The 72,089-nt window shown below is 37.0% G+C and overlaps 2 protein-coding genes and 1 pseudogene across 3 annotated transcripts; all 3 read left to right on the forward strand.

The window, feature by feature from the left end:
- Positions 1 to 5,613: 5,613 nt before the first annotated feature.
- LOC128226641 (protein SDA1 homolog) lies at positions 5,614 to 16,342 on the forward strand. The gene is made up of 7 exons (XM_052936602.1): positions 5,614 to 5,719; positions 6,135 to 6,210; positions 6,566 to 6,705; positions 7,292 to 7,494; positions 9,252 to 9,336; positions 9,931 to 10,089; positions 12,990 to 16,342. The coding sequence occupies exons 1-7, from the start codon at positions 5,648 to 5,650 to the stop codon at positions 12,993 to 12,995; spliced, it is 741 nt and encodes a 246-aa protein (XP_052792562.1). The 5' UTR covers positions 5,614 to 5,647; the 3' UTR covers positions 12,996 to 16,342.
- Positions 16,343 to 21,049: 4,707 nt separating this feature from the next.
- On the forward strand, positions 21,050 to 32,218 carry LOC128226640 (protein SDA1 homolog; annotated as a pseudogene).
- A 7,081-nt stretch (positions 32,219 to 39,299) lies between these two features.
- On the forward strand, positions 39,300 to 71,645 carry LOC128228837 (uncharacterized). 2 transcript variants are annotated; one of them, XM_052940346.1, is made up of 17 exons: positions 39,300 to 39,538; positions 46,503 to 47,585; positions 48,139 to 48,209; positions 49,788 to 49,923; positions 50,790 to 50,864; positions 58,706 to 58,794; positions 60,138 to 60,211; positions 60,781 to 60,869; positions 62,622 to 62,773; positions 63,007 to 63,084; positions 63,998 to 64,058; positions 64,545 to 64,665; positions 64,936 to 65,033; positions 65,399 to 65,737; positions 67,664 to 67,795; positions 69,176 to 69,262; positions 70,956 to 71,645. In XM_052940346.1, exons 2-17 carry the CDS (start codon positions 46,551 to 46,553, stop codon positions 71,205 to 71,207), a joined length of 2,889 nt encoding a protein of 962 aa, XP_052796306.1. In that variant the 5' UTR covers positions 39,300 to 39,538; positions 46,503 to 46,550; the 3' UTR covers positions 71,208 to 71,645. The 2 variants fall into 2 exon arrangements, with proteins under 2 accessions (XP_052796306.1, XP_052796307.1); XM_052940347.1 differs by lacking the exon at positions 65,399 to 65,737.
- Positions 71,646 to 72,089: the final 444 nt, after the last annotated feature.

The following is a 72,089-nucleotide window of genomic DNA, read 5'->3' on the forward strand; positions in this document are numbered from 1 at the left end:
GAAACACTATAAAATTACCGCATGATGTATACTAATTGAAATTGGGCTGGCTGGTCTGTCATCATTCTCCCCGCCTGTTCAAACAATCAAGTTAAATTAAGAAATTGGATAATAAATATATGAACAGTAAGTACCACAAAATACAACCATTAGAGCCCTTATATACAATATGTCAGTCGTTTTAACGAGATACAAAAAATAAGATGTACCGGTATGTTAACTCAGTCTATGCGACCATAAATATAAACATGGTTCTCATTAAAATATGGTTGATCCACCTCAAATAGTAAAATAACAGGCTAGCTACTACTTATTCTTATTATGCCCCCCTTCGAAGAAGAGGGGTATATTGCTTTGCACATGTCGGTCGGTATGTCGGCCGGTCCGTCAGTAGACCAAAGCTTGTCCGACTGATAACTCAGCAATTCCTGGACGTATGGTCATCAAACTTGACATGAAAGTTGGGCCTTACCAGTCAATGACCCCTATTGATTTAAGGGCTCATCGGGTCAAAGGTCAAGGTCACAGTGACCTTTAATGGTAAAATAATTTTAAGGCTTGTCTGAGTGATAACTCAACAATGCCTAGACCTATGGTCATCAAACTTGATATGGAAGTTGGGCCTGACCAGTAGATGACCCCTATTGTTTTGGGGGATCATCGGGTCAAAGATCAAGTTCACAGTGACCTTAAATGGTAAAAGGTTGTCTGAGTGATAACTTGACAATGCCTGCACCCATAGTCCTCATAATTGACTTGGAAGTTGGGCCTGACCAGTAGATGACCCCTTTTGTTTTGGGGGTTTACTGGGCCAAAGGTCAAGGTCACAGTGAACTTAAATGGTAAAAAGGTTGTCCAAGTAATAACTCGACAATGCCTGCACCCATGGCCCTCAAACTTGACTTAGAGGTTGGGCCTGACCAGTAGATGCTCCTATTGTTTTTGGGGGTCATCGGGCCAAAGGTCAAGGTCACAGTGACCTTGAATGGTAAAAGGTTGTCTGTGTGATAACTCGACAATGCCTGCACCCACGGTCCTCAAACTTGATTTTGAGGTTGGGCCTGACCAGCAGATGACCCCTATTGTTTTTGGGGGTCATCAGGCCAAAGGTCAATGCCACAGTGACATTGAATGGTTAAAGATTGTCCAAGTGATAACTTGACAATGCCTGCACCCATGGCCCTCAAACTTGACTTGGAGGTTGGGCCTGACCAGTAGATGACCCCTATTGTTTTGGGGGGTCATCGGGCCAAAGGTCAAGGTCGCAGTGACCTTGAATGGTAAAAGGTTGTGCGAGTGATAACTCGACAATGCCTGCACCCATGGCCCTCAAACGTGGAGATTGGGCCTGACCAGTAGATGGCCCCTTTTGATTTTAGGGGTCATTGGGCCAAAGGTCAAGGTCACAGTGACTTTGAATGGTAAAAGGTCTGTGTGATTACTCAAAAATGCCTGCACCCATGGCCCTCAAACTTGACTTGGAGGTTGGGCCTGACCAGAAGATGACCCCTATTGATTTTAGGGGTCAAAGGTCAAGGTCACAGTGATCTTGAAAGCAAACTCGACAATTCCTGGACCTATGGTCATAAAACATGACATGAAGGTTGGGTCTGGCCAGTAGATGACCCCTCTTGACATTGGGGTTATCCGGCCAAGGTCAAGGTCACAGTAATCTTTAACGCAAATAAGTTAACAAATCTTCTCCCAGTGATATCTCAACAATGACTGAACCTATGATCATCAAGCTTTGCATGGAAGTTTGGCCTGATCATGAAAAGACCCGTATTGATTTTAGGAGTCTTTGGGTCAAAGGTCAAGTTCACAGTGACTTTGAATGCGAAAATGTTTCGAGTGATAACTCGACAATGCCTGCACCCATGACCCTCAAACCTGACTTGGAGTTGTGTCTGACCTGTAGATGACCCCTTATGATTTTAGGGGTCAAAGGTCAAGGTCACATTGACCTTGAATGAAAAAAGCTTGTCTGTGTGATAACTTGTCAATGCCTGCACCCATCGCCCTCATTGACATTTAGATTTTTGGTGACCAGCTGATGACTCCTATGGATTTTGAGGTCATAGAGTCAAAGGTCATGGTCATAACACACTCTATCCTCACACTTTGAATGGTCATAATCTTAAAACTGCCTCAACGGCATCCAATGTCAGTGACAAATCAGCTGTCATTTCAGTCCATGCATATTTCATTCAACTGTCCATATAATCCTGACAACATGGCGCTCAGGGTGGGGGGCATAATGTTTGACAAACATCTCTTGTTTTATATTCATTTATTTTCTCTAATTCAAACCAGCCCTTTTGCCATTTCACTTGTCCATTTTAGCAGGCAATGTTTCAATGCAAGCTAGTATGAGGAAGGTAATAAGTTTTTTGGTGAAGCCATGAAGTGTACATTCAGCATGTGAGAGTCAAGTGATGAGTAATTCAAAGATGCACTCTTATTCCCCAATAAGCAGTATCACAATTGATACAATTGTTTTAATTTACCTGAAAACACAATTGATACAATTGTTTTAATTTACGTGAAAAGAATGAATATTAAAATATTGAAAACAATGGTTCGTATGAAGAATACCGTGTTTAATTTGAAAATCAGTACATGTTCAAGTGCAGACCTGTCATAAGTTTTACCGATAAAACAAAGGGTAGCCGTGTCAGTTTATTGCAATAATGGAGACTAATTATTTATTAGAGAAAGCGATTATGTTCATATCTCCTTAATTGGCCCACAGACATTAAATGCAAAATGCCATTCAGGTGGTGGGGGATAAAAGTGTTTTTAATCTTTAACATGTTTCATGTTTCTTTAATAGTTTGATAACATGGCGTCATGTTTGACCAGGGTATATCAATTTATATCACCCCTGCTTATTTCCATCACTTCTTTAAACCTATGTTTACCCTCATTCAAATATTGATAAACAATATGTATTCACACTTGAGCCTATTCAGCTAAGTCTTTGATGTATTGCATCTTAATTCATCTATATTTCAGTTGTTCCTGTTCAGTTTTTACCCATACATACAGAGAGTCCTTCAGCCCCACCAGAGAGGTATTAGAATTGTCTCAGTTTGAAGTTATCAGTGATAAGGGAATGTCATGCAAAGTAGTTTTGTCAGTCTTTAATAAAACAAACTAAAACAGTTTTCTAAGAAATATTTTGTGTGTAAGTATGCAGTACCATGTCATTTTAGTACCGTCATAATGTCTCATGTTTTTCTCTCATTTAGAGGTGACACGATTGCTGTTATTTGGTGCCCAGGCCAGCCACGACCTTGTAACCCCAGAGGTGAGCAACACTTGTATCGCTGTATTATTCAGAAATATATTTATAAACTGCGCATGTAAATAATATCCAGCAATTGAATAGTGTGTCTAAAATTGTGACATTTGAGTAGAAAGAATACCAAGTGATTACTATCGGTATTTTTCAAAGGCTAAGTCATGTAAAGTATAACAAATATTAGTAATTGTATTTGATTTTTTTTATACTTGAATGACATTGTACATGCGTTAGTCTTTTAAAGCTAAGTTGCAATACCACTATAAGATGCAGTGATTCATCTTTGAGAATGTTTCTCAAATAGGAAACAGTTCTAATCATCGATATAAGAGGCAAGGAAAGAGCACCACAGCATGGAACAAAACTATGGGCCATTGGCAAAAGAATATGTGATATTATGTAGCATCAATCAGTGACAATATGAAGCATCAATCACTGGCATTATATAGCATCAATCACTGACATTATATAGCATCAATCACTGACATTATATAGCATCAACCACTTACAATATGTAGCATTAATCACTGACATTATATAGCATCAACCACTTACAATATGTAGCATCAATTACTGACATTATGAAGCATCAATCAAAGACATTATATAGCATCAATCAGTGACATTATATAGCATCAACCACTGACATTATAAAGCATCAATCACTGACATTATATAGCATCAATCACTGACATTATGAAGCATCAATCACTGACATTAAATAGCATCAATCACTGACATTATATAGCATCAATCACTGACATTAAATAGCATCAATCACTGACATTATATAGCATCAGTATCTGACATTATATAGCATCAACCACTGACATTATATAGCATCAACCATTGACATTATATAGCATCAATCACTGACATTATATAGCATCAGTCACTGACATTATATAGCATCAATCACTGACATTATATAGCATCAATCACTGACATTATATAGCATCAACCACTGACATTATATAGCATCAATCACTGACATTATATAGCATCAGTCACTGACATTATATAGCATCAATCACTGACATTATATAGCATCAATCACAGACATTATATAGTTATGAACTATCACATCATGAATATTTCATTAATCATTCATGTACAAGATGCTTTTTTATATTGCAGATGATTGAACCAATGTTTAAAACAATAGCCAACAACTTCATAACAGATAGGAATTCTGGTGAAGTAATGGCTGTAGGGTAAGTTCCTAGTTTCAGGGATAAAACTCTATCATTGTTGTGCTGACAAGCTCTTAATAGGAATCAGTAGCATTGAAGTTCAGTGTTTACTAGTTAATCTTTTAATTACAGTGTGATGGCACGATTTGTTTGTAAGAAAATTAATATCCATTTTCTTACTATGGAATTTGTCTATCAGCCTTCAGGACAAATAACGAAACCAACTTTAAGCATTTAGCATTTATTTTTCCCTTGTGAATATTCAATACACACTTTATTCAGAGTAAACACATGTAGCAGAAAAAACATTTTTAGAGTGTTGTATTTGTGTAACAATTAAATTTTAGCACTTTGCTTTTCAAACTTTCTCGAGTTTCAAACATGATGTCCAACCATTCTTGCACTGTGTATGGAAAGTCTCAGATGGCACTTTTAAAGTTAATTACAACAATGCAAACCCACTTTCTCCTTGTTTGTCATGTTATAGGTTAAATGCTGTGAAGGAAATCTGCTGCCGTTGTCCACTGGCCATACCAGAGGATTTACTGCAGGACTTTGCCGAGTACAAAATTCACAGAGATAAATGTATGATAAGACTCGAATTTCATTTCTTTTTCTGTGAAAGCCTAATTAAGAAAAGAGTTTTCCTAGTGTGTGATTACTATCATGGTGTATTAATAACTTCATTCAATTACATTTTGTTTTGTCATTTACAACTTATAAACAGTAAGTTTAGGCTAGTCCATTACCCCACGGGCTGTATAATTATCCTTAGACATGCCTCATTCATTCCATTCAGTCTATTGGTCAATAATATTTACTGTGCAATCAAAACTCTCAGATTCTAATTGTAAAACGAAGATAAATCTTAAGTGAGTATTGAATATAGCCCCTGGTGAACGCACTCTTAAAGTTGACTGTCCCTTATAAGAAGTTTATTTCCAATTTTGAAACAAGAGAAGAACAAAAAATGGGAACATTACCCTATAGAATTTCTCTACTTGCCCTCCTGTGGTGAGTTGTTTGTTTAAAAGGTTAAGCCTTAAGAAATTTATGCAGGCCTAGCTCAAAGTATTCCAGTGCATGTAACATGATAAAACAGAACAGTTCCATTCACAAATTAAATGTACATCCACCATTTTCAGCTGTAATGATGGCGTCCAGGTCCCTTATCCAGCTGTACAGGAAAGTAAACCCGGAACTCCTGGGGAAGAAAGATAAGGTGAGAAAAACTACAACAGGGTTTAATTAGTCATTTCTCTTTCCCATTTCAGAATGATTTATAAGAGAGATTCTTAGAAGAAATTCTAGTTTGTTTGTGAATAAACTTAGCAAAACATACTTGTCAGTCAGTTTACCAACCACAGTTGCAATGCTATTTTGTACCAACGAGATGAGCATTTAAATACAGTACTCTGTTATGCTTCTTCACTAGAATGAAAATGCTCTGTTAAGCTCAAATTGAATTATTAAGTGTAAGCGAAAGTGTATTTAGTGCAATGCTATTTGGCGCCAACGAGATTGGCAATTAGGTAATCTGTTATGCCACTTTGCTAGAATGAAAATGCTCCAATTGACTTTAAGCTTAAGTGTACATTGTGTTAAACTTTCAAGGTAATGGTGTTGTTTTTTTACAGGGAAAGCCAACAGAAGCTTCAAAAGACTTGAAAGTACTTGAGTATGGCGAAAAAGACACCAGGACATATATTCCAGGTAAAAAAATAAAAGATTAAGCACTGATCCACTATACCAGTAAATATGAATTTAATGAGACACTACAATGAACTGAAAAAACAATACAGAACTGAAAAAATATGAAAATATGAAATGTTTTCTCTTCATTTTCCAGAAATCTTTCGCTACCACGTGTTGCATTTCTTCTTATAACTCTTTTATTCAATCTTCGACATGTTTCTTACGAAGTGGCGCTCAGGGGCCATAATGTTTGACAAATATCAATGGCATATTATCTTATTTCGAATATTTGTATTTTATATTTATATTTGTATCAACAAGATAATTTATTATGTATTTTACATGCTCATGGTCCTCTATTGATGGTTAACAGGCACTGAGGCATTGAAGAACACAGAAGACATAGATGAGGAGGAACTAGAGCAGGAGGCCTGGGAGTCGTGTAGTGAGGAAGAGGATAATGATTATGACGGGGAATGGCTAGATGTTCATCACTCGTCTGATGAGGAGGAGGTATGTGGTTATATAGTGGTGTGTAACATGGGATTGAATTGATGGATGTTCACCATTTGTATGATGACGGGGAGGTATGTGGTTATATAGTGGTGTGTACCATGGAAGTGAATTGATAGATGTCCATACTTGTCTGATGAGGGGGAGGTATGTGGTTATATAGTGGCGTGTATCCTGGGAGTGAATTGATAGATGTCCACTACTTGTCTGACGACAGGGAGGTATGTGGTTATATAGTTGTGTGTAACCTGGGAGTGAATTGATAGATGTCCACAATCGTCTGAAGAAGGAGAGGTATGTGGTTGTATTGTTGTGTGTAACCTGGGAGTCATATATTAAAGGGGATATAGACAGTGACTGTGAATTCAATGTTCACCACTTGTCTGACTGGGGGGAATGTGGTTACATAGTAGTGCGTTTCATTGTAGTCAGGTATGAGGATGACTTACTGATGTTAACTGTTAACCACTTATCTAAAGAGGGGAGGTATGTGGTTATATAGTTGGAGTGGTATGCCAAGGTTGAGAAGTCATAATAATAGTCCTAATTATATGAATATTACGAGCATGGTTTACCAATGTTACAGGTAGATGACACGCTGGTACCAGAGACTTCGGAGGTGCAGGAAGCGAAGGCTAAGTCTGTCTCCACGACGCGCGTTCTGTCCCAAGAAGAGTTCCGGCAGCTCCAGCAGCGCCAGGCCGCGCGCGAGACCGAGGGGATGAAGACCAAGACCAAGGGGAAAGGCAAGAAGAGGAAGAGGGAGAAGCAGGAGGAAGAACAGGAAAGGTATAGATGTTCGCTTTTTGAAGTAAAATGATAGAAGTTTCATCACAGCAAAGGTGCCATGAAAGTTCGTACAGATGATTACCTTTAGTTTGCATATGTGTAGCAAGTGTCTTTACCCTGGCAGAAATACCTGTTGAGTAATGACATTTGGTTAACCAAGATGGTATAACAAATGGCACTCTTGTTTGTTTTTAGCTCACTTGAGCAAGAAGTGCTCAAGGTGAGCTATTGTGATCGCCCTGTGTCCATCGTCCGTCGTCCGTCGTCAACAATTTGACTGTTAACACTCTAGAGGTCACAATTTGGGCACAATCTAAATGAAACTTGGTCGGAATGCTACCCTCAATAAAATCTTGGACAAGTTCAATATTAGGACATCTGGGGTAAAAAACTAGGTCACCAGGTCAAATTAAAGGAAAAGCTTGTTAACTTTATAGAGGTCACATTTATGACTGTATCTTCAGGAAACTTAATCAGAATGTTAATATTAATTATCTCTAGGTCAAGTTCGAATCTGGGTCATGTGCCGTCTAAAACTAGGTCACCAGGTCAACTTTAAGGAAAAGCTTGTTAACACTCTAGTGGTCACATTTGTGACTGTATCTTCATGAAAATTGGTCAAAATGTTTACATTATCAAGTTTCAATCTGGGTCATTTGTGGTCAAAAACTAGGTCACCAGGTCAAATCATAGGAAAAGCTTGTTAGCACTCTAGAGGTCACATTTATGACCTTATGTTCATGAAACTTAGTCAGAATGTATATATTGATTAGCTCTAGGCCAAGTACGAATCTTGGTCATGTGCGAACAAAAACTAGGTCACCAGGTCAAATTTAAAGAAAAACTTGTTAGCTATCCAGAGGTCACATTTATAAATGTTTCTTCATGAAAGTTGATCAGAATATTTATATTAATAATCTCTAAGTCAATTTGAAATCTGGTCATGTGTGGTCAAAAACTAGGTCATTAGGTCAAATCATAGGAGAAGCTTGTTAGCACTCTAGAGGTCACATTTATAAATGTATGTTCATGAAACTTAGTCAGAATGTTTATATTGATTAGCTATAAGCCAAGTTCGAATATGGGTCATGTGCAGTCAAAAACTAGGTCACGAGGTCAAATGTAAGGAAAAGCTTGTTAACACTCTAGAGGTCACATTTATAACTGTATCTTCATGAAAGTTGGTCAGATTGTTTATATTAATAATCTCTAAGTTAAGTTTGAATATGGGTCATGTATGGTCAAAAAATAGGTCATTAGGTCAAATCATAGGAACAGCTTGTTAGCACTCTAGAGGTCACATTTATGACTGTATGTTCATGAAACTTGATCAGAATGTTTATATTGATTATACCTAGGCCAAGTTCGAATCTTGGTCATGTGCGGTCAAAAACTAGGTCACCAGGTCAAATAATAGGAAAAGCATGTTAACACTCTAGAGGCCACATTTATGACCATATGTTCATGGAACTTGATCAGAATGTTATTCTTGATGATCTTTAGGTAGTCCTTAATTTGTTTTGTTTTAATTAAGTCCCCTCTCGTTGCAATTTCCATTGCCCTGAAAAACACTTATTCCCTCCCCCTGTCACAATTGCCCTTGCCCTGAAAACACTTATTTCATGCTTGAATTGGATCAGGTGAGCAATACAGGGCCTTCAGGGCTCTTTTGTTTAACTTAAATTTTATCTAACATTTTATTGTCATTAACAAAAATATGTCATCAATGATTAATACAATATTTTGTCGTTTTACAGAGGGGGGTTGCTGAGCCTGTCTATGATTGAGAACGTCCACAAGAAAAGGGCGCACGACAAGGAGTCCAGATTAGCTACTGTCATGGTAAAATGATTTAATGAATGAAACTTGAGTAATGTAGGAAATTAATGTTGGTTGACCAAATAAACTAGCGATTTCAGATTTATTGGGGGTGGGGGTGGGTGGGGGGGGGGGGCAAGATTCTATAAGCTGTCAGTTTGTCACAATCAAGCTAAAACAAAAAGATTACCTAAAAGTAGTCGCATTGAGACAGTATTATAGAATTCAAAAACATGAGATTAATAAAACTGGTAATTAAACTGACAAAATATGAAGAAATTATCAAAAATGGCAAGGTGATCAAGTTAATGAACGCATTTTTTATATTAGCATGTTAACAATATGTATTCACACTCTGTCTAAGGTTCCCTTTGACATTCCAAACTGGTTTAGTCTTGGATGGGGGTTGGGGTAGGTGGTTTGGACAGGTGGGGGATGACAATCTTAGAATGTTTATATCTGGTTTTATGTTAAAATGTATTAGCTACATTTGTATATAACAGTTCTTTATTGTTTAGCAAAATATCAAGGGCGTATTGCATTACTATAGTAATGTCTTCTATTTCAACCATTTTGCACTAAGAACGCAGTGTATAAAACCTATACCATACATTACAGGCGGGGAGAGAGGATAGGCCGAAGAATACCCACGGACATAAGAAGATGAGTGCCCACGCCAGTACCACGAACAAGGACAAGCTACGCGGGAAAGCATACACCATGATCAAACACAAGGTCATGAACAGGAAGAAGAAGAGATCCTTCAGAGACAAACAGGTATTCAACTCAGTTTATATGGATGGATTTAAGCTTGATTATACAGTCAGTTATTATAAGTTACGGGGTTAGTAGGTGACCCGATATAGGTCATACGGGGTAGAGGAAACCATATTCGGTTTAAATGTTGAATTTATTCATTGGAATCAGAAAATAGACGCTATTTTGGTATAATATAAATTTGGTGACCCAATATGGAAAAATTTGGGGTCACCGCGTGACCAGTCCTGGACCAATAGCGTTGCGTCATTCATGTTGGAGGCGTGATAAAAGTTTATATGAATCACGTTGGGGTGTCTATGGTAGAAACGAGTGCTGACTATGGGAGTCCATTGTGTGAGACCAAGAGAATGTGCTCTAAAGGTCATCTATAAAATGTTGAAGTTCTAGCATCTTATCAACAATATCATTCAACAGAGAATCTTAAGATCAAGAATTACAGTTTATATTTAGTGAGTGTCACAATTTAAATTGAAAGTTTTTATTCCAGAAACATATACACTTTGATTAAACTGAGCAATGAAGCTTTAATTTTCGAATTAGATTGTATTACTACACATATGTATTAATTTGAAAAAGGCGATCATACAATACCTACCTTGATAAGATGGACACTATGTGCTTGTGGGCCTTCAAAGGGTTTTTCCTGGCCTCTCGTAGATGGACACTAGTACTGTATTGCTTTCTACGTAGGAAATTGTCTGGAGCATGAATAAAATCAGCCTTTACATTTAGCTGACTTCAGTGAAATACGAGCATGAATAATATCAGCCTTTACATTTAGCTGTCTCCAGTGAAATACAATAGAACTAAGATGAATTAGTATTCATGAAATTTACTTGTTGATAAACATACTCATATAGTCATGAGAAACTTTCGGAGAAAAACATTACAAGCTCAGGTTAATATCTAACCATAATGTCTTTGTTGCAAGTAAGAATAAATACTGTTAATAAGATATGAATAAATAAATACAATGAAGAAGTATCGTTTTCCATTATGTCTCCTCGGTCGTTGTTAAGCTGAGATTTACACTAAAAAGATGTTATGGACACGATGGCCGATTGTTAAGAATTCTGTTGAAATTAACAATCTTGTTGTTAACTTCCAAATTGTTTCTGCTTTGGAAGTTAAATAGAAACATTTACTTTAATTAGCCAAAATACATACTTGAACCTGATTTTGGATCAATGAAAAATGGTTTATTGTGATAATCATACAAATAATACATACTTAATCCAAAAAACTTAAAGAAGTAAACATTAGGCAAAAAAAAGAAAAATCTAAAATAAAGAGCTTAGCTTAATCCTGTTTTAAGGGACTTGAGGAGTATCAAGATATTGGGGGCTTGCAGTTTTCATAGTAATTAAACTTGCCATGTTGAGTCTAAACTATTGACTTGAGACTGTTAGTATATTGTAATAATTAATCACTTATTAGAGTGATGCTTCAGTAGTTTTAAGAAAAAATCAACATCTGGTCAGTCAAAATAAAACTATGAAATTGAATTGCTTGTAACCTTTCCACTTCTCTGGATACATATTTTGTTCATGTCCTTCCATTGATTAGTACAGACTTTTATATGCAACCTTAACATTTAGACATAATGGCCCGATTTCTGTTAAAAGTTAACAACATTGTTAACAGCATTTTTGTTAACTTAAATGTAAACTATATGCTGCTATATTTAAGCAATAGAGGCAAAGCTGAGGGCTATTCCATTTAAACGTATAAACCCAGAGGGAAGCGCATTTGAACTGGACCTACCCCCCTTCGGAAGCAAATAAACCAATTGTTGTTGGTTTTTTTTTATTTTCCCATGGAAAGAATAGCATTGTTGCCATTTATTTTAGTGCGCCTGCTCAGACTGCTAATGTTATGCATATAAACCCATACTCAATCGTATCATTTATAGGTAACACACAACCTACTTTGATGAAGTAGCGATACTCTTTTACTTGCCGAAAGTTGTGCACTGATATATTTGAAGCCACGTGTTCAGTGGACCATTTTATTGATTTACGCACCAGGTGATGTATACATCTATGCTGTAGCGGATACTGATCTTTGATTGGTCAGTCTCTGGCTTTCAACTCCGCCTTCCGTCTAGGTGATTGGTTAATTGTGACAAGCGTAGTCGGTATATCATATTTATGACTATATATATATATATATATATATATATATATATATATATATATATATATATATATATATATATATATATATATATGAGTGATTACCTGAATCATATTTTTCTATGCTCGCCGAATGGGTATAACCCTATGGCGAGGGTAAATAAGCACACACACACACACACACACACACACACACACACACACACACTTTTTACTCCTACTAGATGATGGGTACTTGTGACGGGGGTATTCAGTATTGCATATTTTTTTTACTTTAAATATGACTGATCATTGAATTTAGCCGAATTTAAAAGTTTGCTGAATGGGGAGAAAAGGCGCTTAGTAATTAATTACACAGTGTTCTCAAAAACATACGAGCCCTGCATGCTCAATAGGACATTTGCGGTATTTAATGTAACAATTTTGACAAAATACGTGTGCCTGATTGTAGAACTGTTAATGTCATTTTATAACAGATACAGCAATTTTTACCACATCTGATCCTTTAATAGCGTTTTTACAACAAAAATAAAATGTCTGAAACTTAAACACAAAATATGTGTAAATATATTAAACCGCCCATATTCACTAACATCTGGAGTGGGACTCAGACTAAGAAAAGCAAGTTTTTAAATGTCATACATTATCTGTAATGTAGTTTTTCTTGACAGAAAATATGTTCATAATTGTTAAACTGTCCATATTGCTCTTTGAATAAAGATTGTACAGTACAATGAAAATTAGCAATTTTGAATTTTTCAGATCTGAGAGGTTAGCGATTACAGACCCAGGTTTCAAACAAACTGCATTAAGTTCAAACATGTACCATGAACACAACTTTATTGGGAAATTCCCGTTGATAAACAGATCATCACAATACCAATAAACTTTATGTAATTTGAGTAGCAGACTTGAGATAAAATTTCTTTTAAACATATTGCCTATCCAATCTTCAACACAAGCAGCTCATGAATCAGCAAGGAAGTTAAAGCATTGCAATGATTTAATCTTGGAATACGAAAGTAAACATTTAATGAGTCATTTCATGGCAATGTACATATTAAACATAAGTGTCATAAAACATGATTTTATAAGAACTAATTGTGTAATACTGAATTATGGATAGTGAGAGGGAGAGTGAGAAACTGTTTTCCCTGCGGCTGTCCCGGGTAATGGGGGATATCGGGGTAAACAGATGGGTGATTGCCAGAAGGAGGAGAGCATTTCTGAGGATGGAGACTTTGTACAAAGTAAAAAACTTGTTGGATGATCTAAATACGATTACTTACGTATTTGGCAGCCATAGTGAGGCCACAACAACAATAGGGATGGAATCTGATACTGACAGCTTGCGATATAATAACAATGAACATGTGGCCCTCAACTTCAGTGACTGGCAATATGGAAAGACAAATCTGCTGGTGTTGAAGAATAAGCTCACACCACCTCAACACTGCTACTTACAGAGACTGAGAGGTGACTGTCCACTACCAGCATTACAGGCAGTGGGTCCTGATGATGTGCTAGATGGGGAAGGGAGAATACTAGTGGCTAATACTTGTGTTGAGCTACAGGACTGGGTACAGCGACAAACTGAATCTGGTGATATAATTAGACATGGGCCATCATTATCCTTTGACAAAAAGTTTGACATTGTTAAAGCATACCATTGTAGCAAGCTGCCAGAGGAATGCCGGTTCATGTTCCACAGACCACGCCCTGGACACTGGCCCAGACATGACACACTTACCAGTGCCAGTGAGGTTGGAGTCTTCCTAGTGCCACAGGGCTACACTGAGAGCCCAGCTAAACAATTAATGTGTAGATCTACAGCATTCATGGTCCCTTCAAAGTTGACCAGTTACCCTTATTCAAAATGGCAGTGGAGATTTTCAACTTCATTGATAGAACGAATTCTAATATTTGATTTAAGCCCTGTTCAAGTGAAAATATACACACTCACCAAAATAATTAGAATCTCTTTTCTCAAGCCTGTGTTTGGAGATAGATTTAGCACTTTTCACATAAAAACTGCAATGATGTTTACAATAGAAAACTATCCAGCTGAGATATGGAGGGAAGACAATATTGTGAAATGTGTGTGTCTAGTTTTAAAAACACTTAAAAAATGGGTAAAACAGAAATACTGTCCCCACTTTACAATCTCTGGAGTTAATCTGTTTGTGGGAAAGCTGAACTTTTGGGAGTTTCCTGAACTGTGCAGCATTATTTCAAAGCTCATCAACACAAAACTGCAGTGTTTGTTTAGGATTCGTATGGACAATATTGGTTTGAGATTGCAACAATGCTCAGGTATTGAAAACATACCCAGTCAGAATGTGAGCACAAGAACCCAAACCTGTAGTGTTTTAAAGAAACTACTGTTTGAAGAAGTGACTGAGCGTTCAGTTCATATGGATGGATTGATAACTATTCTTCAAATTGATTCCATCAAACGCCACCTGCTTGTTTTATAGAGTTTTTTAGATTCCCGAAAAGAACTAGAAAAGGAAGTAGCGTCTCTATGGACACCATTTCTGTGCAGCACCTATGCCTCCATGCTGGCTTCAAGGTACATCTCTCTGGGACAAGCAATTACATCGGATATCTTAATATGGTACCAGCTATCGCTGGATTCTGACCTTATGTCCAGTAGGTTGAAGTTTGCATCCATGTTGTACTGCAGTGGGCAGTATGAGGTAGCTGCAGAAGTATTGACTTACTGTGAAGGACTGCTGGGGCCGGAAGTGTGTCAGTGCTGTGGACATCATGGAAGAAATCACCTGGAACCAAGCGCTGAGTTTATGAACAAGATGATCACATTGTCAACCACTGATGTACTAAAGAAGCGCACGATGGTGTGCATAACTTTCACACTCAATGAAATACACTGCATTCCACAACATCTTATTTTTGAAATGTTAAGACGTATTGGAGTTGATCCTATTGTAAATAGAGAAAGGTGGAAGTGGATTGTAGTCTCTGACTGTATCCCATTCTTGTATTACCTACAACATCTCACCTACAGGGAGCTACACCAGCACAGGAGAGCACTAACAGCACTACATAACCTACGCGAGTACACAACAGGGACAACACTAGGCCACATTGACACAGCCTTCAACATGCTGGGCCACTGCTATGAACTTCAGAACAGGCCGGACCTGGCTTTGATGTACTACAACAAATCATTAGAAATCTGTGACACAGACAATGTCTCCATCTATCACGTATACAGGATACATGGGTTTTTACCTAGGTGATATCCACAATGACACAGATTTCAACATGATGTGCCACTGCATTCAACATCAGAACAGGCTGGACCTGGCCTCCTGTGCTACAGCAGATTATTGGAAATTGATGACAAGAGACAAGGTCTCCATTTGGCAAGAAGCCAGGATAGTTCATCAATTTTTATGTAACTTATATCCACATTGACACCGCCTTCAACTGATATGTCACTGCTATGAAAACAGGCTTGATCTGGCTTGGATGTGCTACATCAGATCATTGGATATTTAAGACGAGGACAATGTTTTACTTCATTAGTTTTTTTTGTGAAACTGATATCCAAATTGACACAGCCTTCAATATGCTTGGTTACTGCTATGCACTGCAGAACAGGCTGGACCTTGCCTTGATGTGCAACAGCATTTCATAGGATTAAGTAAAATGCTACTTTTGAAACAAATTTGTGGCGGATCCATGGTCTAGTGGATACACACTTGGCTATCAATCCAGGGGTCGCAGGCTCGATTCCCCATCGCATCACTAAAATACTAATCGTCTTCCGGGAGGGACGTTACATTGGGGTCCCGTGTGACAGTACTATACACTGGTACACGTTAAATTACCAGGGTAGCTCTAACCATGGTTACATTCTGTCCGTGCACTATGCTCCTAAAATGACTAATAATCTTAACGGAGCACTCGCTGAATGGGCAAGACCCGAGTGCGAGTATAAATAAGCTTACACACCCACAATTTTAAAACAAATGCTGCCATGATTGCTACTTAATATTACTTTACCACTTATATACTTATGAAATATTTGTATGCATGTTCTTATGTATAAGAAAATAAGTTATTGATAAATTCAAAATCTTCCTTCATTATTGTTTGTTTTTACCTCAGAAAAAAGTGTTGCCACATTATTAATTCTTTACGCAACAATGAAATCTTGTGAGAGGGTCCTCTATGCATGACTGGACAGGTTTGGTTATAAACACAATCTTCATAGAAAAAGAAAGTATTTTTATTGTTAAGCCATGCTTGGGCCGGATTTGATAAGCAACTTAGATTGAACTTAAAATTAAGATTAGAAACTAAGTGTTCTGATTGGCCTGTTTATTTAGCTGCACAATAGGCTGAATTGAATCACCGAGGCATGTCTAAGGATAAGGATAAAATCAATATTGAATACTGGATAAGAGGTGTCTTAGAAATAAGTAGACTTCTGACAAAAAGAGTCATTAGATACAGAATTTGCTGTGCTTTTTAAATTTGGTAAATATTTACAGTTTAAATCAATTTCATAAATAATCAAGATTGGGCAGATTGTTGAGATCTTTTTAAAAAAAAAATCAGAACATAGTATTAAACTAGGTGCTTGGTCAACAACCGGCCATATTAGAAAAAAAACTTTAAATACCGTAAATGCCACATTAGACGCAAATGCCCTAATAGATGTGCAAGAGTCGGGTGTCTCTTTTCTGAGTTCTGCAACTTGAACAATTATTTTACTCCCTTTTTCCCTTGAAAATAATAGCATTTTTGCCTTTTATTATGTCGACTATTCGAAGAATGAGGAGGCTCTGCTACTCGCCCCTGCATCGGCTTCAACGTGCGGTTAAAGTTTCAGGGCAAAGTGTCATTTTTGTATATTTTTAACCAGGGTTTTACAGTGTAACCTGGCTATTAAAATGATGAGCATCTTTGGTTGGGCGGGCAGACGAGAGGGCGGCGTCAACTCACATATGAAATCGAATAATTTTAGTTTAGTTTGATATGTAGTGACCAAACTTGGTATATAGGAAGAGTTTATGGAGACCTTTAATGGGAATGTGTTTTATGGCTCCTAGGATCAAGGTCAATGTCACTGTTACTATAAATAGAAACATGATCGGAACTAAATTACTTTGGTTAGGGCTGATATATTGTGATCAAACCTGGTATATAGGAAAAGTCCATAGAGACGGTACTTTCATGGGATAGTGTTTTGGGGCCCAAGAGTCATGGTCAAGGTCATGGTCACTGTTGCTAAAGATAGAAAAATGGTTTGTACTAAATAACTGAAGTTAGGGTTGACAAATTGTTACCAAACTTAATATATAGGAAGAGATTATGGAGACCTTTCATGGGATTGCATTTGGGCCCCAAGGGTGAAGGTCTCTGTTTCTTAAAATAGATACCTGTTTGTTACTGAATTACTTCAGATAGGGTTGACATATTGTGACGAAACTTGATATGTAGGAAGAGTTTTTGGAGGACTTCCATTGGAACATGTTTTGGGCCCCTCAGGTCAAGGTCATGATCACTGTTTCTAAAAATAGAAAAATGGTTGGAACTGAATTACTTTAGTTAGTGCTGACATATTGGGATCAAACCTGGTATATAGGAAGAGTTTATGGAGACCTTTCATGGGAATGTGTTTTATGGCTCCTTGGGTCAAGGTCAATGTCACTGTTACTATAAATAGAAACATGATCGGAACTGAATTACTTTAGTTAGGGCTGACATATTGCGATCAAATCTGGTATATAGGAAGAGTTTTAAGAGACGGTACTTTCATGGGATTGTGATACTGAATCTCATAACAAACACGGAAGTTCTGTCAATCATTGAAAACCTGGTGTGTCGCATTGCCGCGTTTTTTTAATATTTACTTTTTAATTTGGCTTTTTTTATTGCTTTTGACAGGCTCATATTAAATCATTTTTGTATTCATTTCTAAAACAAAGTGGCGTATAGTCTTTCGACAGCTCTTGTATTTAGTGCACCTGCTTAGACTGCTAACGTTATGCATAATATGAACTAAGGCCCTGTCTTGACGGGCTTGAAGTATTTTTTCCGGACACATTAAAGTTAAAATTTACTTAAAGACTAAGTGAAACATACTAGGAGTAAAAGGGAAACGTTTGTCATATATGTTAAGGCAACTTTGAGATATTTCACCCCATTTTATATAACTAGTAGTTTTTTGGCTGTTGACAATTTATTTAATGTATACTCAAATATCTACAATGATGTTAAATACATTATATATAATATATTATGCAAATATATACGATCAAAAATTGAGTTGTCCTACTCATTTTAACTTTAATAGCAACTATGCATTTGATATAGGATAATATTGAAACAAAAGGATCTAATAATTGAAGAAATTATTGATTGTACATATTTTAAAACTATATTTAGCCAAGCATCTCTGACAAAGTCACACTTCATCTGCAAAAGATCTTAGTGAGAAATAACATTACCCAAAACCAGTTAAAAACTGTTACAAAATGTTAGAATAAAAATACAAATATTGCTTTCATTCAGATCAATAAAGCAGAAGAATCTAAACAATGATTGCCTAAACTTTAAAATAACCTTTAATTATTTCAAATGATAAATTAATTTGACAAACATCATGTTAACCGTTTTATAATTAAAATGAACTAATCTTAAATCATTAATATTTCATACAGCCATGCTAAATTCAGGTATATACAAATAGAGTTCTGTTTTAGATATTTTACAGTGGAATATGCATGTACACATTCATTCTTTACAAATTAAGGTCATCTGGAGTGACCTTTCTGTCTGGCTTTGAACAATAATGTTTTTGTTTGTTTGTTTTTTTTAGATCTGACGGGGAAACACAATTGTATGAATAAGTTCATGTTTCAATGCTTTTAAAGGCCCAGTATGATTTAGTAAATGCAACACAACTCAAAAGTTGACAAGAGCCTATTCGGTACTTAAAGGTTGAGACAGTAAAAAGCAATCAGCCGAAAACCTTTGAACAACATGTCTGTTGTATGTATGTTGCTCAATTATAATACATTTGCTGAAGATGTCACAAGTTGACGGTGAATAGTTTACACACAAACAAGTCCTCCAGGGGAAACTTACATCTGTATTCTCTGCAGATAACATAAAAGCAACGTTGCAAATAACAAAACTACCATTTCCTTCTGTTAAAATATGCAAAATGCTTGTAAGCAATCATTTGAGGCATACACAAACACTATAATGTAGTAATGAATCTAATAAATAGTGCAGAAGTTCAGGAATGCAAAGGTTTTGAAGATCAAGTTCATGAAATATATCATCTTTTGGATATATTGCAACGAGTTATTAACAACTCCAAAAATTAAACTCCACAAATTGTCTACAAAGAAGCATCTTGGTGAGTCAAAACCACAAAATTAATGGTTAGAATCTATTCTTGCTTAGAGACCATACTCCTTTCTCTGGAGGCGGTATGGAATTCCTGACAGGACCAGCACAGTTTCTTGCCACCAGGCTAGCTATAGAAAGAATGAACAATACATTTGTTTTTACAATAGTATAGAGTAAATTTATGTGTATGGAGGAAAAAGCAATAATATTAATGTAGATTCACAACACAGACCAATGAAAGATCTCAGATAAAAATGATATTATCTCAAAACCGCGCCCACAATGGTCATGAAACATTAATGCATAAAACTAACAGGGTAAGTTTTCTTAAAGAACCAATCTGGCTCATGCAATGCTACAGTTTTGATACATTTCCACAATGAGATTGTGAAACACTATAAAATTACTGCATGATGTATACTAATCGAAAATGGGCTGGCTGGTCTGTCATCATCCCCCCCCACCCACCTGTTCAAACAATCAAGTTATATTTAGTAATTGGATAATAAATAAATATATGATCAGTAATTACCACAAAATACAACCATTAGAGCCCTTATATACAATATGTCAGTCATTTTAACGAGATACAAAAAAAAGATGTACCGGTATGTTAACTCAGTCTATGCGACCATAAATATAAACATGGTGTCATTAAAATGCTGTTGATCCACCTCAAATAGTAAAATAACAGGCTAGCTACTACTTATTCTACGGTATGGAATAGACACCAGATGGTCCCTAAAAATAGGCTTATACGGTATTTCCAATTTTCCTCAAAACAAGCCTAGATTTTTCAATGCAAGCTAGTATGAGGAAGGTAATAAGTTTTTCGGTGAAGCCATGAAGTGTACATTCAGCATGTGAGAGTCAAGTGATGAGTTATTCAAAGATGCACTCTTACTCCCAAATAAGCAGTACCACAATTGATACAATTGTTTTAATTTACGTGAAGAGAACGAATACATATCGAAAACAATGGTTCGCATGAAGAATACCGTGTTTAATTTGAAAATCAGTACATGTTCAAGTGCATACCTGTCGTAAGTTTTACGTTAAAACAAAGGGTAGCCGTGTCAGTTTATTGCAATAATGAGATTTCTAAAAAATGGAGACAATTATTTATTAGAGAAAGCGATTATGTACATATATCTCCTTAATTGTCCCACAAACGTTTAATGCAAAATGCCATTCAGGTGGTGGGGGATAAGTGATTTTAATCTTTAACATGTTTCTGATAACACAGCACTATGTTTTACCGGGGTATATCAATTCATACCACCCCTGCTTATTTCCATCACTTGTTTAAACCTATGTTTACCCTCATTCAAATATTGATAAACAATATGTATTCACACTTGAGCCTATTCAGCTAAGTCTTGTCTATGTATTGCATCTTAATTCCTCTACATTTCAGTTGTTCCTGTTCAGTTTTTACCCCCACATACAGCGATTCCTTCAGCCGCATCAGAGAGGTATTAGAAGTGTCTCAGTTTGAAGTGTATCAGTTTGATGTGTATCAGTTTGAAGTGTATCAGTTAGAAGTGTATCAGTTTGATGTGTATCAGTTAGAAGTGTCTCAGTTTGAAGCGTCTCAGTTTGAAGTGTATCAGTTTGAAGTGTCTCAGTTTGAAGTGTATCAGTTTGAGGTGTCTCAGTTAGAGGTGTCTCAGTTTGAGGTGTCTCAGTTTGAAGTGTCTCAGTTTGAAGTTTATCAGTTTGAGGTGTCTCAGTTAGAAGTGTCTTAGTTTGAAGTGTCTCAGTTTGAAGTGTCTCAGTTAGAAGTGTCTCAGTTTGAAGTTTATCAGTTTGAAGTGTCTCAGTTAGAAGTGTCTCAGTTTGAAGTGTCTCAGTTTGAAGTGTCTCAGTTAGAAGTGTCTCAGTTTGATGCGTCTCAGTTTGAAGTGTATCCGTTTGAGGTGTCTCAGTTTGAAGTGTCTCAGTTAGAAGTGTCTCAGTTTGAAGTGTATCAGTTTGAAGTGTCTCAGTTTGAGGTGTATCAGTTTGAGGTGTATCAGTTTGAAGTGTCTCAGTTAGAAGTGTCTCATATTGAAGTGTATCAGTTTGAAGTGTCTCAATTTGAGGTGTATCAGTTTGAGGTGTATCAGTTTGAGGTGTCTCAGTGAGAAGTGTTTGAAGTTGTCAGTGATCAAGGAACTTCATGCAAAATAGTTTTGTCAGTCTTTAAGAAAATAAACTAAAACAGTTTTTTTTTCTTAATATTGTGTGTGTAAGTATGCAGTACTATGTACTTCATTTTAGTACAGTTTGTTTTTCTCTCCAGTAGAGGTGACACGATTGATGTTAATCGGTGCTCAGGCCAGCCACGACCTTGTACCCCCCAGAGGTGAGCAACCCTTGTTTCTCTTAATTTAAGACTTATACACTGGTTTCAGAAATCTGTTTAAGAACTGCACCTGTAGAGATCATATCAAACAGTTGAATAAGGCGTCGAATGAGTCTTGATAGTACCATTTTAGTAAGCATTCAATATTGGAAAACAAAAAAATATATATTGAAATGCATGTGTTGGTGATATTAAAAAGTGTGACATTTGACATTATAGAATAAATAGTGATGACTATAGGTAATTCTACAAAGGCTAAGTCATGTGAGGTACAATAAATATAAGTTATGATGTTTTATTATCTTTTTATACTTGAATGACATTGTTCATGCTTTAGTCTTTTTAAGCTGAGTTGCAACAGATGCTGTTATTCATCATCGAGAATGTCATATAAGGAAATAGTGCTAATAATAACCAATATCAGACGCAAGGAAAGAGCACCACAGCATGGAACAAAACAATGGGCCATGTAAACAAGAATATGTGACATTATATAGCATCAATCACCGACATTACATAGCATTCATCACTGACATTATATAGCATCAATCACTGACAATATACAGCATCATTACTGGCATTATACAGCATCATTACTGACATTATACAGCATCATTACTGACATTATACAGCATCATTACTGACATTATACAGCATCATTACTGACATTATACAGCATCATTACTGACATTATACAGCATCATTACTGACATTATAAAGCATCATTACAGACATTATACAGCATCATTACTGACACTATACAGCATCATTACAGACATAAAGCAGCATCATTACTGACATTATAGAGCTTCAATCACAGTCATTATATAGCACCAATCACAGTCATAATATAGAATCAATCACTGACATTATATAGCATCAATCACTGAAATTATATAGCATCAATCCCTGACATTATATAGCATCATTACTGACATTATACAGCATAATTACTGACACTATACAGCATCATTACAGACATTATATAGCATCATTACTGACATTATACAGCATCATTACTGACATTATACAGCATCATTACTGACATAAAGCAGCATCAATTACAGTCATTATATAGCATCATTACTGACATTATACAGCATCATTACTGACATAAAGCAGCATCAATCACAGTCATAATATAGCATCATTACTGACATTATACAGCAGCATTACTGACATTATGCAGCAGCATTACTGACATTATGCAGCATCAAACACAGTCATTATATACCACCATTCACTGACATTATATAGCATCAATCACTGACATTATATAACATCAACCACATACATTATGTAGCATAATCACTGACATTATATAGCATCAACCACATACATTATGTAGCATGAATCACTGACATTATATAGCATCAACCACATACATTGTATAGCATCAATCACTGACATTATATAGCATCATTAATCACTGACAATATATAGCATCAATCACTGACAATATATAGCATCAATCACATACATTATGTAGCATGAATCACTGACATTATATAGCATCAACCACATACATTATATAGCATCAATCACTGACATTATATACTATAGCATCATTAATCACTGACAATATATAGCATCAATCACTGACAATATATAGCATCAATCACTGATAATATAAAGCATCAATCACTGACATTATATATCATAAATTACTGTCAGACATTATTATATCATAAATTACTGACATTATTATAGCAGCATCATATCATGATTTTTTCATTAATCATTCATGTACAATATGTATTTTATATTGCAGATGATTGAACCAATGATTAAAACAATAGCCAACAACTTCATAACAGATAGGAATTCTGGTGAAGTAATGGCAGTAGGGTATGTACCTAGTTCCAGGGATAAAACTGTATCATTGTTGTGCTGACAAGCTCTTAATAGGAATCAGTAGCATTGAGGTTAAGTGTTTACTAGTTAATCTTTTAATTACAGTGTAATGACATGATTTTTTATATCTGTGTAAGGAAAATAATGTTTAGAATAAATCTACATTTTCTTACTATGGAAATGGTCCATCATCCTTCAGGACAAATAACGAAACCAACTTTAAGCATTTAGCATTTATTTTGTTCTTTGTGAATATTCAATACACACTTGAATCAGAGTAAACAAATGTAGCAAAAAAATACAAACAATGGGTTGATTATTTTGAACTTATATAAAGTTACCAAAAATGATTAATAATGTTGATGTTAACTTGATGTTAAAATGAAATATTTAATGACATGTTTGTATATTCCAAGAAAAAAGGATAATTGAAACAGCTTTCTTGAATCTTGTTATGAATAAAGCAGTATGCATATGGATCATACATAGACATTTCTGAACAGTAAAGAATTGAAAGTTAACAATTTAAGGGTTTAACAGCCTTCTAAACAATTGGCCCAATTGCAATAAATTTGACTGCAATGAAGAACAGAAACTATAACTTCCTGAAACAATCATCAATTGTGAAATGTTAAATCCTACAAATCATTGAATATAAGCACTTAATAAATACGAACACTTTTAGAGTGTTAAGTGTGTAACAATCAACTTTTTAACCCTTTGCTTTTAAAATATTCTCGAGATTCAAACATTGTGTACAAGCATTCTTGCGCTGTGTATTGAAAGTCTCAGATGGCACCATTAAGTAAATTAAAACAAGTCAAACCCACCATCTCCTTGTTTATCATGTTACAGGTTGAATGCTGTGAAGGAATCTGAACAAATCAAACCCACTATCTCATTGTTTATCATGTTACAGGCTGAATGGTGTGGAGGATATCTGAACAAATCAAACCCACCATCTCCTTGTTTATCATGTTACAGTTTGAATGCTGTGAAGGATATCTGAACAAATCAAACCCACCACCATCCTTGTTTATCATGTTACAGGTTGAATGCTGTGAAGGATATCTGAACAAATCTAACCCACCATTTCCTTGTTTATCATGTTACAGGTTGAATGCTGTGAAGGATATCTGAACAAATCTAACCCACCATTTCCTTGTTTATCACGTTACAGTTTGAATGCTGTGAAAGATATCTGAACAAATCAAACCCACCATCTCCTTGTTTATCATGTTACAGTTTGAATGCAGTGAAGGATATCTGAACAAGTCAAACCCACCATCTCCTTGTTTATCATGTTACAGTTTGAATGCTGTGAAGGATATCTGAACAAATCAAACCCACCACCATCCTTGTTTATCATGTTACAGGTTGAATGCTGTGAAGGATATCTGAACAAATCTAACCCACCATTTCCTTGTTTATCATGTTACAGGTTGAATGCTGTGAAAGGATATCTGAACAAATCTAACCCACCATCTCCTTGTTTATCATGTTACAGTTTGAATGCTGTGAAGGATATCTGAACAAATCAAACCCACCATCTCCTTGTTTATCATGTTACAGTTTGAATGCTGTGAAGGATATCTGAACAAATCTAACCCACCATTTCCTTGTTTATCATGTTACAGGTTGAATGCTGTGAAGGATATCTGAACAAATCTAACCCACCATCTCCTTGTTTATCATGTTACAGTTTGAATGCTGTGAAGGATATCTGAACAAATCAAACCCACCATCTCCTTGTTTATCATGTTACAGTTTGAATGCTGTGAAGGATATCTGAACAAATCAAACCCACCACCATCCTTGTTTATCATGTTACAGGTTGAATGCTGTGAAGGATATCTGAACAAATCAAACCCACCATCTCCGTGTTTATCATGTTACAGGTTGAATGCTGTGAAGGATATTTGAACAAATCAAACCCACCATCTCCTTGTTTATCATGTTACAGTTTGAATGCTGTGAAGGATATCTGAACAAGTCAAACCCACCACCATCCTTGTTTATCATGTTACAGTTTGAATGCTGTGAGGGATATCTGAACAAATCTAACCCACCATTTTCTTGTTTATCATGTTACAGGTTGAATGCTATGAGGGATATTTGAACAAATCAAACCCACCATCTCCTTGTTTATCATGTTACAGTTTGAATGCTGTGAAGGATATCTGAACAAGTCAAACCCACCACCATCCTTGTTTATCATGTTACAGTTTGAATGCTGTGAGGGATATCTGAACAAATCAAACCCACCATCTCCTTGTTTATCATGTTACAGGTTGAATGCTGTGAAGGATATCTGAACAAGTCAAACCCACCAACTCCTTGTTTATCATGTTACAGGTTGAATGCTGTGAAGGATATCTGAACAAATCTAACCCACCATCTCCTTGTTTATCATGTTACAGTTTGAATGCTGTGAAGGATATCTGAACAAATCAAACCCACCATCTCCTTGTTTATCATGTTACAGTTTGAATGCTGTGAAGGATATCTGAACAAATCTAACCCTACACCATCCTTGTTTATCATGTTACAGGTTGAATGCTGTTAAGGATATCTGAACAAATCTAACCCACCATCTCCTTGTTTATCATGTTACAGTTTGAATGCTGTGAAGGATATCTGAACAAATCAAACCCACCATCTCCTTGTTTATCATGTTACAGTTTGAATGCTGTGAAGGATATCTGAACAAATCAAACCCACCACCATCCTTGTTTATCATATTACAGGTTGAATGCTGTGAAGGATATCTGAACAAGTCAAACCCACCATCTCCGTGTTTATCATGTTACAGGTTGAATGCTGTGAAGGATATCTGAACAAATCTAACCCACCATTTCCTTGTTTATCTTGTTACAGGTTGAATGCTGTGAGGGATATTTGAACAAATCAAACCCACCATCTCCTTGTTTATCATGTTACAGTTTGAATGCTGTGAAGGATATCTGAACAAGTCAAACCCACCACCATCCTTGTTTATCATGTTACAGTTTGAATGCTGTGAGGGATATCTGAACAAATCAAACCCACCATCTCCTTGTTTATCATGTTACAGGTTGAATGCTGTGAAGGATATCTGAACAAGTCAAACCCACCAACTCCTTGTTTATCATGTTACAGGTTGAATGCTGTGAAGGAAATCTGCTGCAGATGTCCACTGGCCATACCAGAGGATTTACTGCAGGACTTTGCCGAGTACAAAACACACAAAGATAAATGTATATCAGGAATTTGATCTCATTTCCTTTTTTCTTCCTTTGAAAGCTATATTAAGAAAAAGGGTTCATAATGTTCAAAGTTTTGACAGTAAGTATGGGCTATTCCATTTAAAAATGCAACCAAGCCCAGGGGCAGTATTTAATATAGTTCTTATCCTTTTCCTTAGACATGTCTCATTGATTCCATTCAGTCTATTGGTCATTAATTTTTACAGTCCAATCAAAGCACTCGGATTCTACTCTTAAAATGAAGTTAAATTTAAATCTAAGGTGAGTATTTAATACGGCCCCTGGGGATCGCACTTTTAATTTAGTTTGTCCCCCTTAAGAAGTTTATTTCCAATTTTGAAAAACGAAAAGTAAAAAAGGGTAACCTTACCCTATTGAAATTCTTTATTTTGTCCTCCTGTGATGGGATGTATGTTTAAAAGATAAGCCTTAGCTAATGTATGTAGGCCTAGTTCAAAATATTCCAGTTCATGTTCCCTGATAAAGAGTATAGTATTAGTCTCTAATTATATGTTTGTCCATCATTTTCAGCTGTAATGATGGCGTCCAGGTCTCTTATCCAGCTGTACAGGAAAGTTAACCCAGAACTCCTAAGGAAGAAAGACAAGGTGAGAACTTAATAATGGCTTTAAACTACAACAGGGTTTCGTTAGTCGTTTCTCTTTCCCATTTCGGAATGATTGATAAGGGAGATTCTCAAGAGTTTTTCTATTTTGTTTGCGAATAAACTTAGCAAAACATACATCAATCAGTTTAGCAAAGCACAGTTGCAATGCTTTTTGGCAGCAAGGAGTTGGGCAATTAAGTATTATGTTATGCTAAGGTGAGAACTGTTTTGGCTTTGAAATACAACAGGTTTTTATGAGTCGTTTCTCTTTCCCATTTCGGAATGATTGATGAGAGTGATTCTCAATAGTCATTATATTTTATTTGCGAATAAACTTAGCATAGGTTTTCAATCAATTAAACAAAGAATGCATGCAGTGCCATTTCGCAACAGAAACATGGGCATTTACATACGGTAGTGTGTTATGCTACTTTACTAGAAAATGAAAAAAATGATCAATCAAAATGAAATTGAAGTATTAAGTGTCAGCTAAAGTGTACATAGTGTTAAGCTTTAAAGGAAATGGTATTGTGTTTTACAGGGAAAGCCAACAGAAGCTTCAAAAGACTTGAAAGTACTTGAGTATGGTGAAAAAGACACCCGGACATATATTCCAGGTAAATAAAATAAAAGATAGAGCACCGACTCAGTAAAACAGTAGTTTTGATTGAAACACCTCAATGAACTAAAAAATGAACTGCAGAGCTGAACAAATATGAAAATATCAAATGTTTCCCTGTAAAATTTCATTTGCATTTCTTCTTAAAATTCCTTTATTTATTTTTCTACATGTCTTTTACCAAGCGACGCTCAGGGGGGATAATGTTTGACATATATTTTGTTTAAATATTGTATGAATATTTATTTTATTTAGAATAGGTTTTGTTTTATATTTTTACATCTTTATAATTTTATCAGCGATTTTTCAGTGATTTTTCATGCTCAAAGACCTCTATTGTTTAACAGGCACTGAGGCATTGAAGAACACAGAAGACATAGATGAGGAGGAACTAGAGCAGGAGGCCTGGGAGTCGTGTAGTGAGGAAGAAGATAACGATTATGACGGGGAATGGTGAGATGTTCATCACTCGTCTGATGAGGGGGAGGTATATGATTAAATAGTGGTGTGTAACATTGGATTGAATTGATAGATGTTCAACACTTGAATGACGACGGGGAGGTATGTGGTTATATAGTTGTGTGTAACCTGGGAGTCATGTATTAAAGAGGATGATTAAAACAGTTACAGGGAATTAACTGATGTTCATCATTCATCTGATTAGGGGGAGGAATGTGGTTATGTAGTGGTGTGTAACCTGGGAGTCATGTATAAAGAGGATATAGACAGTGACTGTAAATAAATAGATGTTCATCTGATTTGAGGGGAGTTAAGTGGTTATATAGTGGTGCATTTCCTTGTCATGTATTAAAGAGGATGATAAGACAGTAACTGGGAAATTAGCTGATGTTAACCACTTGTCTGAAGGGGTAGGTATGTGGTTATATAGTTGGAGTCGTATAACAGGGTTGAGAAGATGGCTTTGAAGGAGAGTTCATTGGTATTCATAACTTCTCTGACAATGTTGTCCTTGAGTGGTACATACCTTTGAGTTGTGTAGCAAACAGTGCATGTAGAAAGTAGATATAAATTTTCCTTTTCTGCATTTGTCTGATTAGAGGGAGGTATGTATTAATCATAATAATATGAATATTTTGAGCAATAGTGCACCATTGTTACAGATAGATGACACTCTGGTACCAGAGATTTCAGAGGAGCAGGAAGCGAAGGCTAAGTCTGTCTCCACGACGCGCGTTCTGTTCCAAGAAGAGTTCCGGCAGCTCCAGCAGCGCCAGGCCGCGCGCGAGACGGAGGGGTTGAAAACCAAAACCAAGGGGGAAGGGCAAGAAGAGGAAGAGGGAGAAGCAGGAGGACGAACAGGAAAGGTATAGCTGTTTTTTTAAGTAAAATGGTGGAGTTGTCAACGTTTTATCCCTTTAATACAGCATAGGTGTCATAATTATCAATATATTGTTATTGGTTTCATTTTGTGAAAACATAATGTGGCTATATAAATAAGAAAAATGTCAGAAAAGATAATGGTATAAAACAGCAAATATATTGCTATGAAACTTGGTACACATGTTTACATTTAGTTTGCATATGTATAGCATGTGCCTTTACTCTCGCAGAAATACATGTTGAGTTATACCCTTTGGTTAACTGAGAAAAATTGAACAATCAATAGCATAACTTGTGGCGCTCTTGTTTTTTTTTTACTTTAATTTTAACTAACATGTTATTTTCATTAACAAAAATATGTAATCAATGCTAAATACAATAGTTTGTTGTTTAACAGAGGGGAGTTGCTGAGCCTGTCTATGATTGAGAACGTCCACAAGAAAAGGGCCCACGACAAGGGGTCCAGATTTGCCAATGTCATGGTAACATAACATAATGGAAAATTTGAGTTATGTAGAAAGTTTAAGTTGCAGCTTGCTTGACCAAATTAACTAGCATTTACAGATTTTTTTGGGAAATATGGAAAATCAGGATTATTTTTTATTGTTCATTAAACTTGTCTCACGATTTAACAATAACAAAAGTAGTAAAAAGAAAAAGTGGTCCAGTGATAAAGGTGTCCGCCTCTCATCAGAGAGGTTGTAGATTTGATCCCCACCAGGGGTAACTTCTCACGGCCCCTTATAATGGAGACTTGTACTGCTGTCTACCCAGAAAGCAGACTCGAGCAAGATCTATAAGCTGTCGACTAATCACAATCAAGCTAAAATAAATAAGTAAAAACTTTGAGACAATATTATAGAATTCAAAAACATTTAGAAATAATGAAACAATAGCAAGATGATCAAGTTATTGAAAGCAATCTTCTTATTGGCATGTTTGCAATGTTTATTTAAACTATCGTTCTCCCTCTAAGATTCCCTTTGACATTCCAAACTGGTTAAGTCTTGGATGGGGGTTCGGGTACGGGGTTTGGACAGGGACAGGTGGGGATGAAAAATTGATAAATGTTTATATCTGGGCTCATGTTAGGATTGATTATTATATTACAGTTCTGAACTGTGTAACAAATGTATATTACCCTGTACCATACTTTAAAGGCAGGGAGAGAGGATCGGCCGAAATATACCCACGGGCAAAGGAAAATGAATGCCCATGCCAGTACCACGAACAAGGACAAGTTACTCGGGAAAGCATACACCATGATCAAACACAAGGTCATGAACAGGAAGAAGAAGAGATCCTTCAGAGACAAACAGGTATTCAACTTAGTTTTTATGGCTTGATTTTAAGCTTGATTAGACAGTCAATTATTATAAGTAACGGGGTTAGTAGGTGACCCAATATGGGTCATATAGGTCAAAGGAAAACATTTTCGGTTTAAATGTTTAATTCATTCATCGGAATAAAAAATAGACGCCATTTTGGTATCATATTATTTTGGTGATCCAATATGGAAAAATATGGGGTCACCGCGTGACCAGTCCTGGACCAATAGCGTTGCGTCATTTATGTTGGAGGCGTGATAAAAGTTTATATGAATCACTCTGGGGTGTCTATGGTAGAAACGAGTGCTGACTATGGGAGTCCATTGTGTAAGACCAAGAGAATGTGCTCTTGAATGTTATCTAAAAGATGTTGATCTTATCAATGATATCATTCTACAGAGAATCTTAAGATAAAAAAATACAGTTTATTAATTAGTGAGTGTCACAATTTAAATTGAAAGTTTTTCTTCCAGAAACATATACACTTTGATTAGACTTAACAATGAAGCTTTTATTTTCGAAATAGATAGTATAACTACACATATATAAATATTAATTTGAAAAAGGCGATCATATAATACCTACATTGATAAGATGGACACTATGTGCTTGTTGGCCTTCCAAGGCTTTTTCCTGGCCTCTCAAAGATGGACACTAGTACTGTATCGCCTTCTACCCAGGAAATAATTGTTTGGAGCATGAATAATATCAGCCTCTACATTTAGCTGACTTCAGTGAAATGCAATAGAACTAAGATGAACTAGTATTCATGAAATTTACTACATAAACATACTTAAAGTCATGAGAAACTTCTGGAGAGAAAAATTTCAAGCTCATGTTTCGTTTTACTCTGTTGAATAATTCATTAGATGTTTGTAAAACATATATTTTTGTAATCTGATGTTTGATATGATATCATATGTTAAATAAAACATTTTAAACTAAGCTTCATTAAGGCACATTTTTCTACAAAAATAGAATGTTAATACACATCTAACGATATTGCCTTTGTTGCAAGTAAGAAGAAGACAACTCTGCAATGACTAACTGGTATTTACCTTTCATACGCATTGGCTTAGCATTATAAAAACTACTTCTGAATTGTGTATTGTTTCTTTTTCAGATTTCTTTGAGGAATTCGCTGTTGAAAAGGCACAAAATGAAAAGATAAATATTGACTTCTAAAAGGCTTGTTGTTGAGTTTTAATGACATATGAATCAGATTGTTAATAAGATATGAATAAATAAATACAATGAAGATGTATCGTTTTCCATTATGTCTCCTGGGTCGTTGTTAAGCTGAGATTTAAACTCAAAAAATGTTATGGACACGATGGCCGATTTTTAAGAACTCTTAAAGATTAAAGATTGTTAAAGTTAACATTGTGATACACCATATTGTTGTTAACTTCCAAATCGTTTGTGCTCTGGAAGTTAAATGGAAACAATTATAATCCGCGGTGGTCCTAACAATAATTGAGACGACTGTTTCACATTTATAAGTTAACAACGATGTCATTAATCATGTTGTTAGCTTTAACAAAACTAAATTACAATGGCCAAGTTTTCAGAACATTTTAAATTTAACAACAATGTTAACAGCATTGTTGTTGAATAAAAAAGTAAGGTATTTTGTGATCTACTTATTTATTGAAATAAAACATGTACAGCCGAAAGAGTTGCCTAGAACCTGAATAAAAGCAGATCACAAATGTCTGATGTGGCTAGGCTCTAATTTCTTCAAAACGACTCCTCAAGCATTACAGGTTTAAGTAGATTATTTTAATTAGCCAAAATACATACTTGAACCTGATTTTTGATCAATGAAAAATGGTTTATTGTGTTATCATATAAATAATTCCTACTTAAAGTTGAAAAAAAGAAGTAAATATTAGAGAAACAAGAAAAAAAATAACGAAATAAAGAGCTTAGCTTAATCCTGTTATAAGAGACTTAAGCAGTTTCGAGATATTGGGGCCTTGAAGTTTTCAGAGTAGTTAAGGTTGATATTTTGAGTCGGAACTCTTAACTTGAGACTGTTAAGAGTTAAGTAATAATCATACTAACGTAACAAAGCCAATATATTTGGCTTTACTAATTGTTGAGCAATGCTCCCGTTTACTGACTGAAAACACAAGAACAACCAACGAGCGTTGGCATCCGATTGTGGGGCTATTTTTATTCGCTTTTCATAGATCAGTGGTTTATTTTCGAAGAAAGAAGTCGAGGTTTTGTTAAAGCAAAGTGTTATTGTCGTCGGCGTCGATGCTATCGTCATGCTAAAACTTGATCCTTGGCCATAACAGTTACTGAAGATATGAACACCACAATTTGTGCACACGTTACCAGTGACAATAAGCACATACGTTGGAAGGTCAACAACACTTACTTGAAAAATTGTTGAGTAATGCCCCGATATCGACTGGAATAAAACAAAGCGTTGTCATCAGCTTGCTGTGCATTTGTATTGGTCTAAGACTAGGGCATTTACGGAACTTTATATAACTACATTGCTACCAGTCAGTTGTAAAGCTTGCTGTGCATCTGTATTGGTCTATAAGACTAGGGCATTTACGAAACTTTATATAACTACATTGCTACCAGTCAGTTGTAAAGCTTGCTGTGCATCTGTATTGGTCTAAGACTAGGGCATTTACGGAACTTTATATAACTACATTGCTACCAGTCAGTTGTAAAGCTTGCTGTGCATCTGTATTGGTCTATAAGACTAGGGCATTAACGGAACTTTATATAACTACATTGCTACCAGTCAGTTGTAAAGCTTGCTGTGCATTTGTATTGGTCTAAGACTAGGACATTTACGGAACTTTATATAACTACATTGCTACCAGTCAGTTGTAAAGCTTGCTGTGCATCTGTATTGGTCTATAAGACTAGGGCATTAACGGAACTTTATATAACTACATTGCTACCAGTCAGTTGTAAAGCTTGCTGTGCATCTGTATTGGTCTAAGACTAGGGCATTTACGGAACTTTATATAACTACATTGCTACCTATCAGCTATAATTAAAACTGACGTACCATGAATGTTAAACTCTATTCAACCTCCCTTGTACAGGTAATACCTAGTACCATGAATTAATAAGGCAAGCTTTTTCTGACTATAATTTAGACACTGTGCCCCGTGATCAAATTTGAACTAACAAAATAATAAACAGATGGACATTGGGACCCGCTTGCATTAGTCTAGTCTATTATTTTATTCTGTAAGGTAATACATTACCATTAATTCGAAACAAATACAACTGGTCAAGGTTCATTTTAAAGTTGCAAAATGTTTGAATAGTATTTCAGTTTTCATCCAGAGTGTTTGTATATACTGTAGACATTGTGTTACTTAAGAAACATAATAATAAAATTGCTATATAATCCTAGTAAAATTTTGTTTTATTGTCTCCCCTTAAACGTATGATATTATAGTTGCGTAATTATAGTGTTATTCAAAATTGTAATCCATGCAAATCCATGCAAAAATAATATAATGGTTATTCAATATACATATTAGTTAAACACAGATATAATTTTGAAGTTAATATCTAAAACATTGTTAATATCGTTTCTTAATCAATTTCACTTGATTAATGCTAACGTTAAGAATTTAACTCTATTAGATATATAAATATGAATGTACCTGAAGATAGCGGCCTAGCGGCCTAGCGGCGTGAAGTTAGCGGCCTAGCGGCGTGAAGTTGGCGGCCTAGCGGCCTGGCGGCCTAAGTTTTTTATTCATACAGTTACATAGCGGCCTTAAATTGTTTTCTATTCAGAACATTTTTCTATACGTTTTAATTTAAAACAATTATAATTAACTGTTTTATGCACAAGTTATCACTCTGAAGCGTTTTCAACTTTTTTTTCAAAAAAGTCGATCAAGCACTTCAGCGGCCTAGCGGCGTGAAATTAACGGCCTTGCGGCCTAAATTGAATCCTATTTCAAAGCATGTATACATGCATTTTCTCCTAAAACAATGACATATTAACTGTTTTATGCACACATTAACACATTGAAGCGATTAACAACTTCTTTTTTTTCAAAAACGTCGATAAAGCAGGCAGCTATTTCAAAGCATTAAAACATGCCTGTTCTTTTAAAACAATGATTTATTTATTGTTTTTTATGCACAAATTATCACTCTGAAGCGTTTTTCATCTTTTTTTTCCAAAAAGTCGATCGAGCACTTCAGCGGCCTAGCGGCCTAGCGGCCTAGCGGCGTGAAGTTAGCGGCCTGGCGGCCTAAAATGGTTTCCTATTTCAAAGCATGTAAACATGCATTTTTTCTAAAACAATGATATATTAACTGTTTTTATGCACAGACTATCACTCTGAGGCGATTATCAACATTTTTTTCTCAAAAAGTCGAACAAGCAGTCAGCTTTTCAAAGCATGTGAACATGCCTCTCCTTCTAATATTTTTTTATATATTTTCTGTTTTATGCCAAAATTATCACTCTTAAGCAATTATAAACATTTAAAAAAAAAGTCGATCGAGCATTTCAGCGGCCTAGCGGTGTGAAGTTAGCGGCCTAGCGGCCGAGCGGCCTAAAATGGTTTCCTATTTTAAAGTGTGTATACATGCGTTTTCTTCCAAAACAATAATAAATCTATGGTTTAACAATTTTGCTAAATACAAAAAATAAAAATGCTGATAGTTTCTATAATGGATGTTTTAGCCAGCTTTGTCGAGTTTTGGGCGAAATGCAGATATTCGCTAAAGGATGGTGATTTGTGAATATAAACCATAAATTTGTCATTTTTTTTAGAAGAAAATGCATGTATAAATGGTTTATAATAGAAACCAATTTTAGGCCGCTAGGCCGCCAGGCCGCTAACTTCACGCGGCTGGGCCGCTAGGCCGCTAAACTGCTTGATCGACTATTTTGAAAAAAAAAGAAGATAGTTGCTTTAGAGTGATCATTTGTGCATAAAACAGTAAATATATCATTGTTTAAGAAAAAATTGCATGTAAACATGCTTTGAAACAGGAAACCATTTTAGGCCGCTAGGCCAATTACTTCACGCCGCTAGGCCGCTAGACCGCGAAGTGCTCGATCGACTTTTTTGGAAAAAAAATGAAAAACGCTTCAGAGTGATAATTTGTGCATAAAAAAGTAAATACATCATTATTTTAGAAGAACAGGCATGTTTAATGCTTTGAAATAGCTGACTGCTTTATCGACGTTTTTGAAAAAAAGGTTGATAATCGCTTCAATGTGTGCATAAAAACAGCTAATGTGTCATTGTTTTAGAAGAAAATGCATGAATACATGCTTTGAAATAGGAAAACATTTTAGGCCGCTAGGCCGCTAACTTCACGCCGCTAGGCTGTTAGGCCGCTGAAGTGCTCGATCGACTTTTTCGGAAAAAAAATGAAAAACGCTTCAGAGTGATAATTTGCGCATAAAAACAGTAAATACATCATTGTTTTAGAAGAACAGACATGTTTAATGCTTTAAATTAGCTGACAGCTTTATCGACGTTTTTGAAAAAAAAAAATTGATAATCGCTTCAATGTGTTAATGTGTGCATAAAAACAGTTAATATGTCATTGTTTTAGAAGAAAATGCATGAATACATGCTTTGAAATAGGATTCAATTTAGGCCGCTAGGCCGCTAGGCCGCCAGGCCGCTAATTTCACGGTAAAAAGGTAAAGAAAAATATTCTGAATAGAAAACAATTTAAGGCCGCTATGTAACTGTATGAATAAAAAACTTTGATTTATCATTGATTTAATAAAACGCATTAACAATTGCTTGGAAATAGAAAAAAATAATTAGGCCGCAAGGCCGCCAACTTCAAGCCGCTAGGCCGCCAGGCCGCTAACTTCACGCCGCTAGGCCGCTAACTTCACGCCGCTAGACCGCTAACTTCACGTACATTAAATATGATAATATAATATGATCCATCCTTAATATTAATTTAAACAATATTAAATACAAATTTATTGTGTAAAATACTAATTTTTAAATACTAATCGTATTATATTTTTCATGCCTCCCATTAAAACCTATTGTGTGATCGTTGTATATATGTTTAATTGAATTAATCTTTTGATTATGTAATGAGGAATACGTTTGTGTTCAAAATACTTGATAAATGTCCTGTATCTAAAATCTTGAATCTCTAAATGCACACATCTTTGCCTCCTAATCATGGATGGCTTACCTAAAAAACATTAGGCGACTATAAATTAATTGCTTAATTTTATCCCCGCCCGCTCCCTCTTTTTTCGCCGCCCCTTAAAATTTATTGACACGAATCAAAATGTTGAACTAGGGTCTGTGTTTGCGTATCGGTCTGGTACTGTCCGGGAACGGCTTTTATTCATACCTACGGTGTCTATGTAAAAAGGAGAATTGTAATAATCGTGTTATGATTTGTCTAGAAACACATGTATATGGTCCCTTATGCAATAAGAGAAAGCATGAACCAGTGTATGTATACCACGTGATAAATTACGTCATACATGCTACGTCGGAAGGCAACATTTTGCTTCGAATGAAGACTTTAATAAAAAAAACGTCTCTTTTACTTCACCATTTTAAATGAAACAAAGGGCATTCTATGTCGCTTAAGGAGCCCCGCCTTCGTTTTATTACCGGAGTTTGATAAGGTGATTAGGTTTATCAAACACTTCGACAAACCTGTTTCCAAAATAATGTTTTGACATTGCTCCGTCTGACGGCCGTATTGAGAAAAGGTTTGTCGAAGTGTTTTAAGAAACTATAGACTCTCAATCAAACTCTGTTTAAAGACCGAATGCGGGGCTCCGTAAGCGGCGTAGACTGCGCAATGTTTCATTTAAAATGGTTAAGAGATAGTGAAGTTATCTTTGTTTAAAGTCTTCATTCGAAGCAAAATATTACCCTCCGATGAGGCATTTATGACGCAATTTATCACGTGGTATACACACACTGTGAACACATATTCAACAGTCAAAGAAAAAATAAAAGATAAAATGTTTCCCCCGCCCCCATTTATAAAAATGGATGAAATTCTAGCAATTAATCTATAGTAGCCTTATAAACTTTGTACGATTTCCAGAGTATTGAAACAAACCGGGAGATCGAAATACTATTATATCGTATCAGGTTAATTGTACATTGCATGTATATACAAAGCTTAATTGATGCTACCGGATTTCAAAGGGGATGCTTGATAATTTGTACTCATTGTCCTTCATTGATTTCATCCATGGACGTTTTGTTAAAACAATGACCGGAGTCCTCGAGCTAAAAGTCTGCTGCTGTTTATTGACGGTTTATACAATTATTCTGTCATCATCGAGTTTGTTTGATATTATATTCGATTATAAGACAATATAAACTCTAATGACTTTTATAAGCTTCGTACCGGTCTCGATTTCGTGCTATTCTGTAAATCTTGTCGTCTAAAATGTTTGTTTTATGTTAAATTGGATTTAGATTTTTTTTTTAATTTAAATCCTAATATAAAATGTTTTATTGTGATTAATCTTGAGGTCTACAGACAGAGGACGCGTGGTGTTATTAAAAAACGGATTTTCTATGGTCAATTTTCTATTCTTTTATCGTATCTTTTAAAGCTTCACTCTCACAAATTGTCAGTTTTGACCACTTTTTTTATTTATTTTTAAGCCAATTTTTGCATAAATATATGGAAACCAGTGATATAAGACTGCTAATAAAAGAGCAGATCGCAGTTTTCATATTTACGTTTGAAAATTGATGTTTTTGGGCAAAAGTGAGCTGATTCAGGGACAAAAACACTTAAAACAGATCAAAACTGTCAATTTGTGAGACTGCTGCTTTGTGTTTTGATACTGTTTTTGTTGTGTTTTATTTTTCCTCAGTTTCTCCTGGATTATATTTTCATGTTAACCGACGATGAAATCAAGCAAATTGTTTGGTACAGTTGAACCCCATTGGCTCGAACTCGCTTGGCTCGAATTACTCGTTAGCTCGAACTAGATGTAAAGGACCGATTAATTTATACTGAAGGTAAACAATCCCGCTTGGTTCGATTTTTTTTTCGAGGCTCGATGTACTTTTGCCGGTCCCTGGGAGTTCGAGCCATCGCGATTCGACTGTACTTCAATTTAACGGAATAGCCAGTTAATCAGAAGGTTAATTTAAAAATTTGTCAAAGAAAGCATAAAGGATTTTATATAACAAATTGTGTCTCTATTTACAATACCCGGATAAGTAGCACAATGCCTTATAAAAAGGCATCTTAAAATTAACCAATACATCTAAAAACATTTTGCATTATTAAATAGTTTAACCGCAGACGTTAAAAGTATGGTGAAGGATTTATTGGAGGGGTTTAACTATAAATCCGTTTTATAATATTTAAAGAGCTTGTCAAAAACTGTAAACATACTTGTTTTTGACGAACCGACGTTAATCCTAACACGTTATGGTTATTTAGTGGATTATTATTTAAGTCTGTAAGTACTAAGTTCGAGTGTTTTACGGAGTGGTGAAAGTTTTTATAGACAGTGCAGTGAAAACCGCGGTGTTCCAATTCTTGGAACTTTTGGACTTAGTGTTTTATATGGAGTAATTTCACGCGGGTAAGTTTTTGTTGTGTATATGAAATTTTAAATATATGGTAGTTTCGACCAGAGATTAATACACGCTAGATAAAAACGAAATATACAATCTCTGATCTAAGGTGCCCCCCGTTTTACGTCTTTTTGTAGATCAGTAGAAAGTGTTATAGACAGTGCTCGCGGTGTTCAAACTGTTATTGAACAGCAATGCCAGACTTACACTCCAAAACATGTTGTTTTTGTTTTTTAATTTGATAAGAAAAAATCAAATATATCACACGTATTGGTAAAAGGAAGATATTTAAAAGTTAATAACTATAACACTCCAAAACATGTTTTGTTTTGTTTTTAATTTGATAAGAAAAAATCAAATATACCACACGTATTGGTAAAAGGAAGATGTTTAAAAGTTAATAACTATAACACTCCAAAACATGTTGTTTTTTTTTGTTTTTTTAATTTGATAAGAAAAAATCAAATATACCACACGTATTGGTAAATGGAAGATATTTAAAAGTTAATAACTATAATATATACGTCAATGTTTAACATCATTACTTATCACTATTTTACTAGAAAATCAAGTCTTGCAGTCTTGAGCCTCGAACTGAGTGAGACTCAAGGCGTTAGAGAATGCGCGCCCCCCCCCCCCCCCCCCCCCCCCGGCATTTAATATGGCATTTAAAGGGAGAAATACGGTCCGAGTGTCCCATCAAAGTGGTATCTGTAGCGAAATAAAATTGAATATAAAATACAAAACTACTGCCCTAAGCTCATTTCAATGTACGACTGAAATCAACTAAGATCCTTTATTGAAACGGCCCCAGGCTGGGGGCTTATTCGGCCCCTAGAACCGAAACCTCTATGCTGGAATTGTCCCGAACGTCATGGCCTTTTACCAGGAAACTGGGGCCATCTAATAAATGCACTGATCGTATAATTGCTTTTCCGAATATATTTCTGAATAGTTAAAATCTCTTAAAATGTTTTTTTTTTGTCGTTCGCGCGTTGAATTGATGGTCCCTTTGCCTCTAAAGTCATTAATCAAGAGTGGATTTAACTCGTAAAGAAGATTAACGGTAACCAAGTACTAGTATGATTTAAAGGATTAATGTAATCCACTGGGAATAAAGTCAGCTCTAATTAGTTTGTTAATCATTATTTAAACCCGTAATTGTTTGAATGAGGGAGAGAGAACAGTCCTAGCTCCAACAGTGTGGGTCAATAAGTTTTCTTGTTTTATTCAATGAAAGCAAAGCGACATGAATTGTTTAATTGTACCCTTCTAAAACTCATAAATGAAGAGCTCAAACATATACGTAACGATAATACACTTACTTAAAGTCGATACTTTCCTGAATAAAGAACCAATCTTATGAAATCTTGGCGCGGTGAGTTCATTATATCACAGAATAATGAGTTTAAAAGAAGCGATTTGAAAAGATTTTAATTACAAGAAACTGACATCATTCCAAAAGAAAACCACTAAAATCTCCCACGCGTTGTTTGAAAGTAGATATATTTTCTTCGGTACTAGGCACCCAACCACCACTCTTAAAAAAACGGCAAATGTATACTTTATATTCAAGTGATTTGTACGCACAAATGCAACAGATGTTAAACACGTGCTTTAAAAGGGTGTTCAAATTTTTCGCTTGTATTCAATAAATGAACACATTGTGTTAACAATTTAACACCGAACATGTTTTATAAACCGACTCAATACGACATCAAGAACATGTTTAAAGACAGAGTGTTGTTCAAAATTGGAGTGGCCTGACAAAAGCCAAACTGAACCTCCCGAAACAGCTAAACAAATAATGGAATACACACCTAACATTTTTGACGTTCTATTGTCAAAACCCCCTGGTGTTTGAATATTATATTTGATTTTTCGAATTAAATGCTAATAATGTACTTACTTTACTTATTAAAATCAATATGTTTTATCGAAACACGTATGTTGACAGTCTGACATAAGATTATAACGGATTAAAAATACCGGTAGCCTAGCCAAAGAGAAGAGCGAACGTCGGACGAAAGCGAATCGACCAATTTTAGGTCAAGATCGCAGCTTGTCTGTGACCTGCAAATGTCATTTCCATGGTATTTCAATACGATGGGTTCTTTTATTTTTATTTTATTGAAGTAAATAGTTTGATAATCATTATTAAAACCCGTAAATTGTTTGAATGAGGGAGAGAGAACAGTCCTAGCTCCAACAGTGTGCGTCAATGTTTTTGTTTTGTTTTATTCAATGAAAGCAAAGCGACATGAATTGTTTAATTGTACTCTTCTAAAACTCATAAATGAAGAGCTCAAATATACACATAACGATAATACACTTACTTAAAGTCGATACTTTCCTGAATAAACAACCAATCTTATGAAATCATGGCGCGATGAGTTCATTATATCACAGAATAAAGCGTTTAAAAGAAACGATTTGAAAAGATTTTAATTACAAGAAACTGATATCATTCCAAAATAAAACCCACTAAAAATTTCTCACGCGTTGTTTGAAAGTAGATATATTTTCTTCGGTACTAGGCACTCAACCACCACTCTTTAAAAAACGACAAAGGTACTCTTTATATTTAAGTGATTTGAACGCACAAATGCAACAGATGTTGAACACGTGCTTTAAAAGGGTGTTCAAATTTTTCGCTTGTATTCAATAAATGAACACATTGTGTTAACAATTTAACACCGAACATGTTTTATAAACCGACTCAATACGACATCAAGAACATGTTTAAAGGCAGAGTGTTGTTCAAAATTGGAGTGGCCTGACAAAAGCCAAACTGAACCTCCCGAAACAGCTAAACAAATAATGGAATACACACCTAACATTTTTGACGTTCTATTGTCAAAACCCCCTGGTGTTTGAATATTATATTTGATTTTTCGAATTAAATGCTAATAATGTACTTACTTTACTTATTAAAATCAATATGTTTTATCGAAACACGTATGTTGACAGTCTGACATAAGATTATAACGGATTAAAAATACAATGTACCGGTAGCCTAGCCAAAGAGAAGAGCGAACGTCGGACGAAAGCGAATCGACCAATTTTAGGTCAAGATCGCAGCTTGTCTGTGACCTGCAAATGTCATTTCCATGGTATTTGAATACGATGGGTTTTTTATCTTTATTTTGTTGAATTAAATAGTTTGATAATCATTATTAAAACCCGTAAATTGCTTGAATGAGGGAGAGAGAACAGTCCTAGCTCCAACAGTGTGCGTCAATGTTGTTTTTTTTTTTATTCAATGAAAGCAAAGCGACATGAATTGTTTAATTGTACTCTTCTAAAACTCATAAATGAAGAGCTCAAATATACACATAACGATAATACACTTACTTAAAGTCGATACTTTCCTGAATAAACAACCAATCTTATGGAATCATGGCGCGGTGAGTTCAATATATCACAGAATAAAGAGTTTAAAAGAAGCGATTTGAAAAGATTTTTAATTACAAGAAACTGACATCATTCCATAAGAAAAGCCTGAAAATATTATCTCACGCGTTGTTTGAAAGTATGGATATTATCTTTGGTACCAAGCACCCAGCCCCCACTCTTAAAAGGTACACTGCATATTGAAGTCATTTGAACGCTTAAGTGCAACCGATATTGAACACATCATTGCATTTAAAGGGGTTTCGCTTCTTTCGCTTCTTTCCAATAAATGAACACATTGTGTTTACGATTAAACACCGACAGTGTATTATAAACCAACTCAATGCGACATTAAAAACATGTTTAAAGGTAGGGTGTTCAGCTTCGGAACACACAACATGTTCTAAATTAGAGTGGCCTGACGGTAGCAAAACTGAACCTCCTCAGACAGCTTAACAAATAATGGAATACACACCTAACAAATTTGACGTGCTAATGTCAAAAACCCCTGGTGTTTGAATGTTATATTTGATTTTGCTGGATTAAGTGCTAATAATGTAATAACTATACTTATTAGAATCGATATGTTTATCGAAACACGTATCTTATCAGTCTGATTAGGAAATAAAAATACCGAAGCCTAGCCAAAGAGAAAAGCGAACATCGGACAAAAACGTTTCGACCCATTTAAGTTCAAGGTCACAGCTTGTTTTTTTGTCAATGACAGTGCAAAGGAAACCAGCGGGGCGATCACGGCTGCCAAGAATCTGTGATCTCTGTTTTATCGTCATTATCGCCATAGGCCGACGCGGTCGTTTTTCCGAAACGTAACCCTAACCCTATCCCAATCAATTAAAAATGTTCAATTAAAAATCCACAACTTTGTTCACTTGTAAATAACCTTTTTATTTGTGTCTTATTAAGAAGTACCCATAGGTCACTGAAAATAACGGGGGAGCGTATGTATTTGACTAGGTGCTCTTGTTTTCATGCATATTTAAAATAATTCAATTGCATGTAAGTAGTAAATATAAGTGGCTTTGGTGAATGAAGAACACCATTGCTGATATCAACGATGTAGGGGACAATCGATTCGTTTTATGGTGAATTAAACAATAAGAACGAGGAGACTCTGTCAAAAGATTTTTGGCGATTACATTGGCCTTTGACCTACTGACTTCCGAAACAATAGGCGTCGTTATCAAGGAAGTGTAATGGTATTTTTTCGTGCCGTTCTTTAGTTATTGCGCAGATATCAAAGGCAATAAAGGAATCCAACGTTGATGTTTTTGGTTTCTGGTTTGTACAGCGTTTAACTCACCCGCATCTCACTAAGGCGTCATTGACTCCCTGTTTTACTGCCTTGGTATCTTAACGTAAATGGGAGTGTTTAATTTAACGTTGTTATAACTTGTTTCACATTTGTTGTAAAATAAATAAGTACAATCTACTGATCCAAATACAATAGGGGTCATCTACTGGTCAATTACAACATATCATGCATTTATTTATTAATTGTAAAGATGTTGACACCCGCCAAAAGTTATTGTGGAGACATAAACAATCTTAATGCTGTAGGAATTTGTTTCACTTTTAATTCGTACATAGTAGGGTCATCTACCGGTCAAATGCGACATACAATTCATTTCTTTGTCCAATGGTGTCACTTTGAACATTATTGTGAGTACATTTTATTCTAAACCGCTTTCGCCATTGACCTTGAACTTTGACCTACTGACAACAAAACACTACGGTTAATTTAATGGTCAAGAGAAATCTAAAGTTCCACGGTCTTAAAAGAGCGGACACAATTTCCCAAACAACATAAGCTGTGACCGTGGCCTATGATCTACATATCCCGACACAATTCCCCAAACAACATAAGCTGTGACCTTGGCCTATGATCTACATATCCCGACACAATTCCCCAAACAACATAAGCTGTGACCGTGGCCTATGATCTACATATCCCGACACAATTCCCCAAACAACATATGCTGTGACCTTGGCCTATGATCTACATATCCCGACACAATTCCCCAAACAACATAAGCTGTGACCGTGGCCTATGATCTACATATCCCGACACAATTCCCCAAACAACATATGCTGTGACCTTGGCCTATGATCTACATATCCCGACACAATTCCCCAAACAACATAAGCTGTGACCGTGGCCTATGATCTACATATCCCGACACAATTCCCCAAACAACATCAGCTGTGACCTTGGCCTATGATCTACATATCCCGACACAATTCCCCAAACAACATAAGCTGTGACCGTGGCCTGTGATCTACATATCCCGACACAATTGGGGACATTTAATTATTCAATAAGAATAACATACTAATGCAATATTAAACTGTACTCAAGTTACAAAGGACTGTTGACCTGGACTTTTGATCTTTAAACGACGGCACAAAAGCAGCCACCTGCTGTCACTGGTGCCCGATCAGTGAAGACTCATAGCTGTGACCTTGATCTTTGGCGTACTGACACCGGAAATGATATGGACCATCGACTGGACCAGGGTAACCTACCACTGGAGTTTTAGGTCCTTTGAGGTATATTATTATATTGTGTTATTCATTAAGATGTGCCGCAAAAACCGAGGTCACTACAAGGTCAAGGCCATATATAGAGATTAACTTGTATTGAGTAATTTACTTGTTATGCACCAGTTAATTGTAACCACGCCCCCCACCAGGTCCGGGATATACCGGGGATAGCCGGGGAAATGGGCTGTGTTTTTACCTTCCAGGTGGCCCGCAGTGCTTGCCTTCGCGTCATATATAGCGGGGAATGGGCCTTACCTAGGGTCCCTTGGGTGCGGGGGCATTTGGCGAGGATTTTACCATCAGTTTGTCCCCGCATGGCTGGGATTTTACCCGGGCTTGGCTGGACCGGAACTCAAAGTCACCCGCTATTCCCTGGACCTGGAGGGGGGGGCGTGGTTACAATTGACTGGTGCACTACTAAGTTTAGAATTTTTTTGCAAAGATGTATTTCATCTCGGACCTACAGATCATGGTGTTGAACACCACACATGGTGTTCTTTTCGTCGATTGTTTAACATGTGCTAAGCTTACCATTGTAAGAAAGGAACAGAAAATTGAAGCTATTTTGACAGTTATTTAAAGAACACACGCGCGACACATCGTCTTGTTAACCGTTGTAGCAACTTTTTAAGTTAAAGAGCGTTAAAAGATAAAATAATCATATTCTATTTAAGGAGTATAAATCTTGGTATATAACCCCTTGGTAGATAACCTACATATCTCTATGTTAGGGGCATAATCTTATGACATTTGCTTCTCCCTCAGAACTGAAATTCAAATGGTTGAAAATGTTTGTAGGGGGTGTTTTTGAACACGAAAATTTTAACAATATCTAGACCGAAACGATGCGTGTTGAGCAAATTTGATTACGTTTTAGCCGATATGAAGTAAACTTGGACGATTTAAGAGGGGGAGGGGGATCCGGGTGCGCCCTCAGCCTAAATTCGCTAGTTTAATCCTAAATATAGGGTCTTTTGCCTTTCATTTTTCACCGCCATAGTTTTTGTCTTCTTTCAGGGACTACCTTATACAAGTGAATAACTATCTTACCCCCATCCCCATATTATGGGACTTCAGGTGGACCCGAGTGGGGTCCAGTCCCCGCTGAAAATGTCCAGGAAGATGTCGGAGGTTGACTACATTCCGACCCTAGACGACCAGGTCATCCGACAGACGTCGGCGTCGGCGGTCAAAACGTCTGGTACGACGAAACAATGGGGACGGGTGAAAAATGTCGCCCATATCTTGAGTGAAGCGCATTTGGACGACGATGAGGATCTGAGTCAGTCAGAGAGAGACGATATTTTGTGTTCACCGAAACGCTTCGGTGTAGATGACTTTCACAAGACTGCTCAATTATTAATGAAATCGAAGAAACTTGCTCAGAAAATAAAGACTAGGTACAATAGTGCTCGGACGGCAGAGAAGTTGAAGAGCAAAACAGCCGCTGAATGGCAGGATTTATCGGAGTTTGCACTTCGACCTGTGGAAAAAATGGATAAATTTGATTTGAAACAAGTGTATCAGAAAATGAAAAGAAAGAAACAAATGAAAATAGCCGTGTTGCAATCACAGTTTATAAGTGACCTTCCAGAAATGTCTAAAATGACTGTGAAAGAACATCTTGGACGAAAAATATCAGCGCTAGAACGCTTAAAGACATCAAAGTTTGTGGTTGATCCGTGTCAAGTACCGTTAGAAAAAGAAAACTCATGTCTGAGCCAACCGGCTAATAGCACTTCCAGTCGGCGGCAGAGTAAGCTGCGATATAGCATAGACCTTGACATCGCGCCGGTGCTCCCCCGCTTGCCGAATTACAATCAAGGCGTAGAGCCGATGGCGCAGGTCCGTCTGTCCTCGATCGACATTGACCGCGAGATTGCAGTGTCGCGGAACCGGGAGCGCCTTGAGAGCGAGCTCGAGCTGCCCATTGACCGACTGGCGCGGCTTACGCTACTCAGGAATAACGTACAGACGATCAATGGAAAGTTTCTGAAGCTGGCACAGGGGAAGCGGAAAGAGGGCGGCACGAAGACGGACACTGAACAAGAGGAAGAGACGCCCTACTATGCCCCATCCAGGTTCACTCAAAATGGCATGGTACGTGTTTGTATTACATGTTTGTAGCATGAGACGTTTACGTCGACGTAGGAAAGTTTCAATTGCTTAGAAGGACATACGGCATATGTGTTTTACAAGTATGAAACTGCAATGCACTCGTTAGTCTCCAAAATGATAAAGAACATAAATATTGTTATATTGATGATAGAGCACCTGGTAAATCTGACGTTTTTTATACTAGAGACTAATGCACCAGTCAATTGTAACCACGCCCACCCAGGTCCGGGTGTATACCGGGGATAGCCGGGGAAATGGGCCGTGTTTTTACCTTCCTGGTGGCCCCGCAATGCCGGGTAAATGCGTTTTGGCTTCGCGACAAAAATAGCGGAGAATGGGCCTTACCTAGGGTCCCTGGGGTGCGGGGGCATTTGTCGGGGATTTTACCAGTAGTTCGTCTTACCCGGGCTTGGTTGGACCGAAAGTCAAAATCCACGCTATTATCCGGACCGGGGGGGGCGTGGTTACAATTGACTGATGCATAAGTGCATGTGTTTGTTTCCGTAAACTAACCACATTTTGTTTCATTTTGCAGGCACAATCATTCTTCAAGAAATATGCCAGAATCGTTGTCATCGTCACACAATGGATTAACATGATCATGTCGTGAGTTTAACTTATTATATTTTTATTGAATATGACATAAATAATAATATGCATCTAAGGATAAGTAAAGCTTGTTTTATGCATTTCAATTCTCATTGGGTTTTTTAGTGCAAATAATTGCTAGAAGAACGCAGTTGTTGTACGTAAATTAATGTTTTTCTTTATCAGATAGCAATAATGAAGAAAATTTTGTTCAAATTAAGTGCGAAACTGTCTGTGTGTGTGTGTGTGTGGGGGGGGGGGGTATTATTGTGCCTTTGTATAATAGGGTCAGGTAATTTAAGTGTTAGAGTACACCGGGTACTTGTCAATAAAGCGGTAATATTTCAAAGAAAAATATAATACAACTATATTGATTTCCGTAATTGCGAAACATTTAATCCAATAAGTTTAATATTTCAGGATATTAATATTCAATATTTGTTAAAGTGAAAAGCAAACTGCTGAAGTGTCAATTTATGACGATAACAGCACTTTAAATCAATTTTTGCTGTAATTTCATTACGTTACATTGTAAAGGATAGACATGTCACACTCCATATTATTGAAATAACCTTTCCACATTGTTGAAACATATAGATTAAAATCCAAAAGTGCCTTGTATAGATTACAAGAAGTTTTTGTCTATCAATGGTTCAGTCTTTTTTACATGTCAGGTTATTCGATGTTCATGTACACAGGTCTATCAATGGTTCAGCAATGTTCAAGTGTCTATCAATAGTTCAGCCATGTACACATGTCTATCAATGGTTCCGTCATGTGAACATGTATATCAGTGAATCAGCCATGTTCACGTGTCTATCAATGATTCAGTCGTGTTCACATGTCTATCAATGGTTCAGCCATGTTCACAGGTCTATCATTGGTTCAGCCATTTTCGCATGTCTATCAATGGTTCAGCCATGTTCACATGTCTATCAATGGTTCAGTCATGTTCACATATCTATCAATGGTTCAGTCATGTTCACATGTCTATCAATCGTTCAGTCATGTTCACATATCTGTCAATTGTTCAGTCATATTTACATATCTATAAATGGTTTAGTCATGTTCACATGTCTGTCAATGGTTCAGTCATGTTCACATAAATATCAATGGTTCAGTCATGTTCACGTGTTAATCATTGGTACAGCCATCTTCACATGTCTATCAATGGTTCAGCCATGTTCACGTGTCTATCAATAGTTCAGCCATGTTCACATATCTATCAATGGTTCAGCCATGTTCACGTCTCTATCAATAGTTCAGCCATGTTCACCTGTTTATCAATGGTTCAGCCATGTTCATAGGTCTATCATTGGTACAGCCATATTCACATGTCTATCAATGGTTCAGCCATGTTCACAGGTCTATCAATGGTTCAGTCATGTTCACAGGTCTATTTTTGGTACAGCCATATTCAAATGTCTATCAATGATTCAGCCATGTTCACGTGTCTATCAATGGTTTAGGAATGTTCACATGTCTATCAATGGTTCAGGCATGTCCACATTTATATAAATGGTTCGGCCATATTCACATGTCTATCAATGATTCAGCCATGGTCACAGGTCTAATCTTGCGTCTTTTACCTCGCAGAAAACAGAATGACTTTGAGAAGGAGCTGAAGTCGTTCGTGGACATCGCCAACGAGGTTGAGGAAAAGGCGGTGACCACGGCCCTCCATGACACAGCACTTACCTTTGACAAGAAACTGTTCAAGGCGAATACAGAGGTACATAAACATACATTATTTGGGTGGAGACAGAGTGTTGGGGTAGTATTGGTTGGGACGGGAGTGTGTATGGCCAACGAGATAAAGGACAAAACGTTGACCACAGCCCTTTATGACACAGCACTATCCTTTGACAAGAAACTTTTCATGATGACTAAGGCGGTACGTTTACATATAGGATTGGGGAGGGGCAATGGATAGGGTGGTGAGCGTGTGGTGTGAACATTGCCAACCAGGTAGGAGACAAGGCTGTGACTACAGCCCTTCGTGTCACAGCGTTCGCCTTCGAAAAGAAAGTCCTGAAAGCAAATACGGAACATAAAGGTTGTAGTAGAAACACTCACAACACGAGTTGTGCGTTGGAGCTGAATATTGCAAACAAATTGGAAACACCACATACCATGGCCTAGGCTTACAGGAGACATGCAGCCTAAAGCCAGCAATGTATTTATCTTTTGTATGGTAGTGAATGTGGGTTTTCCATATTAACATTGATAGTGTATTTTTAGAGTATTCCTTCGACGGAAACACGCCACATGATGAAGTATGCCATGGTTCAAGTGGGTGCAGTTTGTTATTTTGCCGGCCATGACATATGTTTCTAGGCGTATGTAAATCTTGTTTTAAAATGACCGCCATTGGCAGATCGCTCGTGAACTCGTAACAACTCGGCCATCCCCGGCAAGCTTCGGGATAGACTGAATAACGGCCGAGGTCTTCTGATTGGCTACTCGTAATGATAGATTTAGATAATCTCGAATTTATTTGTCTATGTTTTTTCAAGAAATAAACTTAGATCCAATCATTTTTTACTTCTTCTTTAACCATTCTATCCGGTTGACTAAATAGTACATTATACATTTCAGATCTCATTAAGTACAGAGGTACGGAAAATTCTCACCACGAGTTGGCAGTCCCGGACACCACAAATGATCAAACAGGTACGTGCAAGATCTCTACGTATCTAGTTGAATTGTCTAAAACATAGGAAAAAATACAGATAATGTGGGATATCCACCCAATGGTTACAGCCTTGCTACGCCATATGTTGGTATCGACGAGTAATGTAGTGACTTCTTAAATATCTGCCCAATTTATGTAGAAGCCTCTACGAACTTATAATGACATATAGGACGACGATGTTCGACTCCTTCTAATGACTGATAGGACGACGATGTTGGACTCGTTATAATGACAAATAGGACGACTTTGTAGAATGACAGATAGAACGACGATGTAGCACTCCCTATAATGACAGATAGGACGACGATGTAGCACTCCATATAATGACAGATAAAACGACGATGTAGCACACCTGATAATGACAGATATAACGACGATGTAGCACTCCTGATAATGACAGATAGGACGACGATGTAGAACTCCTGATAATGATAGATAAAACGACGATGTAGCACTCCTTATAATGACAGATAGAACGGCGATGTAGCACTCCTGATAATGATAGATAGGACGACGATGTAGAACTCCTTATAATGACAGATAGGACGACGATGTAGTACTCCTTATAATGACAGATAGGACGACGATGTAGAACTCTTGATAATGATAGATAGGACGACGATGTAGAACTCCTTATAATGATAGATAGGACGACGATATAGCACTCATTATAATCACAACTTCGACGACGATGTAGAATGACAGATAAAACGACGATGTAGCACTCCTTATAATGACAGATAGGACGACGATGTAGAACTCCTTATAATGATAGATAGGACGACGATATAGCACTCATTATAATCACAACTACGACGACGATGTAGAATGACAGATAAAACGACGATGTAGCACTCCTTATAATGACAGATAGAACGACAATATAGCACTCCTTAGAATGACAGATAGAACGATGATTCAGCTCTCCATATAATGACAGATAGAACGACGATGTAGCACTCCTGATAATGACAGATAGGACGACGATGTAGAACTCCTGATAATGATAGATAAAACGACGATGTAGCACTCCTTATAATGACAGATAGAACGGCGATGTAGCACTCCTGATAATGATAGATAGGACGACGATGTAGAACTCCTTATAATGACAGATAGGACGACGATGTAGTACTCCTTATAATGACAGATAGGACGACGATGTAGAACTCCTTATAATGATAGATAGGACGACGATGTAGAACTCCTTATAATGACAGATAGGACGACGATGTAACACTCCTGATAATGACAGATAGGACGGCGATGAAGCACTCCTTATAATGACAGATAGGGCGACGATGTAGCACTCCTTATAATGACAGATAGGACGACGATGTAGCACTCCTGATAATGACAGATAGGACGGCGATGAAGCACTCCTTATAATGACAGATAGGACGACGATGTAGCACTCCTTATAATGACAGATAGGACGACGATGTAGTACTCCTTATAATGACAGATAAAACGACGATGTAGCACTCCTTATAATGACAAATAGAACGACGATGTAGCACTCATTATAATGACAAATAGAACGACGATGTAGTAATCCTTATAATGACAGATAGGACGACGATGTAGCACTCCTTATAATGACAGATAGGACGACGATGTAGCACTCCTTATAATGACAGATAGGACGACGATGTAGCACACCTTATAATGACAGATAGGACGACGATGTAGCACTCCTTATAATGACAGATAGGACGACGATGTAGCACACCTTATAATGACAAATAGGACGACGATGTAGTACTCCTTATAATGACAGATAGGACGACGATGTAGTAATCCTTATAATGACAGATAGGACGACGATGTAGCACACCTTATAATGACAAATAGGACGACGATGTAGCACTCCTTATAATGACAGATAGGACGACGATGTAGCACACCTTATAATGACAGATAGGACGACGATGTAGCACTCCTTATAATGACAGATAGGACGACGATGTAGTAATCCTTATAATGACAGATAGGACGACGATGTAGCACACCTTATAATGACAAATAGGACGACGATGTAGTACTCCTTATAATGACAGATAGGACGACGATGTAGTAATCCTTATAATGACAGATAGGACGACGATGTAGCACACCTTATAATGACAAATAGGACGACGATGTAGCACTCCTTATAATGACAGATAGGACGACGATGTAGTACTCCTTATAATGACAGATAGGACGACGATGTAGCACTCCTTATAATGACAGATAGGACGACGATGTAGCACTCCTTATAATGACAGATAGGACGACGATGTAGAACTCCTTATAATGACAGATAGGACGGCGATGAAGCACTCCTTATAATGACAGACAGAACGACGATGTAGCACACCTTATAATGACAGATAGAACGACGATGTAGCACTCCTTATAATGACAGATAGGACGACGATGTAGCACTCCTTATAATGACAGATAGAACGACGATGTAGCACTCCTTATAATGACAAATAGAACGACGATGTAGCACACCTTATAATGACAGATAGAACGACGATGTAGCAGAACTCATTATAATGACAGATAGAACGGCGATGTAGCACTCCTTATAATGACAGATAGAACGACGATGTAGAACTCATTATAATGACAGATAGAACGGCGATGTAGCACTCCTTATAATGACAGATAGAACGACGATGTATCACTCCTTATAATGACAGATAGAACGACGATGTAGCACTCCTTATAATGACAAATAGAACGACGATGTAGCACTCATTATAATGACAGATAGAACGACGATGTAGAACTCATTATAATGACAAATAGAACGACGATGTAGCACTCATTATAATGACAAATAGAACGACGATGTAGCACTCCTTATAATGACAGATAGAACGACGATGTAGCACTCCTTATAATGACAAATAAAACGACGATGTAGCACACCTTATAATGACAGATAGAACGACGATGTAGAACTCATTATAATGACAGATAGAACGGCGATGTAGCACTCCTTATAATGACAGATAGAACGACGATGTAGCACTCCTTATAATGACAGATAGAACGACGATGTAGCACTCCTTATAATGACAAATAGAACGACGATGTAGCACTCATTATAATGACAAATAGAACGACGATGTAGCACACCTTATAATGAAAGATATAACGACGATGTAGCACTCCTTATAATGACAGATAGAACGACGATGTAGCACTCCTTATAATGACAGATAGAACAACGATGTAGCAATCCTTATTAAGACAGATAGAACGACGATGTAGCACTCATTATAATGACAGGTAGAACGACGATGTAGCACTCCTTATAATGACAGATAGAACGACGATGTAGCACCACTCCTTATAATGACAGATAGAACGACGATGTAGCACTCCTTATAATGACAGATAGAACGACGATGTAGCACTCCTTATCATGACAGATAGAACGACGATATAGCATTTCTTAGAATGACAGATAGAACGACGATATTCCACTCCTTAGATGACAAATATAACGACGATGTAGCACTCCTTGTAATGACAGATAGAACGCAATGTAGCGCTCCATATAATGACAGATAGGACGACGATGTAGCACTCCTTAAAATGACAGATAGAACGACGATATAGCATTCATTATAATCACAACTAAGATGACGATGTAGAATGACAGATAGAACGACGATGTAGCACTCCTTATAATGTCAGATAGAACGACGATATTCCACTCCTTAAAATGACAGAAAGGACGACGATGTAGAATGACAGATAGAACGACGATGTAGCACTCCTTGTAATTACAGATAGAACGACGATATAGCACTCCTTAGAATGACAGATAGAACGACGATATTCCACTCCTTAGATGACAGATATAACGACGATATTCCACTCATTGTTATTACAGATAGAACGACGATGTAGCACTACTTAGAATGACAGATAGAACGACGATATTCCACTCCTTTTAATGACAGATAGAACGCAATGTAACGCTCCTTATAATGACAGATAGAACGACGATGTAGCACTCATTATAATGACAGATAGAACGACGATGTAGAACTCATTATAATGACAGATAGAACGACGATGTAGCCCTCCTTATAATGACAGATAGAACGACGATGTAGCACTCCTTATAATGACAGATAGAACGACGATGTAGCACTCCTCATAATTACAGAAAGAACGACGATGTAGCATTCCTTATAATGACAGATAAAACGACGATATAGCACACCTTATAATAACAGATTGAACGACGATATAGCACTCCTTATAATGTCAGATAGAACGACGATATTCCACTCCTTATTATGACAGATATAACGACGATGTAGCACTCCTTACAATGACAGATATTATAACGACGTAGCACTCCTTATAATGACATATAGGACGACGATGTAGAATGACAGATAGAACGACGATGTAGCACTCCCTATAATGACAGATAGGACGACGATGTAGCACTCCATATAATGACAGATAAAACGACGATGTAGCACACCTGATAATGACAGATATAACGACGATGTAGCACTCCTTATAATGACAGATAGGACGACGATGTAGCACTCCTTATAATGATAGATAGGACGACGATGTAGCACTCCTGATAATGACAGATAGGACGGCGATGAAGCCCTCCTTATAATGACAGATAGGACGACGATGTAGCACTCCTTATAATGACAGATAGGACGACGATGTAGTAATCCTTATAATGACAGATAAAACGACGATGTAGCACACCTTATAATGACAGATAGAACGACGATGTAGCACTCCTTATAATGACAGATAGAACGACGATGTAGCACACCTTATAATGACAGTTAGAACGACGATGTAGCACTCCTTATAATGACAGATAGAACGACGATGTAGCACTCCTTATAATGACAGATAGAACGACGATGTAGCACTCCTTATAATGACAAATAGAACGACGATGTAGCACACCTTATAATGAAAGATAGAACGACGATGTAGCACTCCTTATAATGACAGATAGAACGACGATGTAGCACTCCTTATAATGACAGATAGAACGACGATGTAGCACTCCTTATAATGACAGATAGAACGACGATGTAGCACTCATTATAATGACAAATAGAACGACGATGTAGCACACCTTATAATGAAAGATATAACGACGATGTAGCAATCCTTATAATGACAGATAGAACGACGATGTAGCACTCCTTATAATGACAGATAGGACAACGATGTAGCAATCCTTATTAAGACAGATAGAACGACGATGTAGCACTCATTATAATGACAGATAGAACGACGATGTAGCACTCCTTATAATGACAGATAGAACGACGATGTAGCACCACTCCTTATAATGACAGATAGAGCGACGATGTAGCACTCCTTATAATGACAGATAGAACGACGATGTAGCACTCCTTATAATGACAGATAGAACGACGATATAGCATTTCTTAGAATGACAGATAGAACGACGATATTCCACTCCTTAGATGACAGATATAACGACGATGTAGCACTCCTTGTAATGACAGATAGAACGCAATGTAGCGCTCCATATAATGACAGATAGGACGACGATGTAGCACTCCTTAAAATGACAGATAGAACGACGATATAGCATTCATTATAATCACAACTAAGATGACGATGTAGAATGACAGATAGAACGACGATGTAGCACTCCTTATAATGTCAGATAGAACGACGATATTCCACTCCTTAAAATGACAGAAAGGACGACGATGTAGAATGACAGGTAGAACGACGATGTAGCACTCCTTGTAATTACAGATAGAACGACGATATAGCACTCCTTAGAATGACAGATAGAACGACGATATTCCACTCCTTAGATGACAGATATAACGACGATATTCCACTCATTGTTATTACAGATAGAACGACGATGTAGCACTACTTAGAATGACAGATAGAACGACGATATTCCACTCCTTTTAATGACAGATAGAACGCAATGTAACGCTCCTTATAATGACAGATAGAACGACGATGTAGCACTCATTATAATGACAGATAGAACGACGATGTAGAACTCATTATAATGACAGATAGAACGACGATGTAGCCCTCCTTATAATGACAGATAGAACGACGATGTAGCACTCCTTATAATGACAGATAGAACGGCGATGTAGCACTCCTCATAATTACAGATAGAACGACGATGTAGCATTCCTTATAATGACAGATAGAACGACGATATAGCACACCTTATAATAACAGATTGAACGACGATATAGCACTCCTTATAATGTCAGATAGAACGACGATATTCCACTCCTTAGAATGACAGATAGAACGACTATGTAGCAGTCCTTACAATGACAGATAGAACGACGATGTAGCACTCCTGATAATGACAGAAAGAACGACGATGTAGCTCTCCTTATAATGACAGATAGAACGGCGATGTAGCACTCCTTATAATGACAGATAGAACGACGATGCAGCGCTCATTATAATCACAATTTAGACGACGATGTAAAATGACAGATAGAACGACGATGTAGCACTCCTTATAATGACAGATAGAACGACAATGTAGCACTCCTTATAATTACAGATAGAACGACGATGTAGCATTCCTTATAATGACAGATAGAACGACGATATAGCACACCTTATAATAACAGATTGAACGACGATATAGCACTCCTTATAATGTCAGATAGAACGACGATATTCCACTCCTTAGAATGACAGATAGAACGACTATGTAGCAGTCCTTATAATGACAGATAGAACGACGATATAGCACTCCTGATAATGACAGATAAAACGACGATGTAGCTCTCCTTTTAATGACAGATAGATCGACGATGAAGCACTCCTTATAATGACAGATAGAACGACTATGTAGCACTCCTGATAATGATAGATAAAACGACGATGTAGCACTCCTTAGAATGACAGATATAACGACGATGAAGCACTCCTTATAATGACAGATATAACGACGATGTAGAACTCCTTATAATGACAGATAGGACGACGATGCAGCACTCCTTAGAATGACAGATATAACGACGATGTAGAACTCCTTATAATGACAGATAAAACGACGATGCAGCACTCCTTAGAATGACAGATAAAACGATGATGTAGCACTCCTTAGAATGACAGATATAACGACGATGAAGCACTCCTTATAATGACAGATATAACGACGATGAAGCACTCCTTATAATGACAGATATAACGGCGATGAAGCACTCCTTAGAATGACAGATATAACGACGATGTAGAACTCCTTATAATGACAGATAGGACGACGATGCAGCACTCCTTATAATGACAGATAGAACGATGATTCAGCTCTCCATATAATGACAGATGGACGACGATGTAAAATGACAGATAGAACGACGATGTAGAATGACAGATAGGACGACGATGTAAAATGACAGATAGAACGACGATGTAAAATGACATATAGGACGGCGATGTAAAATAACAGATAGAACGACGATGTAGCACTCATTATAATGACAGATAGAACGACGATGTAACACTCATTATAATGACAGATAGGACGACGATGTAGTACTCATTATAATGACAGATAGAACGACGATGTAACACTCATTATAATGACAGATAGAACGACGATATAGCAGAACTCATTATAATGACAGATAGGACGACGATGTAGCACTCATTATAATGACAGATAGAACGACGATGTAGCACTCATTATAATGACTGATTGAGCATCAATGTAGCACACCTTATATTGACAGATAGAAGGACGGTGTACCATATCTTACGATATATACCTTTGATATGATTCCTCTAGGTGATGAACGGTCTTCAATCTCTGCGTTCTCTGTCCGAGTACCCTGTATCAACACAAGCAAAACTCTGCAAGGTCGCATGGTACCAGACGTGAGTCACAGTTTACGCTGTTCAACTGATTTAATATAATGTGATTACATGTAATACGAGATTTAATATCCGTATTGTATTTGATTAATCAGAAGCGCAGATGCTTACTTTGGTTTACGGTTTTGGTTCTTGTGGCCTAAAACAATATCACATCTATCTACGTAAGGTTTTGACTGCTGGCGTTGTCCTCGAATGCTCCGCTGTACTTGTCCTCGAATGCTCCACTGTACTTGCCCTTGAATATTGCGTTGTATTTGTCCTTGAATGTTCCCTTATACTTGTTCTTGCATGTTCCACTGTACTTGTCCTTTAATCTTCCGTTGTACTTGTCCTTGAATGTTCCAATGTACTTTACTTGTCATTAAATGCTCCATTGAACTTGTCCTTGAATGTTTTCTAGTACTTGGCCTTGAATGTTCCACTGTACTTGTCCTTGAATGTTCCCTTGTTCTTGTCCTTGAATGCACCATTGTACTTGTCCTTGAATGTTACACCGTACTTGTCATTGAATGTTCCACTGAACATGTCTTGAATGTTCCATTGTATTTGATCTTTAACGTTCCATTGTACTTGTCCTTGAATGTTCCATAGTACTTTTCCTTGAATGCTCCATTGTACTTGTCATTGAATGCTCCATTGTACATTTCCTTGAATCCTCCATTGTACTTGTCCTCGAATGCTCCATTGTACTTGTCTTTGAATGTTCCACTGTACTTGCCCTTGAATGCTCCATTGTACTTTTCCTTGAATGCTCCATTGTACTTGTCCTTGAATGTTTCCTTGTACTTGTCCTTGAATGTTCCACTGTACTTGTTCTTGAATGCTCCATTGTACTTGTACTTGAATGCTCCATTGTACTTGCCCATGAATGCTTCATTGTACTTTTCCTTGAATGCTCCATTGTACTTGTCATTGAATGTTCCATTGTACTTGTCCTTGAATGTTTCCGTGTACTTATCCTTGAATGTTTCACTCTATTTGTTCTTGAATATTCCACTGTACTTGTCCTTGTATGCTCCATAGTACTTGTTTTTGAGTGTTCCGTTGTACTTGTCCTTGAATGCTCCATTGGACTTGCCCTTGAATGCTCAATTGTACTTTTCCTTGAATGATCCATTGTACTTATCGTCGAATACTCCATTGTATTTTCATTGAATGCTCCATTGTACTTGTCATTGAATGTTCCATTGTACTTGTTATTGAATGTTCAATTGAACTTGTCCTTGAATGTTTCCTTGTACTTGTCGGTGAATGTTCCATTGTACTTGTCATTGAATGTTCCATTGTACGTGTCATTGAATGTTCAATTGAACCATTAATGAATGCGTTGACTTGTGTTCCAGGATTGGAGCAAAGAAGTTGATAGTACGCCAAGGTCACCACGCCGAGTCCTTCTACTTCATTTTGTCTGGCACAGGTAGTCGATGGACAATATTTGAAACTTTTTAGTTCGAAAAGATAGTTTATGATTCTTAAAACCCTACATGTCATGCGTGATATGACAAAGGTTTATAAAAGCATGTTGTTGTTTTTTATTATTGTTTTTATTTTTATTTTAGAACATTCTGTAGACAGTTAAGATTTTAATGCTGGTCAATTAGAGTAAAATCCGACGTCAAAATAAAAGCTGCCCTCTCACAAATTGACCGTTTTGTCAACATTCTTATTTTTTTGTCCCAAAATCAGCTGATTTGGTATCGGTGTTTTCCAGTTAGTCATATAGGATTACACACAATTAATCAGATCTCTGTTGCTTTGAAAACTGCCCATTTTTCATTTTTCATAAAGCTTTATTTACTCTTTTAGCCATACAACATTAATTTTCGAGCTTAAATATTAAAGAAATCGTATTTGATCTTTTATCAGCAGTCTTATATCACCGGTTTTCAGACATGTACGCAGAATTTGGCTAATTTCACTTCAAATGCATGAGTTTACTGTCCTCTTTTGTCTCAATTCCATAAATCACTTGTACATATATTGCAGCGTTCGTGAAGAAGATGATACAGGACCCTGTGACTGGAGAGCCAAAAGCCCAAGTGGCTGCCAGACTCACCAAGGGCCACAGCTTCGGGGTAGATACGACCATATTTCATTTTTAGTTTAAACGTTATTTATTGTACTATGATTGTGAAAGTTTTATTGCTTTATTAACGTTAGGGACGATGTTGCGCGAGAATGTGGTCTTGCGTGGGAAACCGGATGACCCGGTGAAATCCCACTTGTCCAGCTTAGTGACCACTGACCAAACTCATATTACATGTTTAGCTCTTTTTTTCGATAATTAACCCGATGTGCTGTCGTAGCCTTGTTGACGTTCTTTACGTCGGCGGTGGTGTCCGCGTCTTCGTCGACGTGCTTTTGTATCCTTGGAAATGACTAAAATGTTCAAGATTTTCAAAGAAAACTTAGAACTGATGTTACAAGGGACAGAACACACATGTACAACAAGGTGCGTCACTCCGGCTTTATTATTTTAAGTTATGCCATTTTCTGATTGTAAAACAATTATCGCTGAGATGCGTAATAACGTTGTTTATGATGCGGAGTATTCGGAAACGTATTGTGTGCATCAGCCAGTTGTCGTTTCCCGACTATGTTCGGCGAAAAAACAGGACCGTCTCAGAGAAATGCCGTTTGGGGGGGGGGGGGGGGCGTTACTTAGGGTCGCAACCTTTTGACATTAGCCCCTCCCTTACACTGAAATTATAAAAGATTAAAATGTTGGCAGTTTGGCGTGAGTGTACGCAATTTTAACCATTACTAGACAGTCCAAAAAGGTGCTTTTTGAGCGTATTTTATTACCTTTTTTCTCCGATATTGAAATAAAATGTAAACTTGGACGATTTCAGAGGCGGCGGGGAGGGGTTGCCGGCTGCGCCCCCCTCACCCCTGGATCCGCTAGTAAATACTAGTAGACGGTATATATATCAAGATCAAATTCACTCACCCGGACATCTTATTTTATATAAAATGGAAGTTTAGTTTTTAAGGCGAAAGAAAGATCCAACTTAAAGAAACCAGAATAATTTACGGAATCATGGAAATGAACGAATGTAGTGTTTGCTTTTAGCTTACTTATAGGAGTAAGATCAAATTAAAACATTTTTATTGCAAATGTCCACAGTTCTCCTGGGAAGACGGGGTAAATACAAATAGCAATTCAACTGTATTAGCTTACATTTAGATTGCTTCTGTTTTCTTATGTTATGATATGTCACCATGCTCTGCATTCTAGATAAATTGTTTTCTTACAACTTTTTATTTGTTTTCAACTGGTCAATATCATAATTCATAGGTTTTTTTATTAAACATTTATAAAGATTTTTTGTTAGAAATACAAAATGATATCTTTAATTTAAACGGTGAATTAGAGTTGGTTCTGTTATTTTTTCGGCTTACAATCTTACTTTTAGTGTTTCATACTCGTTTCTTATCTTCTTCTTATACTGTCAGTGTTGTTCTCTTTAAATTCGTTTTCCATAGCCAACAATATAAAAGGAATGTACAAATTATAAGTTTATATATGATGGCTTGGATCTTTTTAGTAAATACTGTTGTATACTTAAATTACTCATTTGCTAAAGGGTAACAGCGATAGTTCTACACTATTATATAAACAATACAGCACAGTGTATTCATATAAACCTGTTTTGTTCCGTATTGATAAATATATGCATCTAAATAAGACTGATAACTGACAAAATTAATTAATTAAATTTATTTGTAGTGATCCCTGTCTGACTTTTTTATGTAAGATTCCAAATCCCTGAATCAATATATAAATCGATAACTAATACCCCACCCCTCTGACTCCACCCCTACAGGAGATCGGTTTACTGTTTGACACGCTGCGGACGGCGACGGTGGAGAGCGCCACGCCCATGGAACTGCTCGTGATTGGCAAGGAGGACTTTGTACGCATCTTCATGAAGGCGGAAAACCCAGACGATGAGCCTGAACACATCAAATTTCTCAAGTAGGGCGAGAGTCTTATGGGTAGTTTTACGTTTTTTTCATATATTTTACTATTTTACATAATATTGCCATTGTGTTTATAACTTTTTACTCTAGTGTAACGTTTATATTTGCCTTGAATATGTTCAACTAAGGATTATCTGTTTTTTAGTATATTTTCATTATCAAATAATTCTTAACAAGAAAAAATTGTTCGAGATCGTGCTAATTTTCTTTATTTTATTTTCTTTCCAGACAAATACCATTTATATCGTCATGGCCACTGGAAGTGTTAAAGCTGGAAGCAGGGGCGTGTCTAACGCATTATTTCAAGTGAGAGGAGTTTTACCCTGCCCCAGAATGACGGATTATAGTAATCGGACCGTCCGTCTGTCTGTCTGTCTGTCCGTCCGGTTTCCTATTAATGACTTGTGAACGTTTTGACCCAAAGACATTAAACTTGGTATGCAGGTTGGTCATGATCACAAGATTCTCTTACGATTTTGAGGTCGGTGTGTCAAAGGTCAAGTTGGTGGTGCCCTTGAGCTGAAAGTACGTTCCTATCACCGGAGAACGCTCGGGCCCGGTGACCTTAAACGTGGTAGGCAGGTTGGCCATGACCAGCAAAATGAACCTCTAAGATGTTAAGGTCAGTGGGTCAAAGTAAAAGGTCAATAACGGATGAGCACTTGGTCCTGGGATCATCATATTTGATAGGCAGTTTGAACACTAACAGCCAATGCGGTTCCCATGATAAAGCCAGTTACCGACACCCTTCAACTCAAAGTTATCCAGTGCTATTTATTATTTTTCTTTTACACTTTTACTCAGAAAATATGTTGTTTTTTTCATACATTATTTTTTATGTTCTATGTTTCCATTAAAAATGAATCCCGACAAACTGTTATCTTCAATTATCTTGCAAAGTGTTCACCTACATGTCCAATACTCCCCAACAATCTTTTTCAATGGTCAGAAAGACACTAGTTGACATCCACTTCGTCTTGCAATGATTTATCCTCTCCTTGTCAATATCTCCAAACTGCATTTGATATTCGTCATGAAAATATGCATTATACGGCTTCTATACATAGAGGCTCAAATGCTAATAGCCATTTGTCCATCGAGGTCTTTTGGGGGAATGTGTCTCATTCCTGTGACAGTTCTTGTTGCAAATTGATATTATATAAAAACATTTGTTCATTTTGCGAAATAACTAAAGAGACTTGTTACCTCACTATTTAAGACGAGGCAGCCTGGTTACGGACAATGACCGCCATAGTGAATGGATCTATTTTATCATGTCGGTAAGTCTAACTTGTTTATAATTCAAACGGTATTAGTCGTTAATGCATGTATTACCATAAGTACCAATATAAATACTTTTTATCACTAAACAGACTTCTTTTAAGCCCATAATCCTTGCGAGGACATAGACTGAGCTTTACCAGGGGCGGTTTCAGGATTTGGCGTTAGCAGGGGTGTGTGTGTGTGTGGGGGGGGGTCCCCAAGGACATTTTAACAATTTCTTGTTCAAAATGGTGCGTTTTGTGCGTATTTTTTTTACCCTTCTTCACCTTTATTGCAATATAAACTTGGACGGTTATGGTGGGGGGGGGGGGTCGCCGGTTGCGCCCCTCCCCGGATTCGCTAGTGTTAAGTATATTTATACAGTGTTAACAACCTCTGAATACCTTTGCATTGTCATCGCATTAAGTATTAATGTATGACTAATATGTCTTTCAAGTCTAAACCACGTACCATGAGTTTATGAATGTCATTTCTGCATACAGGGCTCGTGCGAGGTGTTAAAGAAGCTGAAGGCGGTAAAGGCGCGTAACCTGCGCGAGATCCGGCCAAAGTCCGACATTATGTCCGACATCATACTACCCGAGCTGGGCACGTCGAACCCACGTTAGTATAGCAAGCTCAACGTCGTATTTGTTCTACGTGTACCATGTTTGAGAGCATTCCATTTTTTGACTACACCATGCGCAATAACATATATATATATATATATATATATATATATATATATATATATATATTTCTCCTTGAAAACTACATTTAAACGTTCAAAATTATATTCAAAACGTGACTTGGCTTCGAAAAGACGGTAGAATAAGTATTGTTACACATATAATTAGTTTTTTCAAAGCAAAAGTTTTTATTTCCCTTGACCAGACGCGAAGATTGACAGCGGTCGCCGGCGGTACCAGCGGCGGACCATACACCCGGAAGTGTTCGAGGATATGACAAACTATTACGATTCGCTGCGCAAGGTAATATATAGAGGAAGGAATGGCTGAGCTATATTAAGATACAATATTTAACTTGCTTTCAGTAATCAGTCATGCATCAAAGTAAAATGTACCCAAAGCAGTTAATTATTTTTTGCTGCGCTCGTACAGCGACTTTATATTTAGTGGGTATGCAACATGTGTATCTTATGTTTTCTATGATCCTATACAGGGGGGGGGGGGGAAGAAAATTTTAACTATTTCAATTTAGAAGTGGTGCATTTTGGGTGTATATTATTACGTTTTATCTCCTAAAATGAAATAAAACTAAACTTCCACGATATTTACGGATTGTAAGATTTCATTTTAAATGTTGATTTTGATCAATTTTGCCAACCGTTTCGTAGAAATATAAGGCGATATCGAACGAAGGTCAAACCAAACCCGCAAAACCACAACTAAAAGAAGACACTGACATCGAACTAGACGACATGCCGACACAGGCGGACTTGCAGCTCCCGAAGATGTTCACCCAAACCGCCTCCGCCCGAAAGTTCTCCCTTACGGAGCGTCCGGCACGGGTCCGTTTCCTGGACGAAGGGGGAAACACGGTGTTCAATGTCGGTGAAGAGGAAGAGGTAGAGGATGTCTTTACGCTGGTCCCGGCCGTGCCCCTTAACAACGAACGACCGGCTTCGAGAGCGAAGTTTGATGAAAACTTTCCCAAGTTGCAGCCAGAAAATTTTGTAAGGGTGATAATAAACCCAGTGAGCACTTCCTATAACCCAGTGAGCACTACACACGTTTCTGCTTTAAGTGAATTTGCAATAACAAGAGTTGACAGCCCTTCTAACCGGACCTAACCTTAACAAGATCCGAGACGATGGTTTCTCTGCTTTGCCGTGTTCTTTCTTTCAGAGTATTGGTTGTGGGAATTTAACTTCACTTTTCATTTTTCTCTAAAACGGATTGCGGCGATTGTTTCATCATTTCTTACTTGCCGGATACTTGCCGGATACATGCCCGGATACTTGCCCGATATATGCCCGATACTTACCGATATAGATGTTATTTTGCATTTTTACAAAAAAATAATCATTGTTAACCGAATCTTTTACCTTTATCTCTTATTTTCAGAACTTTATGTGGAGTCCGGTTTTAAACCAGAGCGCGGACCAAAGCGTAAATTATCCCTTCATAGTAGATCTTTGCGTTAATTGTATATATTTTACTATATATTTTTGTATCTTCGGTTGAACAATTCGGTATAAAGGATGTCTCGTTGAGTTGTGTTAAAAACCTTTACTAGAAAATTGTTTCATTAAGTTTTTTTGGCTTTCCAGCACCGCTCCAAAGAAAAGTAGGAAAATCATAGGAGATTTTTGACAGAGTATAAGGAGAAAGTAGGTGTTTCTAAGACAAAAGGTCGGAAAATAATGAAGTTTTCGCGTCTATTTATGACCATTAAATGTTTTTTACTTTATAAACATGCATTTTTCAATGCCTTAAAACTATTGCATAAAGACTTTGATGGAAAGAAGCGCTATACAGTGAAACAGTTCAACGTTTTTGACAACATTATAGCCGTCAAGCCCACATGGGAAAGGTGCGTTGTTATGACACACCCCTGTGACCCCCAATTAATAAATAAATAAATATAAATATAAATTAATAACGGGTCATAGTAGTGTGTCATAACATAGTCGAGCGCTCTTTCCTACGACAGCTCTTGTTAAGTTGTTTAAGTTACGGAAAAAGATTTCAAAAAGTTTAGTAGGGAACAGGGCCTTTTAAAAAGTAGGAAAAGGTAGGAAAAAGTAGGAATGAGCAGGGACGCTGGAAGGCCTAGTTTTTGTGTTTCTGTTTGTATATGATTTAATATGTAACCAATACGCTTGTTTATTTTGTGTGTATTATTTGTGTTGTAATAATTTTTAACAACCAAACCTTTTCCCAGAAATCGGGCCACAGTCGTTTCATGTAGAACAATCGCATTAGTTGCGACTATAGTTGATACTTATGCACCAGTCAATTGTAGCCCCCCCCCCCCCCAGGTCCGGGGGTATACCGGGAAAAGCCGGGAAATGGGCCGTGTTTTTACCTTCCAGCTGGCCTCGCAGTGCCGGGTGAATGCGGTGGCTTTGTCTTCGCGCAAAATACAGCGGGAATTGGGATTAACCTAGGGTCCCTGGGTCGCTGGGGCATTTGGCGGGGATTTAACCATTAGTTCGTCCCCGCAGGGCGGGGATTTAACCCGGGCTTGGCTGAACCGAAAGTCAAAGTCCTCGCTATTCCCCGGACATGGGGGGGGGGGGCGTGGCTACAATTGACTGGTGCATTATTGCCAGATGTCCAGATGTTTCTACTGGGATGACTTTCCAAAAACTATAATATTGACCAGGTGCTTGCGTTGTGCAATTTTTGGATCAAAATGTATACTTTGCTTGGACAAATTTATATAGAACGAATTTACACACGTTAATTTAAGGGTTAATGTTTCATTTGGTAAACACATGAACACAGTCCCCGTGCACGATTTTTAATCTCGGAAATCACTACTTTTGAAAAAAAAAATCATATAGACCTAACGATTAAAGATATATTGGAACGTGCTGTTCTATATGTGCAATTATTTCCAAAAATGATAAAATAAGAACTTTTTCTCGTGACAGCGTCTACCGTCTCGCGAAAAACTGAGTCAGCAGTACCGGCCTACGTCACGGATGACGTCATACATGGCGCCCCCTAACCCACCGGAAGATGTGTTCGTAAAGGTGGAGCTGCTTCAGACAAAGGAATGCTTTGTAAGTGGGACTTAGCCATTTGTTTTAATGAGATAGAACAAATAACACGTAGATCTATGTCACCTCCGAAGGTGATCGTCACATAGCTTGGACACTTAAATATGGCCCTACAGTACTTTGATTTTGTTTAAAAAGTAATAATATGACATTTCAATACAATTCTAGTAATATATATATATATATATATATATATATATATATATATATATATATCGAAACCCGTTGGCTCGATATTGCTTGGTTCGATTTCCTCGTTGGCACGAACTTGATTTTAAGGACCGATGTTTTTATACTCTAAGTAAGCACTCCCGAGCAAACGGTTTTTGACTGTATAATGATACTTTTTGAGTAAAATTCTTAGAATTTTATTGAAATGTCACATCATTACTTTTTAATCAATATCAAAGGACTGAAGGGCCATATTCTACTGTCCTAGCTTTGTAACGATCACCTCTGGTCACCTCTATGACACCGTTGTTTTGATCACACTCGGACACCAGACTAAAATGTGGAGCCACTGCTCTTTGGTTTTTATGAATGTATAAATATGTAGATTTCGTTAGCTTTGTGAAGTTAGCTAAACATACGACACAGGACATTGGACATTCAAAAGGGAAAGTCGTGCTGGCACGACATTGGACATTGGGCTTTTAATAATGAATGTCGTGCCAGCGCGACATATCAGACATGTCCTATGTCGTGCCAGCACGACTTTCATTTTTGAATGTCCAATGTCCAATGTCGTGCCAGCATGACTTTCATTTTTGAATGTCTAATGTCGTGCCAGCACGACTTTCATTTTTGAATGTCCAATGTCATGCCAGCACGACTTTCATTTTTGAATGTCTAATGTCGTGCCAGCACGACTTTCATTTTTGAATGTCCAATGTCGTGCCAGCACGAATTTCATTTTTGAATGTCTAATGTCGTGCCAGCACGATTTTCATTTTTGAATGTCCAATGTCATGCCAGCACGACTTTCATTTTTGAATGTCTAATGTCATGCCAGCACGACTTTCATTTTTGAATGTCCAATGTCATGCCAGCACGACTTTCATTTTTGAATGTCTAATGTCGTGCCAGCACGACTTTCATTTTTGAATGTCCAATGTCATGCCAGCACAACTTTCATTTTTGAATGTCCAATGTCATGCCAGCACAACTTTCATTTTTAAATGTCTAATGTCGTGCCAGCACGATTTTCATTTTTGAATGTGCAATGTCCAATGTCGTGTGCCAGCATGACTTTCATTTTTAAGTATCCAATGTCGTGCCAGCAAGACTTTCATCGTGCCAGCAAGACTTTCATTTTTGAATGTCCAATGACGTATGTTGAACTTACTTCACACAGCTGATTTCATTTATGTTCTTTGTCTTCAGGGACTGAATACGTTGAAGTTCGTCCTAGACGGAGATGATGAAGTGTTTGACGTGGAAGGTGGATTGGAGACGCCCATTCTCTCATTGGTGTGTAATTAATAAAACCAGTTACATGTTACAATTTACCACTGTGTAATGTGTGTGTTTTTGTGTCATTTAACACTGTTTTAAGATACTGCCTGCATTTTCCTCGTTCATACGCGAAAGAATATGTACTAAGAAATTATCTGCATTTTCACGTAAAATGCTACTATACATACATATAATACATTTCCAGCCATTAGACATTTGACACTTCACACAATTTAAAAGGTTCCCTATCAGGTGCCAACATAACGTTTCAATACGTTTTTTTCTACCAGGGCCCCACTTAACGTTTCCATACTTTTTTCTATCAGGGGCCCACTTAACGTTTCCATACTTTTTTCTATCAGGGGCACACTTAGCGTTTCAATTCTTTTTTCTATCTCATGCCTACTTAGCGTTTTAATATTTTTTTTCTATCTGAACGTTTCAATACTTTTTTATCAGGGGCCCATTGAACGTTTGCATACTTTTTTCTATCAGGGGCCCACTTAACATTTCTATATTTTTCTCTATCAGGGGCCCACTTAACGTTTCCGTTCTTTTTTCTATCTGATGCCCACTTAACGTTTCAATACTGTTTTCTATCAGGGGCCCACTTCACGTTTCCATACTTTTTTGTATCAGGGACCTACTTAGCGTTTCAATACTTTTTCCTACCAGGGGCCCACTTAACGCTTTAATTCTTTTTCTATTAGGGTCCCACTAAACGTTTCCATGCATTTTTCTATAAGGGGCCCAATTAACGCTTCCATACATTTTTTATCAAGGGCCCAATTAACGTTTGAATACTTTTTTTCTATCGGGTGCCCACTTAACGTTTCCATAGATTTTTTATCAGGGGCCCAATTAACGCTTCCATACATTTTCTTATCAGGGACCCACTTAACGTTCCCATACATTTACCTATCAGGGACCCACTTAACGTTTGAATGTTGTTTTTTCTATCAGGTGCCCACTTAACGTTTATATACATTTTTTTTCTATCAGGGGCCCACTTAACGTTTCATACATGTTTTCAGGGACCCACTTATCGTTTTCATACATTTCCTATCAGGTGCCCACTTAACGTTTTCATACATTTCCTATCAGGTGCCCACTTAACGTCCCCATACATATTTCTATCAGGGGCCCACTTAACGTTTCCATACAAGTTTCCTATCAGGTGCCCACTTAACGTTTTCATACATTTCCTATCAGGTGCCCACTTAACGTCCCCATACATATTTCTATCAGGTGCCCACTTAACGTTTCCATACAAGTTTCCTATCAGGTGCCCACTTAACGTTTTCATACATTTCCTATCAGGTGCCCACTTAACGTCCCCATACATATTTCTATCAGGTGCCCACTTAACGTTTCCATTCATTTTCTATCAGGGACCCACTTAACGTTTTCATGCATTTCCTATCAGGTGCCCACTTAACGTTTTCATACATTTCCTATCAGGTGCCCACTTAACGTTTCCATTCGTTTTCTATCAGGGACCCACTTAACGTTTTCATACATTTCCTATCAGGTGCCCACTTAACGTTTCCATTCGTTTTCTATCAGGTGCCCACTTAACGCTTCCATACAGTGCTCTATCAGGGGCCAACTGAACGTTTTCTTACCTTTTTCCTATTGGGTATTAACACAGGTTGCCACTTGACATTTCCACACATGTTCCCAACTTGGTCCATAATTTTGTCTTCAGGTGAGTCGAGGAGCGGAAGTGATCATGTTGTCCAAGAAGGTGTTCCTCAAGTACGCTGACCAGGTGTGTAGACTGCGTCTCCGGGACATGATCAAAGTTTACCCACCCGAGAACGCCATGCAGGAAAACATGCAGCTCGAAGCGGACTGGTCTGCGTACAAGGGAGACGTCCTCACAAACTATATAACGCATATGAAATCTAAGCGGGACAACATGGAGCCGAAGCCGAGGTGCAAGTCGAACATGTACTGAACTTACAGTTTTAAGCTATATACTGTATATAATACAAAGACCCCAGCAGGGCAATTTTTGCTGAAACCGAGATATAAGTCAGATATGATTGCCTTTGAAAACGGCCGTATACACTTCGTAAGAATATAAAATATAAACATGTACGCGGAAGTGAAGCTTGGTGATGTAAATGAAATACATTTGCGGTGCTTAACAAAAAGACATAAGTGGCTGGCAGCAGATTCTTTCGGGCTATCATGGAATGTCGCTATGGGCAGACAATGTACTTTTACATCATTAGAAGAAAATCCTGTTGTACTTATATACGCTTTGTTCAGGAGACAAAACGCACTGGCATCGGATTTTATTTTTTTTTAATCAAAAACAAATCTCATAATTCCGAACTTAAAATTGTAATACCAAAAGTGAGAAAACCTATTGAAAAAGATTTTATTTTATTTTAAATATGCACTTTGTATATATATAATTTTTTTAATTAATAAAAATATATTTTTCAATTTTTGTTCACATTTATGATATTATAATTTTAAGTTTGGAATTATAAGATTTTTTTATTTATTTAAAAAAAAATGAGTTTGAAAATCCGGTGCCAGTGGTTACACGTAGGTATGTTATAACCTGTTGCAACTTGGGGTAAAGGAAAACGATTCAGTTTACAATGAATAATATTGTAAAAAGACAATATAACATCTATGTGATTCTACATCATTATTTATAATGCATGTGTATGTTAACTTTTATTCTTCTATGAATATTCATTGAATAAAACATCTCTTTTTTAAAGCTCTTTTCTTTTGAGTTTCCCATCCGTGGACAAAGGTCGATTTTTCCCGTTTTCGTAGTGCAGGGTCGCGATAACGCAAATGAAATGCCAAGAATCGT

Source organism: Mya arenaria, chromosome 3, assembly GCF_026914265.1.
Source record: "Mya arenaria isolate MELC-2E11 chromosome 3, ASM2691426v1".
NCBI classification, from domain to species: domain Eukaryota; kingdom Metazoa; phylum Mollusca; class Bivalvia; order Myida; family Myidae; genus Mya; species Mya arenaria.

Excerpts from the sequence above, each read along its gene's own strand:
- LOC128226641 (XM_052936602.1), top strand. The coding sequence starts at position 5,648 with ATGATGGCGTCCAGGTCCCTTATCCAGCTGTACAGGAAAGTAAACCCG. Across the intron at positions 5,720-6,134 it reads TCCTGGGGAAGAAAGATAAG|GGAAAGCCAACAGAAGCTTC; the intron begins GTGAGAAAAACT and ends GTTTTTTTACAG. Across the intron at positions 7,495-9,251 it reads CAGGAGGAAGAACAGGAAAG|AGGGGGGTTGCTGAGCCTGT; the intron begins GTATAGATGTTC and ends GTCGTTTTACAG.
- LOC128228837 (XM_052940346.1), top strand. The coding sequence starts at position 46,551 with ATGGGACTTCAGGTGGACCCGAGTGGGGTCCAGTCCCCGCTGAAAATG. Across the intron at positions 47,586-48,138 it reads GGTTCACTCAAAATGGCATG|GCACAATCATTCTTCAAGAA; the intron begins GTACGTGTTTGT and ends TTCATTTTGCAG. Across the intron at positions 48,210-49,787 it reads TGGATTAACATGATCATGTC|AAAACAGAATGACTTTGAGA; the intron begins GTGAGTTTAACT and ends TTTACCTCGCAG.